This window comes from Bidens hawaiensis, unplaced genomic scaffold (genome assembly GCF_021521415.1).
Source record: "Bidens hawaiensis isolate Kalapana, Puna unplaced genomic scaffold, B.hawaiensis_p1.1 tig00009327_1, whole genome shotgun sequence".
In the NCBI taxonomy this organism is placed as follows: domain Eukaryota; kingdom Viridiplantae; phylum Streptophyta; class Magnoliopsida; order Asterales; family Asteraceae; genus Bidens; species Bidens hawaiensis.
Genome location: NW_027491688.1, coordinates 440719 through 506221, shown reverse-complemented (window position 1 = coordinate 506221; position 65503 = coordinate 440719). Strand labels below are relative to the sequence as shown.

The following is a 65503-nucleotide window of genomic DNA, read 5'->3' as shown; positions in this document are numbered from 1 at the left end:
ATCAATCAATTAAATAATCGAAGCAAATTGAATAGAATAACAATCTTATTGATAAATGACATAACCAAAGGTATCAATCTGATCCTTTTTATTCGAAAAACTAAATACCTGACTTAAAACACAATCTCCAATCTAACTCTGACTTATTAATGTACTTAAAATCAAATAACAAAAATAACCAAATCTCTCAAGACCCATTTGTGGGACAAAACGTAATCAAGTAATCCGACCCGGTACACATGAACGTACTCGAAGCATCATCATACGCATAACTATACGCACTAGGACAGGCTTGTTTAAACATCACCGAGAATTGCGTGGGCCCACACGTCGCCGGCGTAGCATGATCACCGGTACAACAAAAATCCGCCGCATTAAACGCTGCACCCGCGCTCTTACACGCTACCACCGCACCATTACCTGTAAAATAATGAAAACCCCATATTATGTATTATTAATCGATAATATATAAAAATACAATACGCTAAATAATATAGATATAAAGAAACATAATTAAATACAATCTGATTTAATATATTATATAATGTTATCTAGTATTACCGTCCACAACTTTCAACTCCAGCAGACAGTTAACATTCAAATCATTAATGCAACCGGCGTACCGGCGGTCACCGGAACCACCTATTGCCTTTATACCAATGCCGACATTATACCCGTCGACAAGGCTGACGTCATAAAAGTCTTTATCGCTGTTGATTGCGCCACCGGCTATTGTGAACTCAGCTAGTGACACCGGCGGCACACCGCCGCCGGTGCACTTGAGGGTGTTTCCACAGTCGCCGGTGACGCAGTTGCCGTTACCGAATTCGTCGAATGTGCAACCGGTTCGGGCCCAGAAGCGGCCCGACCGGCCTGGCTCGACTGGGAGCTGAACAGTCGCGCCGGGTTGTAATGTAATTTGCCATCGCCTAAAGCGGCGCCGTTGTTGCCTGTGAGGGTTCCTGGCCAAACGGTGTAGGGGCAGCTGTTTTGTAAGGTGAACACGGTTGCGGAAACATCTTGGTCTCCTGCAAATCATGAATATTAAACGACTTAGTTTTGCTATTAAAAAAAGACCAGCAACAACGTACACTGTTTGCCTTATGTTTTAATGATTGAAAGAATATATGCATGATAATAATAATAAGAATAAATTTAAATAAGTAGAGTAAAATCTTTAATGTTTACATGCATGATTATTAATTAACGAATATATGACTGAAAGAAAACTTGATCTAATTAGTTGATTGATATATTGTTAGCAAGAGTATGAATAATATTAAAACCTGAAAAGACGATCGCGAGGAGGAGAAAGAAGGCGATAATAAGCTTCATTGGAGAAAGAAGACGATGACGTAAAGATTGTGTGAATTGTTTAAAGAGAATGGGAGAATGAGGTTTCAAGTTAGATTTGTGACAATTTATAGTGAAGGATAGCATCAATATTATTATTTTCATTAATAATATCATGCCGACTTAGCATTATAATCATAAGCCTGATTATTAGCAGCCTAAATAACCGCTTTCTTAATTTAGTTTGATCTCTGTCCATGTATAGATTTTCTTTTCTTGAAAGACATCTATGAGACTTGTAATTGAAGTCATTGTATTTTTGGTATATCAAAATTTTATCCTTTTTATTGAATGAAATATATCAAATAATATATGTGACTAGCTTTTGAACCCGTGTATTACACGGGATTTGTCAAATAATAAAAGTAATAAATTAGATTCTTTATTTCAATTGTAATTCTCAAAATACTTATAAACTAATTTAATGTAGATTTAATAGAAAAAAACAATAGGTGGTTAACAAAAAGTACTAAAATATCATGGTTTTAACGGAAACGTCAAAAAATTTTAAAAAAAGTACTAAAGTTCCGTAATTGGTCAAACCTCAGGTATGAAAAAGAACTTACTTCAATAATGAATAAAATTCACATTATGTTAAAACCCCACGTGACAAAATGGTTTTGACTCATGACCCATGAATAGCTAGAATGAATGAGATAAAAGATTAGGAATTAGAAGTAATGTAGGATTGACACCTAAGTTTTAGCATTTTCTTTTATTGGTATAGTAAGATATGTACCAATCAGATTGAAACTAGTTTTATACCCGTCTGGTGGACGGGTAGGTTAATGTCATAATGACAAAACTATCTTCCTTTTCATTCTAAACCATAGTGTGCCTATTTAAGATAAAAGCATAACTCATTTAACTTACGATTAAAAAAAATGGCCAACTTCATTAGAAGAAACACAACGCAACGAAAATCATTAATGCAACTGTCTAGGACTCTAGCTAGGTAAACACATCCAGCTTCGTTATATACATTTCAATATCTTCAAAAGAGATTTCATATGTACTTATGTCAGTGACATTCCATCTGATGGATTTTAGTATTCTACTTTCATGAGAAAAGCATGAGCACCCAAGAAAGCTTTTAAAAATTTAGAAAAAACCTACAAAGGAAAGCATGAAATTAACTCTCTTTGACAACTAATCCCTAGATTGGCCTTAGAAAAATAGACGCTATACAAGAAAAACCAAATATTTTATATTGGTTTTAAAATCAGCCTAACATAGTAACATACAAGCTCAATGAACTGGCCCCATAAACAAAATATCTCAAAACCAAAACGGACACACAAAGGCTTCTAGCTTTAGCGGAAAACTATTTGACCTGGAGAACCATCCAACTCCATCTGGCATCTGCTGCTACCTATATTGTCAGGAAAAAAATGAACATTGACTCAAATATTTGACTTTTTAACCATGTAACAAAAATTACATTCCAGCCACCAAAAATCGATTTGACCATGTCTGCTAAAATAATGTATAGTGAAATCATTAGACCAAACAAACTTCCAAATGCCAAATAAATTCACTGGATCATACAGAACCAAAAACTGAAACCCGAGATAGACTTCTTTGGGCCTATCATGCAAAAAAAAAAAGAGGATACTTTTGTATTTAGTAGTAAACCTTATGCAAAATCCATTTGGCTATTTAACGCAAAATTAATTAATTTTGTGACAAAATTCAAATGGGGACTGATTTAAATAGATAACATTAAAATTTATATTTTGGTGTAAGCAAGAATAGAAAAACCCTTATTTAATACTGAAAGAAATAGAAATAGTAGACAAGACAATTTTAACAATACATATCGTCAGACCTGGTTCGTAAACTGGAATTCCCATCAAAGAAAGTGAGCCATGCTTCAGGCTTCCGGTTGACATATAGTGATGGGCTGATGGCTGCTGCACAGGATTCCGAAACAACTGCGAATTATAGTAACCAAATTTAGGCCAGGTAATGAATCCAAATCTTCTTTCTTCGAGTTGAACGACACCTGTGAATGAAGGAAAAGGAGATTGCACATGGCAGATTCGGTCATTAATGGAGAGCTTAAGAAGCTAAGAAAACGAAGAAAAAAAGCAGGATTTCAGTAGTAGCTTAATTTGCTTAATATTAATGTTGTTCATAATACGATTTGTTATATTTACTTTGATGCATTGCTGCCATTGCATAGTAGTTATAATATTTTGCTGTTGCAAAATTCTTTCAAAATCCATCTTCCTATAATATAAGATAACATAAAAAGTAATCGGAATTACAAAAAAAAAAAAAAAAAAAAAAAAAAAAAAAAAAAAAAAACATGTGTTATCTACTAAAAAGGTTCAGAAATCGATACCTTCACAACAGGTGCTGTCAAGCTACAATGTTTGGTCTGCTGTATTAGTTAATGATAAGTATTGAATTAGGAAAAGATAAATTGAATTCATCAAAAATAGGATAATCCGAAGTTGTTTTCTTTACCTTAACAACAGCCAGCATTGACAATAAACATTTGCAAAAGAACCGACCTGCATACAATATGAATTTTAGTATTCTAAAATTACCTTAAAAAAAGATAGGCATCTAACTGATACCCATAAATCAGTCCCTAATAGTTAACAAGGACTGACTTTTTCAGTCCCCAGTCAATCCCCTATTCCTAGTCCCAGATAGTAGTTTTAGTGACTGAAAATCAGTCCCCTTTGCATGGCATCAACGACAACTGACATTCAGTGTCCAATACACATAAATTCAGTCCTTAAACTGATCCATGGTACCGCAACATTTCAGTCTCCAATACTTATCTTCCAAGAGTAAAAATCAGTCTCTAGTTGTTTGATATTTCAGTCCAAAATGCATTTCTTTAGGGACTATCTAAGCCATGTCTATTTGTCTCTAATGCGTTTTACTAGATTTGTGACTCCATACTAGTTCAGTCCCTAATAAGGTGTATTAGAGACTAGTTTCAGTATTTAATAAGTGTTTTAGAAACTAAAAATTGTTCTCTAATAACATGTCTTTTCAGTCCTTAATATGTTTTTTAGTGACTGGAAATTAATCTCAAATGTTTTATCATTTTAGTCACAAATATGTCTTTATTAAGACTAAAATTCAGTCTCTTATAACGAAATTTACCAGTCTTCAATACATTTAATCCGATTCTTAAAACCAAGTCTCTAATACGTTCATCAGTAACTATAAATCAGTCTTTGATACGTATTTAAATTTAATTTGGTTATTTTAGAGACTAAAAAATAGTTTTCAGCAAAATCTTATTTTAGAGACTAATATGTACTTCCACTGTCCTAATTTATTTACTTTTAGGACTAAAACTAATTTCCATATATTTTCATTTAACCCTCCATATCACAACATTGTAATGTTAAACCAACAATATCATAACTTTGCAATGCTAGATATAAAAAAAAAAAACTTGGTTCAGTATTTCCAAACATTAAACGATAGTAAATAAATAAACCATAAAGAAAGTCTTAACTAACACGATAGCTAGATCAGGTATTCACTATCACTTTCATTGAGTTGTCCACTTGATTCATTTCCTCCATTACTTGCAGATGTAGCTACCACGTTCTCAAAATCTGGAAACTTTGAACTCATGAACATTGACATTCTTTCATACAGCTCATTGCTTTGTCTAAGTTTCTCCTTGTTTTGTTTCAGTTCCTCCTTGAGTGCAACAGCCTGATTTTTGAAGATTTTCAGTCTCAACTGAAGGTGGTTGAGACGAATCTGGTATCATCCAGTGATCCTTTTTCCTCAGTATCGGTCCAACACCCACCTCCCATGCAGATTTTATTTTTTGCTTTTTAGCACACACACTTTTAATTGCCTTTTTCTCTAGCTCACATTCCATATCAGCGGTTATGGTCGTTCCTTCTGAAGTTAACTTATCCATTGCCTCGTCCTTACGGCGAAGAATATTTTCCTAAAAAAATAGATGATACGAACAAATAGTTAAAGCTAATAATAACTAGGGGTGTTTACAGTTCGGTTTAAAACTGTGAGCGGGCTTAATTTACGGTTTACACTCAAAACCAACTTTATAAAACCGGACCGGACCGTAAATCTTGAGTATATATTAATTACTATTTTTTTATGCTACATATGTTTATCTGTTCAGAATTATTTTATTGTTTAATTAAACTAATTCTATATATTATTATGTTATATGTATTTTTTAGATTAATGAATTAACAAATGTTAGCAACAATCATTTTCGTTTTATATAACAACAATATATGTTAATTGAGATCATATCAAGACATTCTGTTTGTTTTAATATTTTTATGCATTCGGTGTACAAGTTTATGTATTATAAATATCAAGACGATCATTTTATGCAATTTTAGATAGTTTGTTTTATTTATATTAGGATAGCTTTTTTATTTTTTGACTTATGCATTTTCTTATGAAAGCCCGATAAAGCTCAAACGGTGAAGCCAAACCTGATAGAATCGTTGTAACGGTTTGGTTTAGTTTGTCTTGATTCCCAATTGTTCGGTTTTGGTTTTCAATATAAAAAAACCATTCCTAATGTTTAGGCTCAAATTTTGACCAAAAAATCATGAAAACCAGCCCCTAATGGTAACCCACACGGTAGCAAAATCGAATCGTAAAAGAGAGTAAGTAGCTTACATATTCAGCACGTGCGTGATCATTTAACCATCCTTTTTTCTTAGCGTTGAAATGCAAGTTATAATAAACTTCAAATGGGGTAGGCGCTACTTGAGTCTCTTGATTTGTCTACGATAATATAAAGCATAATAATAACGAATGCAGCCCGTGTTTGATAGATCCAAAAAACTGTAACTTGTAAGGTTTAAATCTTACCATCTGGAATACATGATTGGCTATTGAGCGGGAGCCTCCTCTACTTGTAATTACTTGTTTACTTCGGTTAACTTCCATTTGTTTATTGTATTTCTATATAAGCAATATTCTCCATACATGTTAGAACTCACAAACTAAAAAAAAATGTGATATGTATTTGAGCTAAGCAATCCAGGGACACGACAACGCAATCCGAGAGCCCAATTAAAGCATACTATTACTACAACTATATTATATAAAGGATCTAAGAAGTAAGCATTCAAATTATATAAAAATGACACATACCCGAGTTGATTCTAACTCCCAGTAATCGCACATATCTTTCCAATGTTCCTCACTCCGACAACCGGGTTTCATATTTTATCTCACTAGTTCCTTATTAGTGTATCCTCCATTACTCTTCCAGTAGTCACTTAAAGTACCTCGTGTGCGTTTCCATTGGGTATGTAGTTGAGAATCCACATGTTCCATAAAAAAATTATTTCTCGCAACAAATTGAATCTTACCTGCATTAAACACATATGTTAATAATATAAATCTTAATATTTTCTAGATAATTAAATATAAACAACTTACTTGTATCTTTTCATACATTTGATTTTTCACATCTTGTAGTACCAAATCCCATTTCAATCAATCAATCAATCATGCCCAGTAAAATCCCACCGACAGCAAAGCTATAAGTAGGGTCTGGGGAGGGTGGGATGTAGGCACACCGTACCTCTATCCAAAGGAATAAAGAGGTGGCTTCCAGAGAGACCCTCGGCTCTAAGAACATGTGTATGAAGCAAAATAAAGGAAATCAAAGTTTAACAGTTATATAAAAACTACTACTAATTATAATAATATTAATAATAAGATCACAGTTTAACAGCTATAAAAAAGCTAATAATAATTATAATAATAATAATAATATATGTAAGGGAAATACCATTATGGTATGTGACCTAAATAAGTTAAGTCTAAGCCCTAAGGTATTCAATTCTCTCTAAAAATCCTTAACTTTAATTCTACTTCTCCACGAATTCCTATCCTCAACCATGTCCTCAGAGAGGTTTAGGTCTATCAAATCATGCCTAATCCTCTCATCCCAAGTCAATTTCGGTCGTCCTCTACCCCTCCTCCCCTCTAAAGTAATGTTTTCTACGGATCTAACAGGATTCGTCGTCTGTCTTCTCTTTACATGTCCAAACCATCTCAATCTCCACTCTCTTATCTTGTCTGCTATGTTCGCCACCCCTAATCTCTCGCGAAACACAACGTTTCTTATTCGGTCTAGTCTCCACTCTCTTATCTTGTCTGCTATGTTCGCCACCCCTAATCTCCACTCTCTTATCTTGTCTGCTATGTCCAAACCAAATCCCATTTATGGTACTTTAATGGGCAAACACTACGGATTACAATCCCACACTCAGTTGCAAATTGTGTGGCTGAAGTCCCAACGAAGTTTTTTGTACCAGGAGCTATGGTCAAAGAAATTTTAGAACCTTCAGGAAAGTTCTCCAAAGCATTTATAGCACTACGGTTTATACTTCGACCACGCCTTTTTGGTTCATCTACCGGTTGTTGATCTGCATGTTAATCAATGTTATTTCAAAGCTAAGCCATATTTAATCATTTTACACTAAGTGTGCTCTACCTTGACATTAAGTGGCTGGTGTTCTCCCTTGACATTAAGTGGCTGGGCTACCCGCCATTAAGCCAAAGGGTCATTTCAACTTACTGGATTTTACCAATTTCTTTTATTACTTTTGGTTTTTGCTTCTTTATTTTTTACATTTGTTTTTTACCAAGTCTATAAATGGTTCCAAGTAATTATTCATAGTTATGGTGGAAACATGTTAGGAAAGTCCATTGGGATGACTAGTTGACCAAATCTTTTATTTTAATAAGTAATTATTTTTAAGATGCATCAAACATTGGTATACATGCACAAAGAGGGTTTTGGGCCCAAACAAGCTCGGGTTGAACACATGTCAGCCAATGAATGATTACAAGCGAAGCAACAAAAGTGAAAAATGAAGCTTCAAAACCCGTTCTAGATCAAACAAAAATTGACACTTTTTCAATTGGATATTTCTGACCCGAACCCAGTCATGGAACCATTGTTACCCAAAACCCGTCTTAACCTGATCCCATCTTGATCCAAAAACCATTCTGACTCGTTACCGTGCCGAACCTGCCCCGTCCATTTTACCATGGAAGATCACAAGATATATAAAAGATAAATACTTAGTCCAATAACATAATTCCCCAATTGCCCATTTCAATTAGTCTAAGTTTATACTAATTAAGCAAATATGAATAGTGGACTATACATAACACGTAAACACGTTTCTTTGAAACTTACCAGTAGCTTGAGTGGCTTGAGTGTTGGACAAATGACGATTGCGCTTACGTGTTGAACGTGGTCTTCTTTCATATTCACTTCCATCGACGCAAGACTGCAGTGTACGTTGTTCGGAATCTTCTTCTTCAGATCTCTTTCTTGTGCAAACTGTAGCCATCATCACCAACATAAAAATCCACATCCTGCAGAGAAATTGATAGTGCTAGTTAACCTGAGAATATATACTTATATACATTATAAAGCATTACAAGTCAAAATAAAAAAGAATGTAATATCTATGAATTAGTTCTCTAGATGCACCAAAATATTAATCAATAAATACCAAAATATTATGATAAAAAAATAAATTCAATTTAATAACTTCATATACAACCAAACAAACTTACTCTACAGCCAATCACTTATATATTCAATCAAAACACCTAAAAGAAGCATAAAAGTAAATCAAATAAAAGATGCATGAAAAGAAATAATAGAAATAAAAGAAAACACTAATAGTAACAGTTATGTTTATAAAACAAATAAACATTACAAAACATCATTGTCCGACTCAACATTTTCTATCTCATTAGTTGACTCATCACTGTCTGAATCATTTTGACTTGGCTCTGGACTAATTTCTTCCATACTGTGATAAGAATCATTCATCTCATCATCAATAAAATCATCTACAACGACGTTAGAATGTTGAATATCAATATTTTTTACATGGACAATGTATTCGACCTTCACTGTCAGCGTACGTTTCAGCCCTTTTAGCAAAAGTGAACGCTCCTCTAATGAACATTGGATCGACCTTATTCGTGATTTTAGTCCAGCTCTTATCCAAATTCATTGCAAAATTCTACTTAACATCAAACATATATCAACAAGAATTTAACATTCTGTACATATTAACTAAAATGAGGTAAAATGAGGTTGGGTTGAAAAAAAATCAAAAACAGGGTCTAACGATTTTTTCAAAAAGTTCAGAATTCATAACAAGGCATAAACAAGTTGTAATATACATACATAGAGACATGAACCCATATATATAATTAAACTAAATCACAAATAATTTAACACTATAACTAGATAAAAACATAAAAAGGATTAACATCTGAGATATTTTCCAATCTAATGTCTTGCTAATAGTAAGACCAGCCTATGCCTCACGAGCCAACTAAAACATTAACAAAAAACAACTTATAGCGTGATACAAACATGAAGCCATAAGGGTGCCTATTCATTTGGATGTTTCTAATTATTATTTGTTAATAATTCATATTTGTGATTTGCATCGATACTAATTCACAACAGTAATAATAATCACAAGTTTACAAATTCTAATTTCACAAGAACATACACATATTTTCACAAACACACTTTTGTATAAAGGGGGGAAATTCAAAAATTATAATAAAAAAATATCAAATAATAACAATCGGGAAATTCATAAATAATAATCACAAATATCAAATAATAACAATCTTAGGGAAATCAAAATTTCAGATTATAACTAATTATGTTAAAAAAAACCTAAAATCTAATACCAACCACTTTCTAACTATCCGATAAATGTACACATATAAGATGCATGTACTGTTTAAAGCTTCAAATTAGTTCAATTGGTACCTCAAATATGTCCGCGAATGACTTCGAGAGCGCCGGTTGCACGAGTTCAAAGCAGTGAGGGGAATTAATAATTTGGAGGGAACGTGGGTATACATCCCGTATTTCTTGATGATCAGTTGGAATAGTTTAGAGTTGCGTTGATATTGTGAATAATAATATGTTAAAATAGATAAGGTTATTCCATTCAAAATTTTGATTATATACTTGTTTATATCAGATATGTAAAATGTATTACTATTATTTTTATTGTCTAATGATTTACTATCATCGTTTATAACAAAAGCTTTTTGAAACAATTATGTTATTATTTTCATCATCATCCTATTAAAAGTAGGGGTGACAAATGAGTTGGGTTGGGATGAAACGAGTCATGGGTCGGAACGGGTTAAAGACGAAACAAGTTAGGGTCAGAATGAGCCAATTAAGAAAGGGTTATTTTGGTTCGAATCGAACGGGTCAGGGTCATCAGGTTTGGGTCTGAACGGGTCCTGGTCAGAACGGGCCTAGGTCGAAACGGGTTTCGGGTCGGTTTTTTTAAACGATGACAATAGAGAAAACATTTTACTTTCCTTACTTTTTTATTTTTAATTTATATTTTGGGTCATGATTTTTTTATTATTAATGGTGAATTTTTCTATAACGATTGTAATATTTTTTTATTAAAATCAAAAATCCCAAAAAAATTCATAACTTAAAATATTAATAAAAAAAAACACATGTAAAAAACTAAAATGGTTCCTCCGCTATCCTTGTTAAAAAACTAATAAAAAATAAAAACCCGACAAATGAACCGAACCAAAAAAAATCAACCCAAACAAACCCATTTTAAATGCATTAGGTTAAGATTGCCACATGTAATTGAGAATACCAGTGTCAAAAACTAATTACTACAAATATATTGTTTACACGTTGTTTAAGTATCGTATGAATTATAATAAAGTAAGTCTCCTCTCGACCACTTATGTTGACTCTTAAGAGATAATAGCTCATAGACATGCATAATGGCATTATTAGATAAGATCATATCTTATCATGTTAGATTTGATTAGTTATGACCATGAACAATTATTAATGGCTCATAGCCACGCATAATGGTCGTTATTTGATCGTGTTGGGTCATAGCATGTTAGATTTGATAAATTATGACCATGAATTATCATGAATGACTCATAAACATACATAATATAGGTCTTAAAATGTTAAAATCTGATTAATTATGCAACTCTCAATTTACTATGTTGATTATCCTAGTTGACTTTTGTTGACCAGCATATATTATCCTAATAATTTATAATGTGTCATGCATATTTGTATTAGTTGTATGGGGGCCTTAAGTGTTATAATAGCCCTGATTGGTTGTAATCAACCAATATTGGCTATCAAGGCCTAATAGACCATCATTAACCCTAATATATAATCAATAACTCTAATTAGTAATCTTTGACCCTATTAATCCATATATGGCCTCAATTAACCATTAATAACCCAAATAAACTATTAACAATCTCCAACGATCATCATTGACTAAAGTTTAAAATCATTAATTCTAAATAACTATTGACAAGCATGCCAGTTGGCCATCAATTCTACTTAGCCACTATTGATGAGCCTTTATCCAAAATAGTGCTAGGAAAAATTATTTACCAAAATGAGTTGTTTGAAAATTATTTACTAAAGTAGGTTTTTTTAAGTCATAATTTCTCAATTCTTATATCATTGTATAAGAATAATCTATTAAGAAATTTATATATTGAAAATTAAAGACCAAAATTTGAATTTTCATCATCTACTCTCAAACAGATATGTTTGAGACTCAAATCAATAAGTTTCCCGTATAAACCTAATATTTTCAATATTTATTTGTATCTGAAATTTAGTCTCAAATAATGATAGTGACTGAAAAACCAGTCCAAAACTAACCATTCATTATAGTTATTATGCATTACAACCTCCGGTGTGTTTTTCATTGTAAAACTTATAGATTTTTTGCAATAATTATGAAAATTGTGTGGCTGATTTTTCATTTGTAGTGCTACACGGTAATTATTATTACATCTTAATTTGTTAGTTATTAACTTTAACAAATATGGAAATATATTAAATTGACGTCACCTCAAAATCACATTAGCACAGTTAAAATAATCTTTAGTGCTAATAGAAATCAAAACAAATCATATCAGTCCAAATTACTAGGTACTCGAGACTAATATATCAGTCCCTAAAAGTGTAGACACTATATGAATGAAGTGATGATGATGTATGGAAGACTAAAGAATAGTCCTAATATCCACCGGTTATTAGAGACTATATATTAGTACCAAATTACTTCATCAACAACTATATTAGAGATTGAAAATCAGTCCTAGAAAAAAGGTACATTACATGATTCTTAGCCCCAAATATTTTTTTCCTTAGATTGTAGAATTTGCTCCGAACAAATAGGGACTAAGAATCAGTCCTTGATCTTTCCATATACAAAATACATCAAATACTGAATATTAGTCCCTTAAACGATATGGGCTAAAAATATTAAGAACTGATTTTCAGTCTCTAATATGTTCCTTCCATGTTAGAGACTGAAGATTAGTCACCTAATTTTTATGCTATTTTTCATTAAATATTCGGGACTAAAATTTAGTACCTAAAAAGTTTCTCACCAAAACCTTATATTGTTTAGAGATATTTGTGACTAAAATTAAGTCTCAAATAATGTAAGCAATTGATTATCAGTCTTTAACATCTGTCGCGAAAAATTCAGTCTCCTATAGTATTTGTAACTGATAAATTAGTCCCAAATACTAGGCATTCGAGACTAATATATCAGTCCCTAAAAGTTTAGTATCTAATGATGACTTTTTTTGTAGTGAAATACCATAGTAGTTGATTAGTGCAAGTAGTTACCGATCTGAATTGTATAGCAAAGTTAACATCTCCCTGCAAAATACAAAACACAAATCTTAAATTAATCAAGAACATGAAAACTGTGAAAAAGGGAGCATAAATTGATTAGGTAACTTGCTACATAATTGAATAATACACTAATATAAAATGCAAAATTTTTTAAAATGAAAGATAATGAGTAAGAAAAAAACATGTAAGGTTGTAAAGGCTTAATTAGGGCATAATCAAAGTATTTTGTTCACGTCACCATTTCTCTTATTCCTACCCAGCTCATGTCTGCTGGTGAGCAATCACATCAAAAACAACCGCATACCACTACTACAAATGCTATAACACACCAATGAAACAAATAATATCTTATTTACATACCTTGTGAAGAAACACTAAGTGACCCCGGGCAGATTACGGATAATCCGGGGGTTAAATAGATGTTTCCCACGAGGGGTTAGATCCGGCAAAGATGGTTCTTCTGATAACCTGCAAAACAGACACCGTGAGCTCGTCACTGAGAAGGGGGGGGGTACCTCCTTGTGACCACCCTCCGGCGTGAGAATCAGACTAGATTGCTCTTGAATATAAGTGTATATTAAGAGAATGACTAGAGCAGATATCAGGTAATATATCAAGATATGAGATATGATATAAGATACAAGATGAGATGATAATACCATTCCAAGGTGTTGGAGTATTTATAGCCGAAGGTAGGTTTCCAAGAAGGTACAGCCGGCTGAATAGTGTTCCTGTTCTGCTAACTGTGGGCTACGCACATGCCATGCTGGTGGTTGGTGGGTAGGCAGCGGCTGATAGTGACCAGGCCGGCTGTGTACTATTCCTGTTCCACCAACTGCAGGCTATGCACGTCCTCCGACAGGTTGGTGAGTAGGCAGCGGCTAATAGTGACATACAGTACAAGAGCGTGCTGCTCGTCATACTGTTGTCAGTGAGCTGTCGTATCTTTGGCCAGATCTTTTGTCCATACCTCGTCAGGTACAGTACAAGAGATCCTCCAGTATCATACGGACTAGCTCATTTGGGCGGGAGTATTCCCGGCTTTGCTCATTCCTTCTTCAGGTGACACTGAATTATTATTGAGAGCTAAGTGCCTTGTGCGTGTAGCTTTGCTGCGCAGGTAGCTTTCCCTGATGGCTTGTATCCGCAGCTGCGGGAACAGGCAGAGTACTTCACCATTGGGAGGCTTTTCCTGCGGGAACAGCTTGCGTACTGCGCGTAAGGACGTCACGTCTCTGAGCATGGTGGGTCCTGCGGACCCAGTTGGTTTCTGCGCAGACGTCCCTTAAGTTAAGTCTTGCGGGTTCAACCGCGCAGACGTCCGTTAAGGAGTCTTGCGGGTTCAACTGCGCAGACGTCCCTTTTCAATGTGAGTCTTGCGGGTCCAACTGGGCTCTGCTGGGACCTACCTCTTCAAGTCCCCCCAGTCCAATGTTCTTCTCATGAATTGTTAATTAGTGAGGTGAACTTTTGGACTTAAGCAAAGGGTTTTGAAAATGGTTTAGTTTTAAGGTTTTCCATGGGGATTCTTCCCGCGGAAGTCCTAATGTCACGTGCAGAAATTCCCGACTTTTCTGCTTGATCTTTGGGTATGATGCGGGTAGGTCTGTAACCTCCTCGCAAGTCATGAGCGTTGAGTCCCACTTGTGTAGATTCTCCATGAGGTTTTGGTAGTTTTGAACATAGTGATCAATTATGTTTAAACAACCAATTCCATCTTGGAGCTTCAAACAATCTAGTTCTCGACGTTCCCGCTATGCGGGGATGTTATTCCTGTTTCCGCAAGCATGGCCCAGAAGATCCTTCTTGGTTTCAATTCCCTGCGGAGTGCTAGGTATGTGAAGGGTTTCGCCTTGACACTGTACCCGCACTCGTCTTATAGTTACTTTACTTCCAAGGTGTTCCTGGCTTCAATTACCTGCGGGTGCTAAGTATGTGAAGGGTTTTGCCTTGACACTGTACTCGCACCCGTCTTATGGTTACTTGGTTGCCGAGGTATTCTTGGCTTCAATTCCCTGCAGGTGCTAAGAATGTGAAGGGTTTTGCCTTAACACTGTACTCGCACCTGTCTTATAGTTACTTGGTTGCCAATGTAAGGGGTATTTTCCCGCTTACTTTTGAATCTTTTTGAAATTTTGAAATTCGAAGAGTTGGTGAAAGGATAAGAACAGTCCAAACTGTTGAAACGTCGTCCGACGGTTTCTTCTGACTGTGTCAGGACGTGCAGGAAGTTATGGCGACGTGACAGTACATGGTCATTCCAGACGCTTTTTCAGGCGCGTAGGCGCGATTTTTCGGGCGCGTGGCCGCAAAATTAATGGCACGCGTCCTTTCAACAGCTGTTGCCAGGCTGCTCTTTGCCACGTGTCATAGTTTCATTGCACCTGTGATTTCTCTCTCTTCCGCATTAAATTCATCGCATTAATTGCGATGAGTATATAAAGGGCGAGAGGGTGCACCTTAGTCCACACTTTCACTTCTCTCTTCATCTGTCAAACGATTTCCGGCGAATACTCACTATTCCGTCAAGCATTCTGAAATCGTTGTTCTGTACATCCAAAACATGTCTTCTACCCGTGATTTTGAGGCCACTGCCGAGGAGTCTGAGTTGTTCGTCGAGAACCCGACGTCGACGTCCGAAAAGGACGACAAGAGCACTGCTGGCGAGTGCCAGTGTGCTCTTCCGGCCGACCTCTATCAGTACGTCGTCCGGAAGTTCATGCTCGAGCCGTTCGAGCCTGAGTTTCCTGAGCCACACCAGACGGTGTACGATGCCCCCAAGGGCAAGATAGGGGTGTACGCTGCATTCTTCGTTTATGGGAATCTCAGGTTCCCATTGACGAAGTTTGTATACCGTGTCTTGGAGAGGCACGGTGTGCATCTAACGGAGGTACACCCGATGGCGATCGCCAAGATCCGCCACTTTGAGTGGGTGTGCCTCATTCTGGGCGTGGAGCCCCACGTAGATCGGTTGATGACCTTCTACTCCTGAAGGTGCATCCAGGGGTGGTACACCTTGGTCAATCGGATCAAGGGTTTGAAGATCTGCGCCACCGAGCGCAGTCTTCGGTCGTGGAAGCGGGAGTTTTTTTATATCTCCGCTCGCGTCGTCCCCCTTGCGATGACGTTTAAGAATGGGAGAGCACTCCCCGCCCTTCACGCCCTCAACTACCAGGAGGCGGAGTGGTTCGCCAAGATCTCCCGGGTCCAGACTCCGGTGTACCGCTTTGCGGAGTCTGGGATGGCGATGCTCGGGATGAGCCGGGTGTGGAAGGAGGCGTCACAGATTCCCATCGTCCTCGAATACGGTTTGAACTCTGTCCCTTACGGTATGCTCTGTCTTCTTTGTTGATATAGGTTTTTCTTCTAACTGTTTCTTCTTTTTATTTCAGAGGGAAACGACTTGCAGTCGCTCCTGCATCCGCGGGAGGCTGATGGTCCCGCTCGGATGGGTACTCGTGCTCTCGATGAGAACGAGTTGCCCATCTTGGAGCAAACGAGGGATCGGTTTGTGGAGGTCTACCCGCCAGGCCACCCCATTCTGAGCGCCACGCGGCCAGGTAAGGAGTTATTCAACCCTCGACCTCTCAATGCTGAAACCTCTGCTGGAATTCCTCTAATCTTGTCATCTTCTGATGAGGAATCCGCAGATGGTCCTCCGTTGGTGCGGAAAAAGAAGGCCACTGGCGCAAAGGGCAAGGCGAAGGTTGCCTCCACCGCCGATCCGGTTGTCCGGTCTGACTCGGAAACCCAGAGCGAGGAGGCGGAGGGGAACCCTGGTGGTCGTGAGACCACTGTTCCGGAGATTGAGACGGCTGTCACCTCCGGGCAGCCCAGTGTGACGACGGTGGGCGGCGTGAAGAGGCCGGATCCATCGGGTTCGTACCCGCCTGTCAGAACCTTTAGGCTCAAGAAAACCCGTAAGTATAATCTTCCTTTACTTTTTACTGCATAGCTTTCCACCATTATACTTATATCTTCTTTGTGCAGGCGTGGATGCTACCGCATTCCAGGGTGGAGCGGGAGGTAGCAGTTCTGGACCCATGAAGGTAGGTTTGGTCAACCTACCTGAGGCGATGACCCAGGTGACCGCGTCTGCTTCAGTTGGTTCAGTTGCTCACCCGGTTGAGCCAACTGTTCCAACTGTGACGACGTCCCCGCCGGCTGTCAGTGCCATATTTACTGATTCAATCACTGAGCCGGCGGTGAGTGTTTCTGTGGATTCTTCAGCAGCCACGGCCGCGGTTGTGAGTTCACCTCCGGTGAGTTCACCTCCGGTGAGTTCACCTCCGCTGGTTTCTACCGCGGCGGCCTCCACTATGCCTCCTCCGGCGCCGGCGACTGCGGCCGGTCCTTCAGGTATGTCCGGGTTGGGGCGTCAAGCCAATCTCTGCCTCCTTCCCATCTGCCTGACCTCTTGGATAGATATCCGTTAGGTTCGGGTGATGGGTTTGGCGGCTACAGGCCTGTCGTCTACCCTACAGGTGCGTAGGGTTATTTTGGCCTTTATTTTATATATATATATATATATATATATATATATATATATATTTATCATCTTTTCCTAACTGCTTTTTGCTTTTGCAGTGTCGGATTCCAATGAAGTGTATGTTCCACGATGGAACATCCGCCGAGGAACAACCCTTCGGACGCCTGTAGAATGCGTCGAATGGGCGCGCCACGCCGCCCCCGCCGGTGCGCTGGGGGAAGCCATGTCCAGCTACCAGGAGGGTAGGCTGTCGAATGAATTGCGGATTCTCCTTGCCCGGATGCAGCCGCGCGTCGAGTTACTTTGTCGTGAAAACGACAAGTTAAAGACGGCGCGTAGCCTGGAAGTGACTCAGGCGCGGGCCATCCGGGAGGAGAACAAGAGGCTTGCCGCAGTGGCTGCGGAAAAGGAGAAGGCCTTCCAGGCCCTTGAAGTTGAAGTTCAGGCTCGTCTCGAGGCCCGTTCCAAGGCTGCCCAAGCTGTTAATGAAGAGCTTCGGCTGGCTGAGGAAACTGCCCGGAACGCAACTGAGAGGGCCACCAAGGCTGAAGCTGTTGCTGAGCCTCTACGCATTGAGAATGAGGAGCTTAAAGCCAAGCTAGAGAGGCTTCAGCAGGCTCATGATGCCTTGGCTATGGAAGACGCCAAGAAGCTCCAAGAGATCTTGGACCAGAGGGGCGTGCTTGACCACACTGAGCGGAAGCTAAAGGGCGTTGAAGAGGCTGCTGCTAAGGAAGTGTTGCTCGCCAACCTTAACAAAAGTGAAGCCGAACGCGCCCGTAACCAAGCTCAAGCCGCCCTCCAGGAGGCTCTGGTTGCCAAGGAATGGCTTCTTCGAGAAGCGTTGTCTCAGGTATGCGTAATTTCATAATATCTTTACGCTTTTCTTTGTAAATAGAAAAGGTTTTGATACTTGTATTTTTTCTTGTAGGTTGTGCATCGATGTCTTTACGGACACATCATACGACGATGCCATGAGCGCAGCCCTCAACGCTTCTCATGAGGATGGGGAAAAGGCCGGCTTCCTGCTTGGTCTAGGGTTCGTTGAGAAAGGCATCCCGCCTTCCAACTTCCCTTTATATGATGTGGATACTGAAGCTGTATATGACCAAGCAGTGAACCAGTATGCCGCCTTCCCGCATCCGGTGGTGGAGAAGGTGAACGAAGTTGCTGCTGCTGATGATGGGCTAGCCATTCTAAAGACCTTCCTTGAACCGCCACAGCCAACTGATGGTGCGGGTACAAGTGGGTTTGGAGGGAGTGGTCCTGAAGCTTGAACCTTAAGATCCCTTCCCACTGTTATGATAGGTTTACATTGTATAGATTTATATTCTTGTAGGCGGGTAGTTACCCGGCCATTCTTGTAATGAATTATTATGAAATATAAATGTTTGTGCTGGTAAGACCGCTACTTTCACTGGATGACTTGCTTTATAAACGTTATATGACTTGCTTATGCATACTTTAGTTTAAATTAGCAACTTTCCAAGTGTTTAGAATAAGTTAACATTTGAACGTGGTAGATAATAGGTTAAAGTTTTGCTTCCTCCTTCGTGATTGTGCGGGTAAGACCGTCACTTGCACTTAGTAGGATGGCTAAACTTAACCTATATCTGACCTGCGTGGAGGTTTTCCTCATCTTTTCGTTAGAAATTCTAAGTGTTTAGAATAAGTTAACCTTTGAACGTGGTAGATAATAGGTTGAAGTTTTGCTTCCTTCTTCGTGATTGTGCGGGTAAGACCGTCACTTGCACTTGGTAGGATGGCTAAACTTCACCTATATCTGACCTGCGTGGAGGTTTTCCTCATCTTTTCGTTAGAAATTCTAAGTGTTTAGAATAAGTTAACCTTTAAACGTGGTAGATAATAGGTTGAAGTTTTGCTTCCTCCTTCGTGATTGTGCGGGTAAGACCGTCACTTGCACTTGGTAGGATGGCTAAACTTCACCTATATCTGACCTGCGTGGAGGTTTTCCTCATCTTTTCGTTAGAAATTTTCTAAGTATTTTGAATAGGTTAACCGTTTGACGCGTGGTTGTCAATAGGTTAGTTCGGTTTCTTCTATCATGATTTGTGCGGTTAGGACCGGCACTTTCATTTAGTGGGATCACCAAACTTTACCTATGACTGACCTGCGTGAAGGTTTGCCGTTTTTTGTGTTTATGCGGGTTTTGCCGCCGTCCACACGCAACGATTTCTTTACACTTATTTATGCGGTGAAAACCGGCATCAGTGTTTTGAATAAATTAACTGTTCGACGCGCGGTTGTCAATAGGTTAGTTCGGTTTCCTCTATCATGATTTGTGCGGTTAGGACCGGCACTTTCATTTAGTGGGATGACCAAACTTTACCTATGACTGACCTGCGTGAAGGTTTGCCGTTTTTTGTGTTTATGCGGGTTTTGCCGCCTTCCACAAGCAACGACTTCCCCACTTATGTATGCGGTGAAGACCGGCATATCAGTGTGGAAAGTTCATAAGTATAAATGTAAGATCATCAGCATCAATGTTCTAAGGAGAATCATTTCCATTAGAAGTGGCTCTGGGCCTTTTCTTTACAAGTTTGGAATTGATCTACATGCAAACTGTGTAATTGAGCTCCCTTCCATGTTGTTGGGATGGGAGTGCCATTGAGCCGATATGCACCTGGTTCGGGATCTCGTTGTTTACGCAGTATGTAGTCTCCAACATTGAAGCTGCAATTTTATTCGTATTTTCCCCAACTGGGGTTCTACACGCATCAGCCTGCTCAGCGTTCGTTACGCCAAGAGGTGCGCGAGCGTCCCATCTCTGACAAATGCTTCGACGATGTCCTTCACGTCTGTGCATTCTTCAGTGTTGTGGCCTTTTGTCCTGTGAAAGTCACAGTATTTGCTCCGATCAGCATTGTGACGATGTCGGATTATTGGAGCCTTTGGCCATGGGAGCTTCTCAGTGGCGAATATCTCGGTGACGCTTTTAGTGAGTGGCGTCCATCTGGAGTTCTGGTTTGACTGTACGTTATCCCCTCCGCCTAACCGTTGTTGCAAGCCGGATGAGGTGTCAAAGTTTACCCTTGACTGCCAAATGCCTAGCTTCCGCTTTTTGTTTAGTCGGGCGGTAAGGACGTTGTCTTCTCTTGTTTTCTGGGTGTAGAGGTTTGTGCTCTGGGGGAGATCTCTACCCAGTTGCTTCTCCGTTTCTGCAAAGCGTTTAGCTGCTGTCATGATGGCATCCCATGTGGACGGCATGCCATCTTTACCCGTTAAGGTGCGGATGAGCTCTGGGTCTTTCGCGCCCTGGATGAAAGCAGCGCGAACAAGATCTTCGCTAATATTACCCAGACTTAGCTTCTTTGAGTTGAAGCGAGTGATGAAGTCTGGCAAAGATTCATCTTCCTCTCGAATGCAATTGAGGATTGTCCATTGCTCTTCGTTATACTTTCTTTGTTGGCTGAAGTGTTGGCTAAACTTCTGTTGGAAGTCTGCCCAATCGTAGATGTGGTTGGCCGGAAGACGATCGAACCACGCTCTAGCTGGCCCAACAAGCGTCATTTGGAACATGTAACACCACGTAGGTTCCGTCCAATTACTGACGGTTGCCCCCGCTATGAATCTGTTCAAATGATCGTCTGGATCAGATATACCATCGTAAGTGCCGATGTTGGACATCTATTTGGCACTTTTCGGGGCGATTGTTTCCGCAATGTCCCTTGCAAATTTGGACGTTCCCGCATTTCCCGCAGTAGGTCTAAATGTTTTTGAGAAGTCACGTGGGTTTCCACCCGCGTTTTTTGGTTTGAAGGTTTCTCCAAAATGCCTTCTCGGTTGGGAGTCCGTTTCCTTACGCTTCCCTTTCGCCCTATGACGAGGGTTTGCGTCACTATCGGATTCCTCCGAATCATCGTCCAAGTACTGTACGAATTCATCAGCCTGTTGGAGTGAACGTAAGCGTTCATCCAACTCAGCTTGGAATTCTTTTTGACGTGCTTCCGCCCACGCTTTAACTTCATCGAGTGTTTGGCGGGGGAGCCTCATTCGTTATCTCTCTAACTGGGTATCGGTGTATCCCAGTGAGCGATTATTTACTGCACTTGCCCCAGCTCGGGTAACTGGGGTAGTGTTCGTAAAATTTACTGCACTTGCCCCGGCTTGGGTAACTGGGGTAGTGTTCGTAAAATTTACTGCACTTGCCCCGGCTTGGGAAACCGGGGTAGTGTTCGTAAAAACTGTGTAGTCGCCGGTATTCCCCCCAGTAGCTGGGGTTGTGGTTACCGGAGTTTCTTTAACCATCTTTCCAAAAGTTTTGAGAAAACTGAAAAGGATTAAGTTCTAGCTTTATGCACGGATGGCGCCAATGAAGAAACACTAAGTGACCCCGGGCAGATTACGGATAATCAGAGGGTTAAATAGATGTTTCCCACGAGGGGTTAGATCCGGCAAAGATGGTTCTTCTGATAACCTGCAAAACAGACACCGTGAGCTCGTCACTGAGAAGGGGGGGTACCTCCTTGTGACCACCCTCCGGCGTGAGAATCAGGCTAGATTGCTCTTGAATATAAGTGTATATTAAGAGAATGACTAGAGCAGATATCAGGTAATATATCAAGATATGAGATATGATATAAGATACAAGATGAGATGATAATACCATTCCAAGGTGTTGGAGTATTTATAGCCGAAGGTAGGTTTCCAAGAAGGTACAGCCGGCTGAATAGTGTTCCTGTTCTGCCAACTGTGGGCTACGCACATGCCATGCTGGTGGTTGGTGGGTAGGCAGCGGCTGATAGTGACCAGGCCGGCTGTGTACTATTCCTGTTCCACCAACTGCAGGCTATGCACGTCCTCCGACAGGTTGGTGAGTAGGCAGCGGCTAATAGTGACATACAGTACAAGAGCGTGCTGCTCGTCATACTGTTGTCAGTGAGCTGTCGTATCTTTGGCCAGATCTTTTGTCCATACCTCATCAGGTACAGTACAAGAGATCCTCCAGTATCATACGGACTGGCTCATTTGGGCGGGAGTATTCCCGGCTTTGCTCATTCCTTCTTCAGGTGACACTGAATTATTATTGAGAGCTAAGTGTCTTGTGCGTGTAGCTTTGCTGCGCAGGTAGCCTTCCCTGATGGCTTGTATCCGCAGCTGCGGGAACAGGCAGAGTACTTCACCATTGGGAGGCTTTTCCTGCGGGAACAGCTTGCGTACTGCGCGTAAGGACGTCACGTCTCTGAGCATGGTGGGTCCTGCGGACCCAGTTGGTTTCTGCGCAGACGTCCCTTAAGTTAAGTCTTGCGGGTTCAACCGCGCAGACGTCCGTTAAGGAGTCTTGCGGGTTCAACTGCGCAGACGTCCCTTTTCAAGGTGAGTCTTGCGGGTCCAACTGGGCTCTGCTGGGAACTACCTCTTCACCTTGAAATGAATCAGAATCCGCACAAACTTCATATTCCCAGACTAACCATCTCCCTTTCGTCCAATTTCAATCAATCTTAGGCTTATCAAATGGAAAAATTATAATCATAAGAAACCATAATTTAAATCAAGCTTCTTACCGGAGACCTTGTGCCAAAATATCAAATGGATAACAACGATAACAGATCCATCGGTTATCGTCACAATTTCGAGACCTGCTATCACGAAACCAAATATTGAAGACATACGATCATGGAACCACCTAAAGGGTTGGCGCTTTCAAGCGATTAAGTAACTGATTTTGATTTTCAGATCAATTTGAAGCAATTAGGGGTCGCGATTTGGAACCAAATTTAAGCGATCAGCTGTCGTAATAAGAGATGGACGATAATGAGGGAGAGGTTTTGTAAGGGGTAATAACTGCCGGAGAGAGAGTGTAAAACCGCTACAACTGCCGCTTTTAGAAGAAAATATGTGAGTTTGGATGGATAGGATTAAGACTTTGGACGGACAGGATCAATCAAAAAGTTGGTTTCTACTAAGGGGAACAATAAGCAATCGTGCCATAATATCAAAATATAGTTCAAATTCAAGACAAAATCAATCAATTAAATAATCGAAGCAAATTGAATAATGATCTTATTAATTGGCATAACCAAAGGTATCAATCTGATCTTGTTTTTCAATAAACACATATTCATCTGACTAAAAACACAATCTCCAATATAACTCTGACTTATTAATGTACTTAAAATCAAATACTAATAGTAACAAAAATAAAAATAATAACCAAATCTCTCAAGACCCATTTGTGGGACAAAACGTAATCAAGTAATCCGACCCGGTACACGTGAACGTACTCGAAGCATCATCATACACATAACTATACGCACTAGGACAGGCTTGTTTAAACATCACCGAAAATTGCGTGGGCCCACACGTCGCCGGCGTAGCATGATCACCGGTGCAACAAAACTCCGGGACATTAAACACCGCACACGCGCTCTTACACGCCACCACCGCACCGTTACCTGTGGAATAATGAAAACCCGTAAGGTGTTATGTATTATTAATCAACAATAATACGCTAAATAACATAGATATAAAGAAACATAATACTAAAACTCTAACAATATATTATATAATATTACCGTACACAACTTTCAACTCCGGCGGGCAGTTAACATTCAAATCATTAATGCAACCGGCGTACCGGCAGTCACCGGAACCACCTATTGCCTTTCTACCAATGCCAACATTGTACCCGTCGACAAGGCTGACGTCATAAAAGTCCTTATCGCTGTTGATTGCGCCACCGGCGATCGTGAACTCGGCTAGTGCCACCGCCGTTGCACTTGAGGGTGTTGCCGCAGTCTCCGGTGACGCAGTTGCCGTTACCGAACTCGTCGAATGTGCAACCGGTTCGGGCCTAGAAGCGGCCCGACCAGCCTGGCTCGGCTGGGAGCTGAACAGACGCGCCAGGTTGTAATGTGAATCCACTGTCGCCTAAAGCGGCGCCGTTGTTGCCCGTGAGGGTTCCTGGCCAAACGGTATAGGGGCAGCTGTTTTTTAAGGTGAACACGGTTGCGGAAACATCGTGGTCTCATGCAAATCACGAATGTTAAACGACTTAGTTTTGATATTATAAAAATAACTAATAGCATTAAAAAAAACTAATAACATGCAAATCATGTATATTAAACGACTAAGTTTTGTTATTCATAAAAAGACTAATAACATAAGTTGTTGCCTGTTTGTCTTCTGTTTGTAAGCGTTACTCTTTAATTAAAGAATTTTATGAATAAACTCCTAGTGATCATATATGATAATATGAATAAATTTAAACAAGAAGAGTAAAATCATGAATGTTTACATGCATGATTAAATAAGGAATATATGAATGAAAGAAAACTTGTTCTAATTAGTTGATTGAAATATTATTAGCAAGAGTATAAATAATATTGTAACCTGCAAAGACGATCGCGAGGAGAAGAAAGAAGGCGATAATAAGCTTCATTGGAGAAAGAAAGAAAGAAGACGATGACGTAAAGATTGTGTGAGTTATTTAGAGATAATGGGGTTTCAAGTTAGATTTGTGACAATTTATAGAGAAGGATATAATATATAGCATCAATATTATTATTTTCATTAATTATATCATTCCTACGTATCATTATAATCATTAACCTGATTCTTAGTAGCCTAAATATCCGCTTTCTTAATTTAGTTTGATCTCTGTCTATGTATAGATTTTATCACATATAAGTTTTGATATGCATGTCATTCAATAAAAAGGATAAAGTTTCTTAATTTGGTATGTCAAAACTTTATCCTTTTTATTGAATGACATGCATATCAAAACTTATATGTGATATGTATCAATCAGATTGAAATTAATAGAATGGAATAATTAAAGAGCATCAAGACTCAATTCATATTTTTTATTATTCATAACTAGTTTTTTATCCACTGTGTTACGGGGATTGTTTTACATTATTCGTTTCTAGTAGTATTTATCTACTTTTTTGGAATATAATTTTATTTATTGTATATTTTATATGATTTTCATATCAAATATTTGATGAGATTAATTTTTAATTTATATGATTTTCATATCAAATATTTGATGAGATTAATTTTTAATTTAATGAGATGTTATAACCCATTAAGGGCTATATGGGTCTGGTGAGACCTATACCCGTGAATTCGGGTCAAATTCATAAGAAGCTTTCATTTACAAATAAAGCAATCCGGTGGCTTGAGATAATGTAGAAAAACCAGAGAGCTTTTAAATATTTCGTTAAGATATAAATAGAGTTTAAAACAAAATGAATAATTTAATCATGTTATATATATGATATAAATAGTGTGTAAAGAAAAGTAAATAATTATTGATTTATGACATATACTGACATATATTGTATTAGTTTTCATGGGAAAAAATTGTGAGAATTAACCATAAAGCGACACGTGTCATCAGTTATTTTACTTTATTAGAATATGTTGATGTAGATTTCAAAACATAACATAATGCCATTTTTAAAGGCTTACAAGCAAAAGATACCAACCAAAATATAAACAATAGAAACATGTAAACCTATATCCCACTACTTAAGAAAACAAAGGAACAATTGGAGTAATCCTCGTTAACTGCATGTTTGGGATTGAGTTTGAAAAATGTTTATTGGCTTTTCGAAAAGCTATTTTGAAAAGTCAGGATTTTAGCCTTTTGGAAAACTATTTTTTAACCCTACCAAGAAGCTAAATTAAGAAAGATTTTTTTGATTGCCAAACACATTTTAACTTATTTGCTTTTTGAAAACACTAATAAGCCAATAAGCATTTTTTAAACTCAATCCCAAACATGCTCTAAGTTGGAGATATCGGTTGGAGTGCATGGCAACGGGGGCATAGGGCTCAAGGAAATGAGCGTATCAATATTGAACCAGAGTAGCTTAGAACCCCTACGGCCTAACCCCAATCCTTCAACGTCACCATATCCAGCCAAAAGAGAACACACAGAACCAAGAGCGATGGGAATGCTTCCAATCCCATTTGATCAATCTACTACATTCATGTCTCTGATTATCCGAGGCAGATGAATGTTAGTGATGTTATCACAAACAAGAACTACATCAACCGAGATTAAGATATGGACTCCCTATCTGCCAACAACAAAGTAGGGTTCATCGATGGCACACGAAGCTGATAGCCGATAGAACGAGCAAGCATTCACGTAGTTGCAATGTGAGAATCCTCCATGAATTAACGATTAATAATATATCAAGATCATTTAACATTCATGTTGGGTTTGGTTTGATCGTACCATACTTGAGTCATCCTTGACGATAAGTCTCAAAATAGGTCTCTAAATATATAAGCAATAGTTCTTGGGAGATAAGTTACACATAAAGTGTCTCGAAAAGAACACAACATTCTCAAAACCCATTTCAAGTCAGGCTCGTTTATCAAGATTTGCATCGAACACTCATGAGCTTTGCTTTTCTCTTCTCATTAGCTCCACAAACTGACCAAATACTGCACATTATATGAAATATGTTAGGTGGTATATACACACTTATTAGAATTATAAACAAAGTAAAGGATTAACATGCACCAAGGTCTGAATCATGAGGTCCGGGAGATGCTTCTGGGTGGTACTGAAGAGACATGAGTTTTTGTTGTGGGAATGCGAGACCCGCACAGCTTCCATCATTAAGATTCACATGTGTCACTTCCACACCACTCGGTAGTGACTTCGGGTCAACCGCATAATTATGAGTCTGCAACATAAGTTTTTTTTTATCAAAGTAACTGAAATTAACCCGAATGATACAAATAAAGTTATAAGAGTAAATTATGCTTTTGGTCCCTATAGTTTAACCCTTTCAGTCCAAAAAGATGTCTTTATACATATGACCCGAGGTTTAAACTCTATAACCCCATCTATTTTTCTGTTAAATCTGATCATGTGCCGTGAAGCTTAAAGAAATTTTAGTTTTCATGTGAGGGCACATGATCAGATTTAAAACCTCAGGCGATCATATGTCAAAAGATTCCATTTTTGGACTGACACTAATCAAACCACAGACCAGAAACGTAACTTACTTAAGTTATTATTATTAAGTACCTGTGCGCTGATCTCAACACTTCCGTTCCTAATATTTCGAACGGGATGATTTCCGCCATGATGACCGAACTTCATTTTATATGTTTTTCCACATAACGCCTGACCAAGCAACTGATGACCCATGCAAATGCCAAAAATAGGAACCTTGCCAATAATTTCTTTGACGGTTTCAACTGCATAAGGAACTGCAGATGGGTCGCCTGGCCCGTTGCTGAAAAGAACTCCATCTGGGTTCATTTTAAGAGTCTCGGTTGCAGGCCATGTTGAGGGTACAACGGTAATTTTACAGCCATAAGATGCTAACCGTCTCAATATGTTGTGCTTGATACCAAAATCATATGCCACCACCTTCATTCAAACACAAAACATGATTAAACAAGTTAAACTATAACGGTCCTGGTCGTAAATCCTTAGCGAGTTTCATATAAAACACTAACATGGAAAGTTTCATTGCGACTTCGGCTGGAGTTAAAATACCATTCAAAACCGGTTTTTTCAACCCATTCATAAGGTTTCTTGCAGGAGACACTAGAGATTAAATCCACACCTGCAAAAAATATGAAATTAAATCCATTTGCTTAACTTTGATGAGTTAATATAAAATACGACCGAACACAAACAGCTAAAAACGAACAGCGGTTGCTTGTTCATGTTTGTTTGTCAAGAAAATGAATGTGTTCCTGTTCGTTTCTTAATGGCATAAATGAACGATTCATGAACGTAACTGAACATAGATGAATAAATATAAGTGAACGAAAACCAATTAAAAGTAAATATGAGCACCAGACCTAAAAGAATAATAATATTAGACTAAGTTGTAATATCTGTGATCATTTTAATTTCAAAAAACTAGACTAAAATGTAATGGACCTAAAAAACTAAGTTAAACATATAAACGAACGTAAATGAACATACGAGACATGCGTTCATTCAGTTATTAAATGACAAACAATGCTGTTCCCGTTCGTTCAGTTATTAAATAAACGAACTTCTTGTAAAACAGCTCACAAACAATTCATTAAACATTCGGTTTATTTACAGTCCTGAAGGCCATAATTACCAACAATATCCCACGTGCGGGACATCTCCAAAAGCTGCTCATCGGTTTTGGACTCTTCTGTACTCAAAACACCAATCAAGCTTCCATCTTCACGTAACCGACGCGTAATTGCACGCGTGTCAACATCATCTGTTCCACAACAAACAGCAAATTAACCATAATTTATAATCTTATCAAATATGAGATGAGAACATAGTCACATACATATTCCCATGATGTTCCTTTTCGACAAATAGTCAGAAAGTGATTCCGTGCATCTATAGTTTGAAGTACTGAAGAAAACATTTCAACAACCAAAGTCAAAATGAGTTGACTTTCAAAGTAACTAAACAAAACCATGAAGCAATGTAGTATACTGCTGCATACCTGATACTCAAGCTTCTGATTATCAAACCAGCCAAAAAGCACTTTATTGATTCTTCATCATCTGCACACATATATTTATATCAATAATTACAAGAACTTTGATACTTTATCATACCAAGTACACATATTAATGTCTTGATTACCTATATTAACCCCTGTATTGCCAATGTGTGGATTTGTCATCAAGACAAACTGGCCAGCATAACTTGGGTCTGTAAGGATTTCTTGATACCTGTAGACACGGAAACCGTACATATATAATTGATCTCAATAATGTTGAAAAGTGTAACTTTATCTCACCCTGTTAATGAAGTATTAAATACAACTTCACCAACTTGAGTCCCGGAAGCACCTAATGATTTGGCTCTCCAAACGGATCCATCTTCAAGCACGAGCCTAGCATCCGCAATCTTCCAAGGAGCTACGTATTATCATGTTTAGAATAAGAAACATTAACCGAAACTTGATCTTTAATAAACATAAATTGTATATATAGAAAGATTACCAGAAACTGCAGCAGCCGTGGAGGCAGAACCAGTGGAGCATTTCACAGTAAATGATCTAAGCTGTGGTAATTTTAAAGTAACCGGACTCGAAAGTAAAGGGCGATTAGTGGCGGATAGTGCATTTCATTGGCTGCTGCCATTGTTATTAGATTGTGTCTTCTTTTGGATCTTTATGTAAGTGAGAGTGAAATCAACAGCTAAACCAAGAATAAAACACATCAAAATGATCAATCAGTCTGTCACACATCCATAATAAGGCTGAAATAATAATAATTGTAAAGACGAACATAGATAAAATTAAGCATACAAAACCTAAAAGACCTAAACTGAACAATTCATTCAGCCTCGAATGAAACAATAAGAAATATATGGACAATTTTAGGGATTAATATTATACGTACTTACCGAATTGAAAGTATAGAAGAATACAGATAAGTAAAAGAAATTGTGCTTAGGTAGTGTAGTGTAGTGTAGTGTAGTGTAGTGTAGTGTTGTATGGCAATGGTGGATGATTGGGAAATTAAACCTTTTCTCTGATAGTGGGAGATGATATTGATACCTTATTTTCAAGTTAAAAATAGCTATTTCCGTTCCTCCCATCCACCTTGTGTCTTTTTTTTTCAATTCCATACCTTATTTTCAAGTTAAAAGTTAAGTCTCATTTCTTTAAACAATAATTTCATAATTCTATAACAAAACGTAGCAATAGAAAACATGTTAAAAAAAATTCTTTTGATTCCACCGTGATTTATTATATCATTCTATATTGGATCTACTGATATTTGTTTGTATAAATAACAAAACATGTTTAATTTATTATATATATTAAATGGATAATGTTGTGAAAATTGGTAAAACAAAATTATTTTAAAGAATGAGCATTTTTGTTATTTTTTATGCATTTTGTTACTTTCTTTCGTCTTTTGCTATATACTAAAGAACACAATGTAATGATATATAATATATTTAATTCTTAAAGGGTAACTAAACGTGGTAATGAATGGTAATGATCCATTACATTTCCTTGTCCATTTCATTTACCCGTTTATTTCATTACCTCATATTAAACATACCCTAATATTTTAATGTTTTACGACATTATTAGTTAGGTTGACCAGGGTTGTTTCGAAGCCTACTAGTAGGTATGAGCAAAATCGGTACTGGCACCGGTACCGAACATTGGTACCAAAGTTTTGAGTTTCGGTACCGGTACAGTATCGGGACCAGTATTTTTCGAATGTTTACCTTCAATACCGGTACCGTCCCGGTCCCGTGTGACATTTGTCAAATTTGAGTCTCGAGTTGTATTCGTTTTGAAAACTTTTATTTTGTAAAACCGACTCAACATCCTTAGAACCTTATTTAATTATTATATAATATTATTATAGACCTCAATCTTAAATAAATCAATGTTTGTCATAATATATTGTTGTTAAGAAAAACATAAGGGGTTTAAAATGATTTTCGTAAACTCGTTATAAGATTTGGAAAACTTTAAACTCATTTTAAACTTTGATTGAAACTTGAGGGGGTTGTTTTGAAAATATGTAATATATATATATATATAAATAAAAAAATACCTAACCCTAACCCTAAACATAAACCACCAGCCTCCATCTCTTTCTCCCATTTTTCCGGCGACCGGAATCGGCTCTGGCGAGCCCGATTTTCCGACAAGACCACTCACCACCTCCAGCCACTCCCCCTTTCCCCTTCTCGTTCTCCAGTAACCCCGTACCCAAAACCCCCATCCTTTCCCTCCCTCAGATCATTTTTTCGGCGACCAGAAAGCCGGCCGCCGTGCACCGTTCTCTTTCTCTCTCGCCGCACTCTCTCTGCTCTCTCCGTCACAGCCCTCTCTCCCTCTGTACTCTCTATCTCTCTCCGTCTCTCTCCCTATATATATATATATATCTGCTCTCTACGGCTCTCTCTCTCTCTCTCTCTCCCTCCGGTTGCTGTCAACGATCTCCGGCGGTCTCGGCTCGGTTTCTTTTCGGTGTAGAGCCACGACCATATGGACAGTTAATAGGTAAATTAATTTTGGGCGTTGGTGCTGTCGGTTTTCGCATATAAATTGTTAGATCAAAATTGTCAATATTCGGTTTTATTTTTTTCGGTTATATTCTTGGAAACGAGTTGGAGGGGTATGGAGTTGTTTTGAATTGGGTAAAAGATGAACATCCTAGTATTGGATATGTTAATTCTTTATAGGTTTAAATAACAATTTTTAACTTGGTTCGTTTGGTTTGTACGTTAGTTATTAAACTAGAGGTCTCGGGTTCGGGTCTCATCCTAAACCGGTTTTGGTATTATTTTCATACTTAACAAATTTCGGTTACTATTAGTGCTAATATTATTACATAAAAATTATTATTAGTATTATTATGTTAAACTTACTGTTATATGTATTCATTATTAATATTATTATTAGTATCATTATCATATAAATATTAAAGTTGTTATTATTATTAATAAAGATCATATTGTTATTATTTATAAAAATTATATTTTATCATTAATTATTAACAATAATATTGTTATATTTATTTTGTGAACTCGGTTAGAAATCGAACCAACATCGAGGGTGGTATCATTAATACTATTAATATTATTTATTATTGTTATTATCTTTATCAACAACACTTTAAATTAATACCAAGATTTTTATTCTTTAACTATTATTATTAGTATTATTAATAATAATTATTGTTATAATTATTATACTATATTAGTATTATTAAAAATAGTTATTGTTATTATTATCATCATATATATCCATATATGTATATATATATATATATACATATAAAACATATTTATAAAGTCATTATTATCCTTACTATCTTTATCATTAATAATATTATTATAAGCTTTATTATCAATTTATTTTTATAAAGACCGAACCCTTGATTTAAAACCCGTCTTGTTTCTATTTAATATTGGTTTAGTTATTTAAAAGCTAAAATAAAATAATATTATTTTCATATTAATTATCGATTAAGTATGAGTCCCTAATCGTTAGCAAATTAACCAGTAATCCGATTAACAATCGAACTTTCTCGTTCAATATTTCAAATGTAGTTTCAACTAAAAGTTCAAGATCATTAATATTTTATTTATTCGTTTTTAATTATCTTTCAAGTTGGATTCGTTCGTTTCGTTCATAAGCGTTCTATATGTCGATTATTTATTAGTTTTCAATTCGTCAATCGAGGTGAGTACTTTCATACCCCTTTTTCCATCTTTCGTTTCGGGGTGACGTTTCATACTTATCAAACTAAATGCTTTATTTACTTAAATCTTAAACCCACAAACGTGATTGTATACTTTACTTAAATAATTGCTCGATTTGGTGTTCTATGCTTACATGCTTATGTGTTTACCACTTTTGGAAGGTTGATTCATAAATTCGTGAACTATCTGGTATTCTCTTATAGCACGGTGCCGTTAATGTATTCTTATTAACGACCTCATGAAATCCGAATCTATTTATAGACGGTTCCGTTAATGTATTCTTATTAACGACCTCATATAAAAATCCTGAACCATCTGGTATTCTCTTATTGCAGGTGTCGCTAATGTGTTAGCGATCTCATATTATCCATATTGTTGCTTTTATTTATCGTTTCGTATACAAGTTTTGTGGCTTTTTATTATTACATACTTATATGCTCAAACTTATGAATTGCTCACCAACCTTTGTGTTGACAAACTTTATTTTATGAAATGTTACAGGTTTGACTTTTGTTGACTCGAGGACTTGATGAAAAACGTTACCAAGATCATTAGGGTATTAGTAAAACGAACAATATAAATGTTACTTGTATTCAATTTGTTTGTGTGAACGAGATGTGTTGATTATTGATTTATAAAATAAATGAGCTGACTAAATATTGTCACTTTAAATAGTGTCTTGTGTTTTTGGGCAATCCGTTGCACCCCGACATGTTCCGCCGCCTTTGGTCGGGGTGTGACATCCCGTCCCGATACCGAACCGAATATTTCGATACCGGTACCAGTACCAAGAATTCGTGATTTTCGGGACCGGGACCGGTCAGTACCGGTAGGATCCCGATCTCATCCCTACCTACTAGTACCCCGCCCGAATAATCGAGTAAGAAAGGGAAAGAGCCCGTTGGTCAAGTAACATATCAAGTAGGGTTGGGCAGGCTTGTGAACTCATTGTGGGTAAGTGAACAACGGTTATATGAGCGTTGGACTTTAGAAAATGAATAAGTTTTTTTTAATATCAATACATAAAACCAATAACCATTTTAACCACATTCCCCTTTATGTCTTTCACAGCCCATACCCTACACCACAGGAGGAGAGCTGTGAACATCGAGCGGTGATATCGGTGTTTATTATTAAAATATATAGCATCGGAAATTTCATCAGGATCGTAGGTAGGAAATTATCATAGTTATAAAAACACCATGATTCGTATTTCATAAACTATGAATAAAACTCATTTTTATACAAACACAAGTTTTATATGGATAAACCCTAAATTTACACAACACATTTCTTTATTATGGTGACAAGCCACTTATTTAAGTTGAAGGTCCGCAGGCATCATTCATGTGTCTCTAACAAGTCACCTGAAACATGTTTAAAAATATTTGATCAACATGAAATACTTATGAGAACATTCATTTGTAAATGACACATTTACAATTACAACATTCATTTGTACTTGTCACTCGATGATATTCGTGACTGTGGTCATATAACTTATTGGCTAACACTAGTCAAATACGTAACGTGTAATAACCCATTAGGCAAGCCTTTTATACAAAACCTCACAATACCAGTAGTAACCATCATGTAAGTCTACATAGACTTAATCACTGTAACATAATTAAAATATTTTGAAAATATCTTTGAAAGCATTTGGACTATCTGTCCTGAGTTTAATAAGTTTAAAAATCATTATGACATTATTAAAAAATAGTTGTCTCACATAATTGTGAGTTGTACAATAACTCGAATATCTCATCTTTCAAGTTTACAAATAAAGAGTTTTTCTGGTATTAAGCATCTAGGTTAAATACAATATAGTATCTCTAGGTTATTATAATCCGATAAACATAATGATAATCACGAGATTAGAAACTTTATACGATGACACAATGTCTTACCTTGTTCAGACAGATATTTTGGATTCGTTTATAAAAGCTTATTTCGATCGGAGAGTGTTTCGTTACGACTACTCGGGTTATTATACCAATACTCTTAATATAACAGAAAATGTAAGAAAGATATGTGATTTTGGATGAGGAAGTGAAGGTTGATTTCATCCCATTTCAAGGTTGCGCATCGTGAAGGACCTATAATAAGGCCATCGCATCGCGCAACTAGGCCATAGGGTTGTCTAGTCAGCTTTAACTACGCCACGTGGCATGCAACATGTCATGTCAATGTAACCTCCACATCGCGTATCGTGATGGGTTATTTAAGAACCCATCGTGTAGCGCGACATCCGCAGAAGTTTCCGGATAACTACATGTCATCGCGCATCGCGACGAGACTTATCTAAATCCGTCACGTAGCACGATTGGAGGATATTTAAAAATCTTTATTTTCCACAAAAATACGATGCGAGCGTGCGAAGTGCGCCATCAAAGTGCCACATTGCGCCCACCGCACTTCGCCCCGGCGCGTGCGCATGCTCGTCGGGTGCTATGCACCCTCCGCTAGGACCACTGGGTGTGTCTTGTCATACAAGATTATTATCATATGAGCTCTCTTTCTTATAAAGAGCTTACAAGTTTTGTAATCAAATGATGTGAGACGATAACTCACTTTCTTATTTGTACCAATGTGAAAGTATTCCATTTCTTCCAACACTAATGTGGGATAGAACTCACTTATTTTATTTTCTCCGTTTTTCCTTTTTACTTACATCATGGTTTGTTATACTAATTTCTACCCAACATACTCTCTATACAATCTCAAGTTCATCAAGAAAACATCAAACAAATGTAGACCAAGAGTTGGGTTGCATCCTTACGAACCAATTCCAACCCAACCATTTGTTAGCCAACCTTTTCCGAGTCATCCGAACGCGAGCCAACCTTACTTGATCCGTCTCAACCCACGTCAAGCAAACCCAAACCATTAGTTTTTGAGCCAACCATACCCGAGCCATAACTTTCCAAGCCATTCGGACCTGAGCTCCCATTGATCATAAAAGCGAGCTTGTGGTGGGCACTTTCATTTTATATTCACATTGATTTTTATTTTCTTAGTTTATTTATTTTAGTATTGTTCCTTTTCTTTAAATATTGCACTCTTCTTTTTAATTTAATGAAATTATGTTATTAGTTTAATTAATTTATAAAGTTTAATAGAAATATTAAAATATAAATGTTGAGTGGTAAACCACTCCTCTTACAAATAGATAGTTTTGGGTAGCTTTGATGCGACACTAACTTATTGATTGGTTAAGTGAGTAGTTTTGGGTAGCTTTAACGTGATGCTAAGCTGTTAGTTTCAAGTTTTCGGTAAGTTTGTGTCTAAAATATTTTCCCAATCATCAATAATAATGGCACCCATATGCTAGTCACAAGCAGTACGATCTTGCAAAGCTCTAGATCGACTTGGATGGGTTAGCCTAATCTCTAATTCAATTAGATACCTCGACATGTAAATGTAAGCTCGACATTGACTCATGAAATATAAATACACATTGATAACTATGTTCAGTAAGGTAGATTTGAAAGAAAAAAGGATGTTTTGACACGAATTCAAGAAACTGGATAAGAATTCATGTCGAGATACTAAGAACTATAACTCTACTCGTACGTTATATGTTACTAGCCACTAGGTCACTCAATTCCTTAAACCCAACTCCGTCATTCGGTTTGAATGCTACATGAAAAACATAAGCCAGATGATAGAATGGGAAGACATAGTATCTTGCTTGAATTTAGTTTTAAACTTGTGTCATTCTATTAAAATTTAAAACACCACATTTGCGTCACATCTTCAAGTCAAAAGTTGAGAACTATAATATGTCAACTAATTTTGGCCCAGAAAGGTACCTTGGTTGGTCAATTTGTCACTGCTAAATTCTACAAAAATCTAAACTAAAATAATAACTATTTAGTTTAGTTTAAAAATCATTTTAAAAGTACTCACATGGAATGGATATATTAAATAAAATGAGAAAAAAAAACGTAGATTGTTGGATGAACTTTCTTTTATGTTAATCTATGTTTTTATCAGGTTAGTTGACATATATAGAAATGTTTTAACTTTTAATACACAGAATCAACTCGTTTATAGTTGACTTTGTGTGCTATGTTAAACATACATCTTTTTTACTTGAGGACATGATATATTAGTGAAAAGTATGTGAATATTCTTTTCTAACGTTGAACCAATGAATTTTTCACCGGTGTAAGAAATTGTCGTCTTTTTAACTTGTATAGCACGATTTTAGATTTTTGGTGTACGTTTGGGCCACAGTATAGTAATTTATTTTGCATCCATACCATGGCTTGACTAATGTCCAAGTCACTCCAAACCACTTTTACATGCTAAAAATATGTGTTACAAATGTATAATAATAAACTTAAACTTAAATAAAAAACTTAAGTGTTTTTTTAAAACTAGTCAAATAAACTAATAAAACTCAAAATAAATTAACAAACTTATATTCGTAGCAATCACTATACAGAATCACAATTACCAAAATATAATAAAACTACATGTTAACATATCATTATAGTGATATTAAAATTTTAAAATTGATACGCATAAGCATAATTATCGCATATCATATTAAAACATTTATAAAAGTTTGTTTTCATTCTTTATAATAGTTGTAATTGCTGTTAATTTACAGAAATACACGTGTAAAGTTATATTAGGTAAGTTATATTAGGTTGTCAATGGATTGGTGGGATAAGCCAATTAGTAGTAGAGCAAGAGTTAACAATAAAACAATTTCATGATTTTTTTCAAATATAAACATCTTTTTACTAATGGTGAGTTGGTGATTAGAATTCACTATGAGACGACTCATTAACTTGATATGATGTGACTCAAACTAACTTGGGTTGCTACTTAAGGTAAGTGGGCTAGGGTCATAAATGGTTTGACATATTAACTGTTTAAAAATGTGTTTCAACACATTTAGGTTTCTCGTTTTAATTTGGTCAATATGTTAGCACAACACATTGTGACACGTTTAACAAAACGAATGTAGTTTTGTAGTTTCATAAACAATTAAATATTGATTGCAATGTTTGATAATTTAATTTTATCGTGTCACGTGTGTTATTGTTTCATAGCCATGTTTCGTTAATATCATCGATTACTAGTGTATGCGTTAGTGCTTAAAAAAAAATACTCCATTCGTCTCATTATAAGTGTCCATATTTCCTTTTTTCATTTGTCCCATTACAAGTGTCCACTTTCAAAATTAATTAGTTAATTTCCAGGTTTACCCTTAAACATACACAACTAAAATTAATAAACAATATTGATGGACCAACTTTTCAAGGGCATTATTGTTATTTGGCAAGAAAAAAAAGTAATTATTTAATCCACCTAAAACTTTGTGTTTTACAAACATGGATACTTATAATGGAACGGATGAAGTAACACATTTAGTTAAGCACGTGTACAAGTTTAATAGTTGTGTCAAACTAAAACAAGTTTCACCGTTTCTTACACGTAGATACATTGTAAAGTGATATAATCCAACTAATAAAATTTAACTCCATACGATTCATACTTTTAAATTCCTTATCTCCTCACATAACTGTCAAAAAATAGTCACTGGCGTTAACTATACAATTTCATGTAATCTATACATCAACAAATTACTCAACTCAATCAACTTTATCATTCGTAGTCGTCAACTCCATCGCCTTTTGTCGAATCGAACGCCTTTTAACGAACAATTTCAAGAACATAAACAAGAATCCACAATTAAAGACCGAATTCACAACCCAAGCTCCAATTCCATTGCACCCACCACCCCAAACATGCAAATACAAAACCCCACAATGACAAACCAAATTCACACCCAGTAAAATAATCTGAACGTTGGCCACCAACGGAAACGACGCCGTTGGCAGCCCCAGTTCCGCCCAGAACCGGTACCCGTAGACTACGGAGTTAGTGAAAGATGTCAAAATGATTTCTAATATTTGTAAAGACTGGGTGAACTCCAGCCAGAGGAATGACATCACTATCGGAATGGAGTTCGTTAACAGCTGGAGTAACGACAACCTACGACGTCGTAGGATGGTGAACAACGTTCGTGCCACGTGGATGTAGCGTGAGAGGTAGAAGATGTATGACCAGAAGAACACGCGCCCGGATGAGCGCGTGCCGAGTGGGAAACATAAAACGTATTGTAAAGGTGTTCTACTGCGGCCCCAGAGCCACCGGGTGTGGCGGATCTCTGCGGCGGCGGAGGCTATGGTTCCGGCGAGGATGATGGCGGAGATGATGGACATGAAGAGGTTGTGGACGGCGGGGATGGGGCCCACCGGGACGGGGCGGGTGGGGTGGCGGAGGAGGAGAAGGGTGACGGAGATGGTGAAGTAGAGTAAGATTGAGGTGAAGAGGAAGATCCACGTGGCGGCCCATGAGTGGGTGTGGCTCCAACGGAATCCGACGATTGTCGGATGCTCTGATAAGATGTTGGTCAGATGGTATAGTGGTTGCATATTATTATTATTATTATTATTATAGTTTATTGAGTTAATGTCCATTTTCGTCCCTGTGGTTTGCTACTTTCGCCACTTCAGTCCAAAGTTTGAAATTTTGTCAATTTAGTCCTTATAGTTTTAAACATTAGCCAATTACGTCCTCTAGTCTAACGGCATCCAACTATGCCGTTAGTTTAAGGGGTATTTTTGTCTTTCTTCTATTTATGTTTAGTTAATGGCCAGTTTCGTCCCTGTGGTTTGATACTTTTGCTACTTCAGTCCAAAATTTGAAAATTTTTCAATTTTATGTTTAATTTATTCAGCTTTTTTTTCTTTTTTTTTGTCTATAGCCTTTAAGAGCATAAGCCAAGCCCAAAACCATCAAGCATCGACCAAAACAGGTTTACGTTTACTCTGTCGATAACAATAATCATACCCCCCTCGTATTTAGTTTCTAGACATTTTCTAAACTCTCCCTCATGGCGGAATTCATTGGTAAAGTGGTCAAGGTAATTCCCTAAAACCGTACTATACCGATAAAACTAAAATCGTTTCTTTGGTTAATGCATAATAGTTACGGTTTAGAGATTAACATATTGTAGCAAACATCTTGGTCGAAATCACATCAGGAGGTCAAATATCCCGCATTTCCATGTTTGCTCAAGAAATCGATACACTAGATCGCATGTGTGTTCTTCAAATCGTGGTGTTGTTCTTGAATTCTTTATATCGACTACAATTCTAGGGTTGAATCCGACGAATTCAAGAACAATACCACGATTTGAAGAACACACATGCGATTTAGTGCATTAATTTCTTGAGCAAACATGGAAATACGGAATATTCGACCTCCTGATGTTGATTTCGACCCAAATGTTTGCTACGATATGTTAATCTCTAAACCCTAACTATTATGCATTAATCAGAGAAACGATTTTGGTTTTTTCGATATAGTTCGGTTTTAGGGAATTACCCTGACCACTTTACCAAATTACCAATGAATTCCATCATGGACTGAAGTAGCAAAAACAAAAAAAAAAAACAAAAAAAACTGAATAAATTAAACATAAAATTGACAAATTTCAAACTTTTGACTGAAGTAGCAAAAGTATCAAACTACAGGGACGAAACTGACCATTAACTAAATATAAATAGGAGAAAGACAATAATACCCCTAAATCTAACGGCATAGTTGGATGCCGTTAGACGGGGGGACGTAATTGGCTAATGTTTAAAACTATAAGGACTAAATTGACAAAATTTCAAACTTTGGACTGAAGTGGCGAAAATAGCAAATCACAGGGACGAAAATGGCTATTAACTCTAGTTTATTAGGCGAAGAATTTGTAGAAGATGAAAATAAATATAGATATAGATATAGATATATATACTGGAAAAGTTGGATTGACTTTTGGCTCGATGAAAAAGTTACCCTCATGATTTATGGAATGTTCTTCACCATTTTCTTCGTCTTCAGCGACTCAACTTTTGATGGTAACGTACAAGACTGGCATCTTAAGATTAATAGAAGTTTCTAATAGAATTATAAATAAAAAAGTTGACTAAAATCAACAATAAGATGTAAAAGCTAACTTCCAAGTTGTTATGAAAAAGAAAACAGAAAAAAAGGTAGGTGGTCTATTAAATCATGTAGGGTGTGTGTGGTTTGATATATGAATTGGGGATTTAAATGTTTCAGGCAACGTAGGGGCCTGCCAACGTACTATACTCGTATATATGCAATCGTTTCGTGACAACAGGAAACTACTGTCATTGATTTTCCATTTTTATTAAATAAGAATCAACCACCAAATTAAAGGAGGGACCTTTGATAGTCCGTCCTGCTATGCACTAAAGATTGAATAACCTCACGTGGTTGGTATTTGGGAAACTTATAGTTATCAAACAAAACTGTGTTTAGTTGATGTGACATCATGCCAATGGTATTTTGACATAATGACATTAGGTGTTTATCGTTATTAATGTGATACGAGTTTCACTCCTAGTGAGTACAAAGTGAACATTAGATGAATAGTAGGAGGTGCGCTTGTTTCCGTAAAAAAGAAAACAAGAAAGGAAAAAAGGAAAAAAACTGTTGTGTAATGGCTTATGAGCCTGGATATGTTTAAGCCCAAATGGGAACCCAAACACAAGATATAGTCCAGGTGTCCAACGATTATGTTAACAAAGTTCCAATACAAGCATCCTAGACCCATACAATTGTGATCATATCCTAATATGTTAAGATGTTAAATCCAAGAAGTTGTAGGCCTGCCAGACGCAATGTTGTAGTAATCACTAGTCGCTAGCTAGATGGTCGGGGTGTGGACTATCGATTAATCAAATTTAATCGAGATTAATTGACACAAATCGTGATTTCTACAACCATGCTACTAGGTGGTATCTTGAATTCCTGAGTTGTATTTCTAGGGTTTAAAACTTAAAAGGTACTTGAGGTGCTAATAAAAACAAGTTCCTGATTTGAAAGCCGATTCAAAATGATCCAAAAAATGTGTTAGGTGAAATTGTTTTATTTTGATCCAATCTGTACAGTGATGGAAACTGAACTTCTTCATCGGGGAGTCGTTAGAGGCTTTATTATACACTAGGGACGATCACATACATACCTAAAACCCTTTGGGTATTGAGCATGGTGTGAGATTAGTTGATACCCGACTTGATTATCTAAAAAACCAATTACCCGTTTACGTTTACCTAAAAGGTAAAAATCATATGCCCGAAGATTTTTAATTTTATTTGCTTAACCCTTGTATATTAATGCTTCAAACTGAACCGGGTTATTTCTGTTAAAACTAGTTTCTAATCCGAACAAGTTTGGACCGATCCTTTTTGATTTTCTTTGACTCGACCAGAATCGGTTTGAAACCGAGCCGGTATCCATGTAACCCACAGTCCGGTTTTCCCCATCTAAAACAATCCATTTGATAAATGAATAATCAAGGATACCTGAATATGCATATTATCTGTTAGGCCTGTAAACGAACCAAACGTTCGGTGAATTGTTCGTGAAATGTTCGGCGGCAAGTTCGTTTATGTTCGTTTATTTAATAAACGAACGAACATGAACAAAAAGTTTGTGTTCGTTTAATTAAACAAACGAACATAAAAACATGTTCCGTTCGTTCATTTATGTTCATGAACGTTTATTTATGATTGTTTATTTATGTTCGCTTGTGTCTGTTTATTTATGTATTAATATTAAATAATTAAATATTATTTGAATGAGTCATTTACTTGAAGTTTTATATTTGTTAATTTGTGTTCATTTATGTTCGTTTATGTTTGTTTGTGTTCATATATGTTCTTTATCTTTATTCAGCTATATTCGTTTAGATTTTAAACAAACGAACCTAAACGAACACAAATGCTCATTTTTTAAATAAACGAACATGAATATAAATAGGTGTTCGATTAAGTGTTCGTGTTTGTAAAAAGTTAAGTGAACGAACACCAACATGCCCTTGTTCGTGTTCGATCAATTCGTTTACATGCTTTCATTATTTACATTGATTGATTGCTCTGTCGATTTTATTTGTGTTCATGAACCGTTCGTGAACACCTTAGTTTCTTTAATGAACGAACACGAACATAAAATCTCGTTCGGTAAGTGTTCGTGAACCGTTCATGAACACATTATTTTTTTAACGAACGAACACGAACAATGCCTTGTTCGTGTTCGTTCGGTTCGTTTACAGCACTATTTTCATTAGTTTAAGGGGACCTAAATGCAATATTTTTTTTAAGGATCCTACGGGGTTGCGACGTCGTCAGCTGCAATCAACAGATCTCCGGCCGCCCGGCAGGTGTCGTTACTATAAAATAATAAAATATAAATATGTTCAATAAAAGCATATCAATTCCGGTGACGGAGGACCAGCCCGATGAGTTTTCCGGCAAGACATGTTCCTGTCCAGGACGAAAACGCCGGAAATCTGATTTCAGAGGAAAAAGCAGCGATCCAATTTGCAAACAGCTAACGAGACAGTGGCCAATATTACTCTTTATTATTGCCTTACTACTACTACTACTCATTTTCCAGGCTTCCAAAATTATATGGAAATCAAGTACCACCAAATCCAGGTTGTTTGAAGCTCCTGCCTCCTGAACAACTTCAAAATATTGATCTCCAGATGAATAAAGATTCACCTGTTCCTATTAAGAAACTAATATATATATCAGATAATGATACACCTTATGATACAATTTCGCTACACGAGTCGGGGACTACAAAGTTTAATCTATTTACTGGTTACCAAACTCTTAATCGGAGAGATCAAAGTTTTAAGGTAATATGGCTATTGCCTCTTTTAATTCTGGTACATGTTATTGGTTTAATTTGTCGATTACTGATGATACAGGTGAATGAAACTTCATGTGTGCACTGTGGTTTCTACAGTGATAATGGAGGTTTTACGATATCAAATGAAGACAAAAGTTACATGCAAACTTGCAAAAGTGTGGTTTCTACTTGCGCGTTTGGTGGCGGAGATGATCTTTATCAACCTATTGGGATGACAAATACGTCACTTCAGAAGGTCTGCATATTCAGATACAAAGTTCAAATTAATATAAATGTCCTTGCATTTAAAGTTTTAATGATCTCTAGGTTTATGCAGGTATGCTATGTAGCATTTTGGGATGAAATTACTCTTACAACACAGGAAAAACAGGGGCATATTATTGACAAGGATGGTTTTATTGGAAAGTGGCGTGTTGTTATAGTTAAAAATCTTCCTTTTAGAGATCAAAGGTTGAATGGTAAAATTCCAAAGGTATTGATCTGAGTTTTATTATTTTTTTCTTTATCAAATTAAGGTCTTTATTAGGCTTGTAAACGAACCGAACAAACACTAATGATGCATGATCATGTTCGTTCGTTTAACTATAACCGAACAAACGATTGAACCTGATTAATTAAACGAACGGGGTTTTCTTATTCATGTTCGTTCGCTAACCAAAATGCACGGTTCATGATCATCAACGAAATAACATAGATAAACGAACATAACTGAGTTAAAACCAGTTAATGTAAATGCGAACAACAATGCGCTAATCCTAAAAAGTATTAAAAGCAAACTACGTTGTAATGAACTTTAAAAATTTAAATGAATATATAATCGAAGTAAACGAATGAAGTCAAAAAAATGGATACTAAATGAACGAACATAAACGAGTTAAATGAACAAATGTTCATGAAAATAAATGAAAGAACAAGACATGTGTTCATCTTCGTTTGTTTATTAAAAAAACACTTTTTGTTGAACAGTTCTCGTTTGTTTATTAAAAAAACACTTTTTGTTGAACGGTTCGCGAACCGTTCACTGAATTTTCGGTTAGGTTACAGGCCTCAGTTTCTGTACTGACTAGGGTGATGTCATCAGATGCTGCCACATCGTCTCTTTCCGAATGCAAGATATTCAATATGGGTAGACTCAAAGTCCCAATTTAGGAGAGACCCATTGGGTGGATTTGAGGCACTTTTATGGGTTCAAAATCCGTGCTTGCATTTCTGAACATGGGGCCCGCAGTAACGTGTATGACGAGGCAAAAGCTGTTGTCAAGAAGAACAAAGCCACTCCAGAAGAAGTTGAAGTACAAATTACTCAGTACCACCATGATGGTCTCCCCGAAGACAAAAGATTTAATGGCAAAAAAGGTATAAACAAATAATCAAGGATACCTGAATATGCATATTATCTATTTATTTGTCACATTTTATGAAGTATAATTGTATGCTTATTTTTTGCAGCTTTAAATGAGGCATCTGTGATTGTGAGGGAGCATACTCCAGTAACTAATTTATTTATGTGTCTTTGGTTCAACGAGGTTGTTAGGTTTACTTCTCGTGATCAGCTTAGTTTTCCATATGTTTTGTGGCGGTTAAAGGTGTTAAAAGACATAAATATATGTTTCCAGTTTGCACACGGAGAGATTTGGTTAATAGCATGGGTCATATACGCAAGGCCAAGCCTTTAGAATGATTCTTATCCGTTGATCTTGTTACTGTGTGTTATGGTATTTTTGTGGAACACACGTGTGCGGAAGCTATTTTTGGTATTATTATTTGTGTAGTTGTAATGTATACTGCATAGTCGGTATAGGTTTGACCAAAGCTAGGTGGGTGTAGATATCTTCTTTATCATGTTAATTCTTTGGCCTTTGGGTCCGATTTGGCATCATCGAACTGATTCGCTTAATTTTATGTTTGTAGTTTTTTCTTTTAATTGAAGTTGTTTTTGGATTTGGTCTCTTTGATGACCTGCACTTGGTATTTGCTATAATGAGTGAATGACTAATGTAATAGATTAATGTGCCTAAAAAGTTGAAAACATACCGTATCAAACACGGGAAATTAACTGAATATCTTGCAGCAATTTCTAACACACCTCTGATAGTGAAGATGTTAAAAGACCAAATTCGTAATTATCAAATGTGAGGACTCAAATCTATATAAGTGTACCACATTTGTTGGTATACGCCCGTATTAGGCTTGTATACGTCTATATAAGGCTTGTACATGTCTATGTAGGGCACATATACACCCGTAGAGAACATGTATACACCATTATAAGGCTTCTTTTGGTGCGATATACGCCAATATAATTAAGACAACAAATGAGATGTTATACATCTCAATAAAGTACACAGTCGTTTACAAAATGTTATACACTCATACATCTTACGACTAATGGGTTGATTTGATAACCAATATATCCGAAAATTTATGAGGGGAAAGGGGTGTTACTTATAAGCACACTCAAGATGTTGTGCATAGCAATGTGTCGACTCCAAAGGGGCAGGGGTATGTCTTTAGCAGGTTAGGGTTTGCAATTCAGAAAGGGGTGGCGGCGCAGCTTGTTGCCCGCCTATCTGCTATATTGATGTAATATCTATGTTTCTATATATTGTAGTTGAATTTTAAAGAAAAAAAAAAGAATGTTCATATTAACCTGTAAAAATTACTATTGCTTCCAAAAGTGTAAAACCGTAACCTTGAGAGTTAATTACACCGATGGTCCATTTTGGTATTGCGCAGTATTACACATAGCCTCCCTAAAAGTTTGAAACCGTAACCCATGAGGTCCCTGTTATAATTAGATGAGTTAGCTCTTCCAGTTAAGTCGGCATGAAATGACTAAAGTGCCCCTACTCCTAAAATGCGTAATTTTGTTACGATACGTGCATGGAGTCACAAACAAACAGTTGATGAGGATGAGCTTGCGTCCGTACATCTGGCATGAGGATTAATATTATTATTATTATTATTAATATTATTATTATTATTATTATTGCGATGTGATGTGATGAAGACGACGCTTAAGAACAGATCTCCATCTATCTGAGTAAATTTTCTCACAAATTCATTCTCTAAGATCCAGATTAGATTTTAAACAAAATTTGTATATGGTTTCCAGATAACAGAGAGCTAGGAAGAAGAAGAAGAAATGGCGAAATCTACCGCGGACGATAAAGAGCTCCGGCGAGCGTGCGAAGCCGCAATCGACGGCACGAAACAGAAGATAATAATGTCGATTCGTGTTGCCAAAAGCAAAGGTGCATGGGGCAAAGGAAAAATTGGCAAAGGCGCGCAGATCGCTAAACCTAGGGTTCTTGCCGTCTCCAGTAAGTGCTAACATTATATTATTATTATTATTCATTTGGTAATCAGTCTGTTTGTTTGTAGTCATATATACCAGTGTATTTAGTCTGAAGCAAGTGGCAGCATTACTCAATATATACTACTGTTATGTTAATTGTAAATTATTTCACTAATAGGAGGGGAATTGAATTGATGAAGATGCATGTTATAATTGAGATAACTAGATGTGCTTATATGGGCCCTCTTTGATGTGTGCGCATCTAATGTATATATGTGTGGTTGGTCCTCCCGGGGCAAAAGTGAAAGACAAGGGTGCATGCACTAATCGGCCGATGGTTGAGTGTTATGTGCCTTATGCCCAAGACTTGATGCAAAACTACTATCGAGTCGGAGGTCTCACCGGAAGCAGCCTCTCTATTCGTACGAGGTAGGGGTAAGGCTGTCTACATCTTACCGTCCTCGAGACGAGACCCTACTATAGCTTTGCTATTGATGGGATTTACTGAGTACGATGATGACGATGAAGATGTGCTTATACATGCATATCTATATGACACAGAAGATGATCATGTTGGAAGGAAAAATAAGTATATATGATGACTACTTGCAAGCTCGTCTCCGAGATTTTGAGCTAAGACGAGTATTAAATGTGGGCCTTATATAGAATTTTTTTCATACCTTTTGGTCTAATAAAATATGAATAGACTAATTGCTAAATTATTAGGCCTTTTTTTCCCTTCAATTTTTAAAATTAATTTCACTTGTTAATGTTTTTTTAAAAAAAATCTTTATGTATAAAGTTAAAATTTAAAAATTTTATGTCCTGAACCAAAACCGTGCCCTAAACGTGCGCCAAGCCTAGAATGAGGTCTTGGTCGTACCTGATTATTTCAATGGTAAATACCTCATACAAGCACAAATGGTGGAATTGAGTTCTCTATAATGGCCCTTTCTTTGTAATATTTAGCATTAAGTTGTGATATATGTAACTTAAATTAATTAAAGCTTCTAGATCTGATTTCATTTTTGTTCTGTGAGCTGCTTGCTTCAGTAGCTTTTAGATCTGATTTCACCCAACAAATTTTCAATCTAATGAATTTCTTGGTCCAAAATAACCGTGTGACCGGTTTATCACTTAACTATATATATTATTTGTTACCTTGGTTTTGATTATCTGTGCCTTATGCAGCAAAAAATAAAAGTTCAAAAACTAAGGCGTTTCTCCGTGTCTTTAAGTATACAACTGGTACTGGTCTTGAGGTATATACAGAACTTTCTTTTTAATACATCTGTATAGTCGTCTTGTATACGTGTATTGCTTTGCTGATTAAGAGAATATCAATTTATTTCTGCAAATTCATACATATGTAGCAAGCAAAAGTATACAAGTTAAAGCGTCTTGGGAAGGTGGAGTTATTTACTAATGACCCCACTGGATGCACATTTACGCTGGTAAGGCTTATTTTCCATATTCTAGTTTTTTTTTCTTTTCAAAGAAGTTGGGTTTTCCATTCAAGTTAATTGTTGTATAACTTCCTGCATGAACTAATCTTCCAACAGGGTTTTGATAATCTTAAACACCAGAGAGTTGTTCCTGCTCAGTGGACCATGCGAAATCTTGATGACAGGTAATTTATCCCAGTTCCATTTACTTTAACCCTTAATATTATTAACAAGTTTGTCTATCATCACTCTATCATTGCCTTGCATTTTCTTGACTAGGAATCATATATTGGTCTGTATTCTTAATATCTGCAAGGATGCATCGGGTCATCTACCGAAAGTTGTTGGTATTGATATTGTGGAGTTAGCCCTTTGGGCTAAGGTGTGTACACATTTTACAAGTCATCATGTTTATGTAGAAACATTTATGTCACTGCCTGTATCTTTTGTTTGTATAACATATGTTTTGCAACATTGTGCTTTTACTAATTTTGTAGGAACATGCGTCGAAAGCTTCTAAACAACAGAATTTTGTAGATGGACCTTCTGGAGATGTGTTTATAGAAGGCGACGCCACAGTTGAAAATGAACTTGTGTCACAAGCAGAAGAAGAGGACATGGAAGCTCTTCTAAACACGTACGTGTATATTTTTTGTTTATCTTACTACATATGATAATTGTCATATGACATGCCTCTGCATTTCAATATAGCTGGTATGCATATAAATATAACTTTTAATTTGTAGTTTTGTACGCATATACTTAATAATGCTGCATCAGAAGGTATAGTATGTTTCTTTCTTTAAATACTGGAATGTCCAAAAGTTTTGTGAGGTTTTATATTATAAGGTCATTGTATATGTTTATGATGATGGTGGTAATGGCATTGTGCATAGATATATGATTAGCATTGGGGAAGCAGAAGTCTTATCGGAAAGGCTAAAACGGGAATTGCATGCTTTGGAAGCAGCAAATGTGCATGCAATTTTGGAAAGTGAGCCTTTGGTAACTGAGGTAATTTCTCATAATAGAGGTCAACTCGGCAAAATATATAATTCTTGGAATGGCTATAGGCTTCTTTTATGGATATTAAAACTATTTAACTCGTTATGATTCATGTTGCACGATCGCCATATAACATGGATTCCATTTAGTAAAGAACTGTATAATAAGCTATCTTTCTTATTAAAAGCCATGTTTACTTTCTGAATTTCATATTTTATGTTTTATGCTTCTGCAGGTGTTGCAGGGGCTTGAGTCAGCCGCAATATGTGTCGAAGACATGGATGAATGGCTGGCACTTTTTAATGTGAAACTCAGACATATGCGAGAGGACATCCAGGCGGTATGGATCGCATGACATTATGCTAGACTATATTTTATATCACCGTTTTATTCCTTTCTAATATTGATTTTTTAAATGTAGAAAAGAACATGCTTACACATTGTTGCAGGCTAATGCATGTTCCCTTTCTTTTATTAATTGTTTACCAACAGTCGTTTTGTGGTTTATACTGTTAAATCCATCAAATATCAATTTGTGATCACAGATAGAAGCACGCAACAACAAGCTGGAACTACAGTCTTTAAATTATAAATCTTTAGTTGTGGAATTAGATAAGCTTCATGTGAAACTGCATATCCCTTCGGAGGTATATTATTTTCAGCCACTACTAACTTATTCAATCGTACATTCGATAATGATACATGACTGTATTCATAACAGATTTCAGATTGTCTAGCCGGAGGCTCGTTTGACCTGAAATCCCTGAATAAATACATCGAGGCATGTGAATGGCTTAGAAGTGCCTCGCGAGGTATTGATGCATTGGATCCCAGCTATGCAAAAGCGAGAGCTGTATGTTCATTGCTTTTCTATAATTTTTTTGTTAATAATGTTTGGTTTGATGTGGAAAATGGTAGTGTTTTATGCATTTCTGTCACAGGTTAAGGAAAAGAGGGCAGAACTTGACATAATAAAGTTGACTTTTGTACGATTAGCCTGCGAGTTTTTGAGGGACTTTTTTGTTAATATGGTGGATTCTCTGATGAGTGATAAAAGAAACTTCACTCAGGTTTGTTTCTTAGTGTGCCTTTTAATTTCTGAACTTATAGACTTCATGAATGCAATAAATCTTATAACCATCTGATGTTGTGCAGCGTGGGAAACTAAAGGCACCTAATCATGTTGATATTCAAAACAAATGCAGAACTTATGCGCGTCTGTTGCATCACCTGAAGGTTAATTACATGGCAACTTCACTTTACTTATTGGTTTATATCTATAACTATGAATAACATATATATATGGTGTATTATCAGATTCTTGATAAAAGTAGCTTGCCTCCTTTGAGGAAAACGTATTGTAATTCAGTTAATCAGCTTTTACGGCATGAGGTAAAAGCAGTTGAAATATTATTTGCATTCAAGTTTGATGAATTAGTAGGAATTTAAATGTGCGTGCCACATATGCATTTAAAATCTATACTGATGTCCTCTTTTGGTTTTTAAAATTTATTACGGTCTAATATTAGGCTCATGAATTTGCTAACGAGCTTCGTACTGGTACTAAAGCACCAAAAGTACAAAGTGTTTGGTTTGAAGGTTCCAGTGCCCCCAACATAAACGTAAACACTTCTATGGTTTCTGAAGCTTATTCCAAAATGCTAGAGACTTTTATCCCGCTCCTTGTCGATGAGGTGTGAACAAAGCTCATCTCTCCTTAACTCTCTCCGCCTCTCTCTCTCTCTCTCTACACACACACACATACATAATACATACATATTATATCTGTATGTTTGTGTGACATTTTTGGTTCTTGGATAAAGATTCGTATTCCATTTTATCATCTTCTGTCTATGCTTTTAACGTTACTGTTTCTTAAACTGCAGAGTTCATTTTTATCGTTTTTTATGCGCTTTGAAGTTTCAACACCTGATCCACCAAGTATTCATGATGAAGATGATGAGGACTATTTAAGCATGATGGAGGATGATGAAGATGGCATCAAGGGTAATAACAATAATAATAGTAATAAAAAATAATAATATGTGCTACAGTTTGTTCTTTTTTGCTCATGTAATAAATACCAGTTTGAGCTTTGTATTTGGAATCATGCAGGTGCAGTGGACCTGGGGGCATTAAATGAGTCACTCTGTGATTTACTAGATGGGATACAAGTAACTACAAGATGTTTATGGTTAATACTATAATTGTACAAGAGACAATACTCACTCTTTTGAGTTTTGTAAGTTTAAGTGTTCCTTGTTGACTTTCAGGATGACTTCTTTGCAACAGTGGAGTGGGCCCACAAGATTGATCCTTTGCTGTGCATATCAATGCATGCTATAACAAACCGATATACTTCTGATTTGAAATCAGAAACATCCGGATATGTGCGCCTCTTACTTGTCGCATTGGAAGATAGAATCAGTACATTATTTGTCCGTGTAAGCTACACCTATTATTATTATACCAGTTTAGATTCAAAGTCATATTAATTTGTCAATCAGTTTGTAACGTATATTGCAGTTTGTAGATGACGCTCGTTACCAGATAGAAAAGAATGAGAAAAATGCTAAACAATCGAGCACTGCCATGCCATTTATACCTAGGTAAAGTATACATGTTTTTTACTCCTGTTGCTGCAATTTGATGTTAGTCACTGACACGTTTGCCCTTAGTACCAATTATTTTTATACAATTTCTAGCCTTGTAAACGAATCAGACAAGCACGAACGGAGCATGCATGTGTTCGTTCGTTCGTTCGTTAACTTTAACCGGACAAACAATCGAACACAAACAGTTAAACGCGCGTGGTTTTCTTGTTCTTGTTCACTCGTTAAGAAATGAACATGTTTGTGCTCGTTTATGGTAACAATATAAACGAACAATTTTACGAACGTAAATGAAGGAACATAAATGAACATATATTAATAAACATAACTATGCTAAAATAAGTAAAAGTAATGTGAAGAACAATGTGTTTGGCCTAAAAAGTTAGTCAATGGTGTAATGGGGAAAAAATATTTAAATGAATATATTAACGAATGTAAACTTCCAAACTTAAACAAACATAAATGAACGGACACAAGCGAATTTAAATGAACGAACATAAAGGAATGAATCTTTTTGTTCATGTTTGTTAGTTTATTAAATAAACCAACTTCCTGTCAAATGGTTTATGAACTGTTCCCTGAGCGTTCGGTACGTTTACATGCCTAACTACTCCAGTTGTGTTGTATTGCTTCAATGTAGATTTGCATTACTTGCCACCCGTATGGAACAATATATCAAGGGGCAATCTAGGGATTTGGTCGATCAAGCATATATTAAAATTGTGAGCACTTTAACTAATTGCTAATCTAAAATATAACAAACTGACGGTGAATATTATTTGACAGATCGGGGTTATGTTTGTGACGCTGGATAATATTTCCCAGGGCAGTGTAAAACACCCGGATATTTTTCTTTTAGAAAACTATGCAGCATTCCAAAATAGGTATTGATGTAGTATACCCATGTTAATTAATTAATGCAATATAATTTTCTTGATCATGGTTACATTAGATGCTGATGAGAAGCAGTTCTATGCAGTCTGTATGACCTGGCCAATTGTGTGCCAACTTTAGCTAAATTTTATCATCAAGCAAGTGATGCATATGAACAATCTTGCACGCGTCATATGAGTGTTATCATATACTATGTAAGTTATTAGTTAATTACACTTGTATGGCACTATAACATATCATGTTTCTTATTGACAATCTTGTATCCTTTTGCTTTCTTTCAATATTTGCAGGAATTTGAGCGCCTTTTCCAGTTTGCTCGAAAAGTTGAGGATCTTTTGTTAACTATTACCCCAGAAGAGGTAAGCGTGGATATTTGTTTCCATGTTTTTCTACTTAAATTTGCATAACCATGTGATGTTGCATTGATGCTAATTACTTTTTTTTTTGATAATTACAGGTTCCATTTCAAGTTGGAATGTCAAAATCAGATCTTAGAAAGGTGGTTAAATCCGGCTTAACAGGGGTGAGATAGAAAATTAAAATTTCAAATAAATTGCATCCTGTTAGTTTTAACTTCTATTGATGCTTTACTGAGACTACTTGTGTACACAGGTTGACAAACACATCACTGCAATGCATAAGAAACTGATGAAAAACTTGACCTCTGAGGAACTGTTTCCAATACTATGGGACAAATGCAAGGTATTGTGGCTTTGCAAATAAAAAAAATCTAATAAATTTGTGTTTTGTGATATAATCAAGTTTTTAATAATGAAGCTTGACGCTTTACATACAACAATAACTTCATTATGAAAACACGCAGAAAGAATTTCTGGACAAGTATGAAAGCTTTGCTCAACTTGCTACAAAAGTCTACCCGACTGAAAACATTCCATCTGTTGTAGAAATTCGAGACATTTTAGGATCGATCTAGAGTACTTGTTCACGTGTCCCTTTCTGAAAGTCAAAGGTATGTTCGTTGACTGCAATCCGCTTCTCATTGCTCAGTTTAACTGCTCATGTTTCAGTAATACTCGTTTTCTTAATCACAGTTAAATTTGATAATGGTAGTTTAGAGGTCAATATTACTACGGGAAGATCGATTTTCTTAACATTTTAATGGTTTGCAGATTGAATGAGATCCATTTTGTGCCGTACTAATTTGAAATTTGGTGGCCGTTGTTCAAGATCCCATAGATTTTTTTTTGGCATACTAATCTGAATTCCAATATGCGGTCCTTTGGTTTTTCTATATTGATGAGGTCTAAACTTGTATTTGATTTTAGATTTTGTTTTTCTTCATTTTCATAATGTTTTGGCTTTAATATTGCTGCCTTAATTTTTTTTTATTATTATTTTTTTTGACAAAAATAATATTCTTATAGTTATAGGAGGGGATCATTTTGTAGAACTGCAGCATAAAAGATGGAAAAGATCGCTCTTTAAAAGAAATGACCAGATATGAATTTAAATAACTATATAAATGCATGAATTGATAGCATCAATTAACGATTGCTGCGCTTTTAAGAATGAAATGAAATCAATAAAATGAAGGAATTTGTTACATGATCAGGCTCGATACGCCATTTGTCAAAAATTCTATGATGGATTAATTATAAGTGCAAACAACCATGGTAGAGAGAGTTGAATCCGAAACTCCATAAATATAACCACCATTATTTTTCACCTCCATCAAATAATTTAATGCTTCCTCTGTGATGTCTTCCCCAGGTGTAAGTGGTGGGATTCCCGGCGGGTATGGGCATACTAACTCCCCACACACTTTCCCAACACATTCTTCAAACCTCACGTTCTTTTTACTAGCGAAGAAGGCGTCTCGAGGGCTCAATCGCATGCTAGCTTTCGTTTCAATTAGAGGCTGTATATTCTTTACTCGATGTGATTTACTAGTTTGAGATATATGGTTTAACCCGGACACAAGTCTCGTAATATCATCCCTATTGGTACCTAGATTTACCACAAATATGACACAACGTGTCCCATCAAGTTCAGCAATCACTCCATAATCTTTTACTAAGATATTATAAACTTCAAAACCAGATATACCAAGCTTCCACACCCCAACGACAATTCTTAAAGGGTCGGTCTCAAAAGTAGATGACTTAAGGACCGTCATTCCAGGAATCCTTTCTATAAGACCTTTTGCTTCCATGGCTAGTTCAACCGGTTTGTTAAAAATGGTCTTTGGGTGTTCACTTATTTGAGCTGTTGCAGCATCTAAGGAAGCTAAAAGAATAAAGCTAGGACTTGTGCTTTGAAGGGTTTCAAGGCACTTGCATATTCTGACTCTATCAACAATATTTCCTGACATATGTAACATTGAAGATTGCGTGAGAGACCCCAACACCTTGTGGGTTGATTGTACCGATATATCAGCCCCGTGATGAAGAGCTGAAAGTTGTAATGTGGTTTCATGAAAGCGTAAGTGGGCTCCGTGAGCCTCATCTACAATAAGCGGAATGTTGTGAGAATGACACAAGGCGGAAATTTGTTCTAGATTGCTACAAACGCCATGATAAGTTGGAGAGGTGATGAAAACAGCGGATGCTTTTCGACCTTCAGCATCCAATTCATTTATTGCCTTTTCCACCTGCCATACAAAATCATCAAAAATACTATTTTAATTAACGACTTTATCAATGTAGCGATTAACCTTTTTAATTTATCAAAATATTCATCCAACAAGTTGACGCACGTGACATAATATTAGATCCTACACCTCTTTTGTCACATGATTGCACAAATACGTCCTCCGGAAATTATAAATAAAAAACCTTTTTCACACTATTCTTATATTAATAAAGACATGAGCACAATCAATATTCCTTAAGTCTAAAAACAAGTTGAGTTCAATATAAAGTTCCTAAAAGTATAATTTAATTTCTAACATTTTTTAATACTTTTTCAAACAAAAACTTCTTTCATTAATTATTATAATATTATAAAAAAAACTTTTTATTTTTTAAAAATATTACAAAACTTAAAACATTGAAAACGTGTTTATAATCTTTGTGGTACCAACTTTAATAAGAATATACAAATCCTACTCACTTGAGAACATGGTCAAAGCTAAAAGGTTAGTTTGGTCAACTAGATGATTTTCACCATACAATAATGAATATTTTGGTCAAATTAATATGTAACTATAATGATTTTCTTTTAGAAAATGTAACTTGCCTGTGATGGAGTGATGCCCCAAGCCATATCCCAGTCCAAATCATATTCTGCATTGATGTACTTTGGTATTGCACCGGATAACACCATACCGGAAAATGCGGATTTATGTGAGTTTCTTTGAATAATCAGGGTATCCCCTGGTGAACAAGTAGCCATAATAGCTGCTTGAATCCCACTTGTGGTACCTCCAATTAAGAACCATGTCTCTTTAGCTCCAAACACTTTAGCTGCATTCTTTTGTGCCTCCAAAATGGGGCCCTCGGGGTCATGAATGTTATCGAGCTGCGGTGTCGAAGTAGTGTCCAAATTGAAGGCCTCTATTCCAATGACCGAAGACAACGAAGATGGAGCTGCACGACCCCGGTGATGACCGGGAAAGTGAAAACATGCAATATCTTGTGCAGCTAATGCCTTTAGTCTGTTAACCAATGGAGTGTTTTCTGAATCTTGAGAATCAGAAATAACTATATTACCATTGACAGGTTTTTTCTCATCCTTGTTCCGTAGGGTTTCATTCTCTTTTTCCTACAAAATGTTAAACATAAATTCATACAGAGCTCGTGCTTTGAAAATAAAAAAAACATGCATGTTATTTCATGTTGGATTAATGTTTGCATGCATGATATCAGTTTTAATTTTGATACATATATACTTGTATGAAAAAAGATTTGAGTCTATATTAGGCTTATTTGTAATAGTTGTTTTTATAAATGGTTAAAGTTTATTACATCAAGATTTAAAAAAAAAAATGATATTCATTTCATGATGTCTTAATGTTTGCATGATATCAGTTTTAATTTTAATACTTATTTGTATCAATAAAATTCAAGTCGGGGCGGATCTAGCATAAGTTGGGCCGCGCTACCTCTTAACTTTCTTGGCGAAATACATTTTTAGTGCAAAATATGTTTTTTATCTTCATTTTATGTATTGGCTCCCTTTGAAAAAAAAATAGCCCGCGCTACCCTCAACTTTTCTTCTAGATCCATCACTTATTATATATTTTAGTCTTTTTTATATAATTTGTTTTTTTTGTTTGCCATTCTTTATCAATACATCATTCGCAGTCTAGAGAGAAGATTTAAACAAACAACGTACAGTTCAATAAGAATGAAATAGAAAACTGCTAGCTTTTACCTGAGAACTAGATTTTCTTGATGTTCCATTGACACTCTGCAACATCAATAGCTGAAATTTAGTTTGTGAAATCCTCTAATAATAAAAATAAAAAAATAAAAAATAAAAATATATATTGTATTGAATCTTTGTCATAATTAAACAACAATAGTACTTTAAATTAAATCAATTATTTTTTTTAACAACCGACAAAGCCCGGGTAGAACCCACTGGCAAAAGACCATCCTTGCTCACGATTGCGGACAACACTGGTGACTTGCCCGCAACCAAGTATAGGGAAATCCACCGCTCAAAGGCCACTATGGTATAACCCCTGGCTCGCGCATGGCATCTTGTCACGAATGAGACTAGAGCCCACGATCTTTCATAAAGAAAGTTAAGAATATAAGAACTTGGTACCGTTTTTGGACATGCAAAGGGGGCTGTTGATACGAACATATTTGGAGCTCTAAACACAGTTTCAGTGGTAATGATATCTACATATTTGATTAAGGGCATGTTAAATAGGCAGAGTTCAAGTAAAAGAAAACAATTTATTGCAACATTCAGTGGTTGAACATTTTTATTCCCTTTTTGTCTCCAATTTTAGTGTAACCAATCAGGGTATACACATTTAACTGTTTTTCCTTTTTCATTTTTCAAACATTCAGTCACTTTTAATGTAATTTAGTGCAACATTTAACTTTTTTCCCTTTCCAATACACCAGGTGAAGAGGTAGGTCCCAGCAGAGATCAGTTGGTCCCGCAAGACTCACCTTGAACAGGGACGTCTGCGCAAAGGCCATCTGCTCCCGCAGGACCCACCATGCTCATAGGATCTTACGCGCAGTACACAAGCTGAACACGCAGGGAAAGCCTCCCAATGGTGAAGTACCCCGCCTGTTCCCGCAGTTGCGGATACAAGCCATCAGGGAAGGCTACCCGCAGACAGCAGGGCTACACGCACAAGACACTAGCTACTTCAGTAGTCACATGAAGGAATGAGCAAGGCGGGAACAATCCCGCCTAAATGAGCCAGTCTGATTCTGAAAGATCTTTTGTACCATACCTACCAAGGTATGGAAAGGACAGACGATCTGACCAGAACAGCCCATGAGCCAATCACAGGGTGACAGCTCATCGACAACAGGGCGAGGAGGAGCACCCTCTAGTACTGTTTGTCACTATTAGCCGCTGCCTACTCACCAACCCTTACTGAGGAGCATGCGCGGCCTACAGTTGGTAGAATAGTGTTACTGTTGGCCGTAACCTATTCACCAACCAGCATGGCCTGCGTACAATCCACAGTAAGTAGGACGTGCATAATCTACAGTTGGTGGAATAGTGCAGCCGACTTTGTTACTGTTGGCCGTAACCTACCCACCAACCAGTATGGCCTGTGCATAGTCCACTGTTGGTTGAACAGGAATACTATTCAGCCGGCTGTACCTTCTAGGAAACCTACCTTCGGCTATAAATACTCCAATATCTTGGAATGGTAAGATCATCTGCTATCCAGTTATCTAGCAATCTCTTAATATACACTTATATTCAGAGCAACCTAGTCTGATTCTCACGCCGGAGGGTGGTCACAAGGAGGAACCCCCCCCTTCTCAGTGACGAGCTTACGGTGTTTGTTTTGCAGGTCTCCTGAAGAACAGCCTTCTCAGCTAGACCTCATCCGTGGGAAACATTACTTAACCCCCAGATTATCTATAATCTGTACCGGGTCACTTAGTGTTTCTTCATTGGCGCCATCCGTGTATAAAAGCTAGAACTACTTTAGTTTTTTCACAATTTCCGAAGAAATGGTTAACGTTACTCCGGTTCAAAGGCCAGTAACCGACCAAGAAACCCCGGTAACAACCCCAGCAACTGGGGGAACACCGGCGGTTATACAATCCTTACGAACACTACCCCGACTACCCAAGCCGGGGCAAGTGGAGTAAATATTCCATTGGGGTTCTCCGATACCCAACTGGAAAAACGAACGAAGGTTCCCCGCCAAACACTAGATCAAGTGAAGGCGTGGGCCGAAGCACGGCAAAGAGAATTCCAAGCCGAATTGGACGAACGCTTGCGTTCAGTTCAACAGGCTGACGAATTCGCCAGTACTCGCCAACACCTCAATATGAGTAGTGACTGCGAGTACTCAGACGACGAGTTGGAGTCCGACACCGACGCGAACCCTCGCCATAAGGCGAAAGGGAAGCGTAAGGAAACGGACGTCCAACCAAAAAGGAATTTTGGGGAAGCCTTTAAACCAATCGTGGAGAGAAACCCGCGTGACTTTTCCAAAACCTTTAGACCAACTGCTACAAATGCAGGGAAGTCAAAGTTCGCAAGGGACATTGCGGAAGCAATCGCCCCAAGAAGTGCCAAACAAATGTCCAACATTGGCACTTACGATGGTCTATCCGACCCAGACGACCATTTGAACAGGTTCATTGCGGGGGCTACCGTCAGCAACTGGACGGAACCCACGTGGTGCTACATGTTCCAGATGACTCTGGTCGGAGCGGCCAGGGCATGGTTCGATCGTTTACCGATCCACCACATATATGACTGGGCGGACTTTCAGAACAAGTTCAGCCAGCATTTCAGCCAACAGAGGAAGTACACTGAAGAGCAGTGGACGATCCTTAACTGCGTGAGAGAGGAGGATGAATCTCTACTAGACTTCATCACTCGCTTCAACTCCAAAAAGCTTAGTCTCGGCAACATAAGTGAAGATCTGGTTCGCGCCGCCTTCATCCAAGGCGCCGAATACCCAGAACTTATCCGCACATTGACGGGTAAGGATGGTATGCCATCAACTTGGGATGCCATCATGACGGCGGCAAAGCGCTTTGCCGAGACGGAAAAGCAACTGGGAAGAGATCTTCCCCAGAGTACACACCTCTACACGCAGAGGACCAGAGAGAATAATGTCCGGATCGCCCGGCAGAACAAAAAGAGGAGGCTAGGTATTTGGCAGTCAAGGGTAAACTTTGACACCTCATCCAGCTCTCGCCCTCTTGTTGGCGGAAGGGACAACACACACCCTTCAAACCGAAAACACCGGTGGACGCCACTCACGAAGAGCGTCACGGAGATATTTGCCACGGAAAAATTGCCATGGCCTAAAGCCCCAATGATCCGGCAGAAACCTAATGCGGATCAAAGCAAATCCTGTGATTTCCACGGGACAAAGGGTCATGGTACTGAAGAGTGCACATCCTTGAAGGATATTATTGAGACATTTGTCAAGGACGGAAGGCTTGCACATCTTGTGGCATCGATCAGGAAGGGAGGAAGGAATGACAACCGGTACAGAGGTAACGGACGAAAGCCCGTCGATATCAGCATCAACATGGTTCATGGCAAGGTCAGAGGAAGAAAAAGACGGGTGGCAGAACCATGCGCGTGGAAAGAAGCTGAGGTGCGCTTCCCGCGAGTGCCAGGAGGCCCCAGCAAAGAAGGCCCCATCGTCATCAGAAGCCAGCTGGGGCACTACATCACTTCACGCACTCTTGCTGACAACGGCGCTTCGTCGACAGTGATGTACAGACAGTTCTTTGATAAGCTGGATGATGAAGACAAAGAACGCTTGGAAACGGTCTACGCTTCAATGGAAGGGTTTGACGGAAGTACAGAAACACCCCTGGGTATCCTATCTTTCCCCGTTACTCTTACTGATGGGAATCATTCACGCACAGAAGACGTGGATTTTGTCGTAATGAAAAAGCCACATCATACGTACGACATCCTATTCGGAAGAGACGGGATGGCAAGATTCAACGCCGTGGTATCTTCAGTCCATGGCATGATGGGATGGCCAACAGCTGAGGGTGTAGCAATGATCTCTGGCATTCCCCAGGTATGCATTGCATCTGTTTCATCTAAACCCAAACCGAAAAAGGCTAAACCAACCATCACTGAACCAGAAAAATGGGCCTTCAATGGCAAATACCCCGACCAGGCCGTTACCATTGGACCAACAATCGTTGATCCCACCCGCACCTTACTCAAACGCTTACTGCAGAAAAACGCTGACATCTTTGCGTGGGCACCAGCTGACATGACTGGTGTACCCCGAAGTAAGGCGGAGCATAAGCTAAAATGCGATCCGGCTGTCACGCCAATCGTACAAAAGCGCAGAGTAATGGGGCCTGAACAAACTAACGCGTGTAGAACCCAAGTCAAGGAACTCCTTGACGCAGGCATCGTACGCGTTAGTAGATATCAAACATGGGTTGCAAATCCCGTAATGGTACCGAAGAATGACAAACAATGGCGCATGTGCATAGATTTCAAAGATTTGAACAAAGCATGCCCCAAAGATTGTTATCCGTTACCAGAAATTGATCTCAAAGTGGATTCGTTGGCACCATTCCGCCTTAAATGCTTCTTGGATGCGTATAAGGGGTACACCAAATCCACATGGCCATTGATGACCAGGACAAAACCGCATTTCGGACGCCCGATGGCACATTTTGTTATAAAATGATGCCATTCGGACTTAAGAATGCAGGGTCCACGTACCAACGACTAATGGACAAAGAGTTTCATGCCCAAATCGGGAGAAACTTGGAAGTCTATATGGATGATTTGGTTATCAAAAGCCTTGAGCCTGAGGCGATGTTGAAAGACATTGAAGAAACTTTCAACACGCTCCGAAAGATAAACATGAAGCTCAACCCGAGCAAGTGTTCATTTGGGATGGAAGAAGGGAAGTTCTTGGGAGTCATTGTTACTAAAGATGGCTTTAGAGCGAACCCTGAAAAGGTCGAAGCCATTGTTAAAATGGAATCACCTACCACCATCAAACAGGCTCAGACACTGAATGGACGACTAGTCGCACTTAATCGCTTCTTGGCAAACCATGCAGATAAGTCGTTTCCTTTCGTGTCAACATTAAGAAACTGCTTGAAGAAAACGCACTTCCGCTGGACACCAGAAGCGGAAGCAGCTTTTCAGGAGATTCGGTCACGCCTGATTGAACTCCCAACACTTACAGCACCGCAAGCGGGAGAGGAGTTAATCCTATACCTTTCCGCAACAGATAGAGCAACCGGGGCAGTCCTGCTAGTAGAACGAAAGGGCATCCAGATGCCAATCTATTATGTTAGCCGTGTACTAACAGACGTAGAAACCCGGTACTCTACCCTCGAAAAATTAGTCTTAGCACTTATACATGCTTCACGCAGGTTAAGACGATATTTCCAGGGCCACCCAATCACCATTCTCACCAACTTCAAACTCTCAAACGTCCTAGGCAAACCCGAATTATCGGGACGTCTAGCCAAATGGGCAATTGAATTGGGAGAATATGCAATTAAGTACAAGCCAAGACCAGCCATAAAAGGCCAGGTCCTGGCCGATTTTATTGCAGAAGTCCCCGCTTCGCGGGAGAAAGAGTGCCAGGAGGAGGCTCAACCCTCCCCAGCACAGGACGTCAATGATGTCTGGCGACTCTATACTGATGGAGCAGCCAGTAACGAGGGTTCAGGTGCAGGGTTAAAATTAACCGACCCAGCGGGCCAAGAATATACTTACGCTATTCGGCTGGACTTTCCAAGTACGAATAACGAAGCCGAATATGAAGCATTCTTGGCCGGTTTGAGAATTGCGCGTAAGATGGGAGTGAAAAACTTGGAAGCACATGTGGATTCCATGCTGGTGGCCAACCAAATAAATGGAACATACACGGCTGCGAACGACACCATGGCCCTATACCTCGCCCAGGCAAAAACCCTTATGCGTGATTTTAGTGATTGTAAAGTCATACATGTCAAGCGCAGCGAAAACAAATCTGCGGATGCGTTAAGCAAGCTTGCATCACTAGCCTTCACCCACCTGGGAAAGGACATCCGCATTGAACTCCTCGAAGCGCCATCAGTCCCGCACAAGGAAATTTGTGTCATCCAAACCAGTACAGAAACGTGGATGACACCAATAATAAATTACCTTGCAGCAGGAATATTACCAGAGTCAAAAACACAGGCAAGAAAACTACGCTGTAAAGCACTGAATTATCAACTCGTCAATGACATCCTTTACAGACGTAACTTTCTTGGCCCACTCTTGAGATGCGTGGACAACCAAGATGCCAACTACCTCCTAAGGGAAGTACACGAAGGCATCTGTGGGGTACACGCAGGTCCCCGCGCTGTTGTAGCCAAGTTAAACAACGCGGGATACTTTTGGCCAGGGATGCATACGGATGCACTGGCATACATCAGAAAATGCAGGTCTTGCCAGCTTTACGCACCTAACACGTATCGCCCGAAAAACGAACTGGTTCCAGTCACTTCTTCGTGGCCATTTCAGAAGTGGGCCATCGATGTGACAGGCCCATTTCCTACAGCAGCTGGAAATGTTCAGTTCCTAGTGGTAGCTATCGATTACTTCACCAAGTGGATAGAAGCAAAACCTTTAGCCCAAACAACCGCAAAGCATATCAAAAAATTTATTTGGGAATTTATAATTTGTCGTTTTGGACTTCGACAGAATATGGTGAGCGATAACGGCACCAACTTTGCTGACAAAAAGCTACAACAATGGCTAAAAGAACTTCAAATCACCCACACCTTTACCTCAGTGGCACACCCGCAAGGAAATGGTGAGGTGGAAAGAGCAAATAAAAGCATCGTCGAAGGCATAAAGAAAAGACTCTTGAAACACAGATCCGGCTGGGTGGACGAGCTTCCGCACGTCCTTTGGGCAAACAGAACGTTGAAGAAGGCCAGTACGGGAGAAACCCCGTTCAGCCTCACTTATGGCACTGAAGCCATGGTCCCGGTCGAAATTGGTCTACCCTCACCAAGGGTCTTGAGTCAGCCAGAAGACAATGATGCGGAAAGACGGTTGGATCTTATGCTAACCGAGGAACGCAGAGACTTAGCCGCAGTGCGTGAAGAGAACTACAAACGACAAATGCAAAAGTACTACAACACGCGGGTAAAACTCTGCAACTTCAAGGAAGGAGACTACATACTGCGTAACAACGAGGCTTCGAACCAAGAACGCCCAGGAAAGTTGGCCCCGATCTGGGAAGGGCCATACGTTATCAAACAGGTTCTGGGAAAGGGCGCATACCGGCTCGAAAGGCTCGATGGCACTCCCATCCCAAGAACATGGAATGGAGCTCAATTACGCAAATGTTATATGTAGATCAATTCCAAAACTTGTAAAGAAAAGGCCAAGAGCCACTTCTAATGGAAATGATTCTCCTTTCATAATGTGTTTACCTTTATCCTTATGAACTCCCCACTGGTGCCGGTATTTACCGCATAAATGAGGAGAAGTAAGTCATTGCGTGTGGAAGGCGGCAAAACCCGCATAAACACAACGTTAAAAATAAGGGAAACCTACACGCAGGTATGATGTAAGTAAAGTTTAGCCATCTTTGTAAGTGCAAGTGACGGTCTTATCCGCACAATCACAAATAAGGAAGCAAAACTTCAAACTATCATCTACCACGTTCAAAGGTTATCCTAAAAAAAAAAAAAAAAAAAAAAAAAAAAAAAAAATACTTAGAAATAAGGATAAGGAAAACCTACACGCAGGTCAGGTATGGGTAAAGTTTAGCCATCCTACTAAGTGCAAGTGACGGTTCAACCCGCACAATCACGAAAGAGGAAGCAAAACTTTAACCCACTATCAACCACGTTCAAAGGTTAACTTATCCTAAATACTTAGAAATTTCGAGGAAAAATGAGGAAAACCTACACGCAGGCCAGATGACGGTTAAAATTTAGCCATCCTACCAAGTGCAATTGACGGTTCTACCCGCACAATCACGAAGGAGGAAGCAAAACTTTAACCCATCATCAACCACGTTCAACAGGTTAACTTATTCTAAAAAACTTGGAAAATTGCTAACTTAAACTAAGTCATGAGCTTATAAAGCAAGGAATCCAAAGGAAATAACAATCTTATCCGCAAAAAGATTTATATTTCAATGATATATTACAAGAATGGCCGGGTTACTACCCGCCTGAAAGAGTAAATCTATACAAGTCTATCTTAGCAATGGAAAGGGATCTTCAGGATCAAGCTTCAGGGCCGCTTCCACTTGGACCCGCTCCGTCAGAAGAACGGGGTGGTTCGAGGAACGCTTTGAGGACAGCTAACCCATCATCAGAAGCAACTACTTCGTCCACCTTTTCCACCACTGGATGCGGGAAAGCGGCGTATTGGTTCAATGCTTGGTCATAAATGGCTTCGGTATCCACATCGAACAAAGGGAAGTTGGAAGGCGGGACACCTTTCTCAACAAACCCTAGACCAAGCAGGAAGCCGGCCTTTTCCCCATCCTCATGAGAAGCGTTGAGGGCTGCGGTCATAGCATCATCGTAAGAGGTCTCTGAAAAGACCCGACGCACAACCTACAAAGAAAAAAAAAATACAAGTGTTAGAACCTTTTCTTACAAAAGAAAAGCGTGAAGACA

The 65503-nt window shown here is 37.8% G+C and overlaps 2 protein-coding genes and 4 pseudogenes across 5 annotated transcripts; 2 read left to right on the top strand and 4 right to left on the bottom strand.

The window, feature by feature from the left end:
• Window positions 1-23706: 23706 nt before the first annotated feature.
• Window positions 23707-24960, bottom strand: LOC143531986 (pathogenesis-related thaumatin-like protein 3.5; annotated as a pseudogene). The gene is made up of 3 exons (XR_013135100.1): window positions 24912-24960; window positions 24095-24545; window positions 23707-23974 (listed from the first exon to the last, which is right to left on the bottom strand). The product of XR_013135100.1 is annotated as a pathogenesis-related thaumatin-like protein 3.5 (transcript).
• Window positions 24961-27015: 2055 nt separating this feature from the next.
• Window positions 27016-29471, bottom strand: LOC143532015 (carbamoyl phosphate synthase small chain, chloroplastic-like). Of its 2 annotated transcripts, XM_077027175.1 has the most exons (8): window positions 29300-29471; window positions 29143-29231; window positions 29000-29060; window positions 28838-28905; window positions 28634-28762; window positions 28011-28120; window positions 27574-27921; window positions 27016-27226 (listed from the first exon to the last, which is right to left on the bottom strand). In XM_077027175.1, exons 2-8 carry the CDS (start codon window positions 29180-29182, stop codon window positions 27050-27052), a joined length of 933 nt encoding a protein of 310 aa, XP_076883290.1. In that variant the 5' UTR covers window positions 29183-29231; window positions 29300-29471; the 3' UTR covers window positions 27016-27049. The 2 variants fall into 2 exon arrangements, with proteins under 2 accessions (XP_076883290.1, XP_076883289.1); XM_077027174.1 differs by having other exon boundaries at window positions 29143-29471.
• An 8803-nt stretch (window positions 29472-38274) lies between these two features.
• On the bottom strand, window positions 38275-39209 carry LOC143532014 (fatty acid elongase 3-like pseudogene; annotated as a pseudogene).
• Window positions 39210-43035: 3826 nt separating this feature from the next.
• Window positions 43036-45400, top strand: LOC143532013 (putative hexosyltransferase MUCI70; annotated as a pseudogene). The gene is made up of 5 exons (XR_013135104.1): window positions 43036-43486; window positions 43559-43735; window positions 43817-43972; window positions 44582-44856; window positions 44950-45400. The product of XR_013135104.1 is annotated as a putative hexosyltransferase MUCI70 (transcript).
• Window positions 45401-46645: 1245 nt separating this feature from the next.
• Window positions 46646-53688, top strand: LOC143531985 (exocyst complex component SEC3A-like). The gene is made up of 26 exons (XM_077027153.1): window positions 46646-46823; window positions 47990-48060; window positions 48172-48252; window positions 48361-48428; window positions 48523-48625; window positions 48741-48880; window positions 48990-49026; window positions 49093-49257; window positions 49484-49588; window positions 49794-49895; window positions 49970-50101; window positions 50190-50318; window positions 50404-50484; window positions 50566-50640; window positions 50778-50942; window positions 51135-51255; window positions 51364-51422; window positions 51522-51692; window positions 51775-51857; window positions 52501-52582; window positions 52647-52744; window positions 52840-52948; window positions 53045-53113; window positions 53212-53277; window positions 53367-53456; window positions 53578-53688. Exons 1-26 carry the CDS (start codon window positions 46646-46648, stop codon window positions 53686-53688), a joined length of 2691 nt encoding a protein of 896 aa, XP_076883268.1.
• A 675-nt stretch (window positions 53689-54363) lies between these two features.
• LOC143531984 (uncharacterized) lies at window positions 54364-57134 on the bottom strand (annotated as a pseudogene).
• Between the last annotated feature and the right edge of the window lie 8369 nt (window positions 57135-65503).

Coding starts and splice junctions, on each gene's coding strand:
- LOC143532015 (XM_077027174.1), bottom strand. CDS start 29,254: ATGTACGGTTTCCGTGTCTACAGGTATCAAGAAATCCTTACAGACCCA. Junction 29,061..29,142: donor CAATACAGGGGTTAATATAG/GTAATCAAGACA, acceptor ATATGTGTGCAG/ATGATGAAGAATCAATAAAG. Junction 27,922..28,010: donor GTCGCAATGAAACTTTCCAT/GTTAGTGTTTTA, acceptor GTTTGAATGAAG/GTGGTGGCATATGATTTTGG.
- LOC143531985 (XM_077027153.1), top strand. CDS start 46,646: ATGGCGAAATCTACCGCGGACGATAAAGAGCTCCGGCGAGCGTGCGAA. Junction 48,626..48,740: donor AGTTAGCCCTTTGGGCTAAG/GTGTGTACACAT, acceptor CTAATTTTGTAG/GAACATGCGTCGAAAGCTTC. Junction 53,278..53,366: donor TTAAATCCGGCTTAACAGGG/GTGAGATAGAAA, acceptor TTGTGTACACAG/GTTGACAAACACATCACTGC.